Here is a 61,021-nt window from a genome sequence, read left to right on the forward strand (position 1 = left end):
AATTAATTGTATTAAAAATAAATTTGCCAAATAAATACAAATTAAAATAATTATTGTATGATAATAAATTAAATGCTTAATTCCATGATATGTAATTAATTATGCATTTATAACCATATAATATCTTAAATATTTGTACTAATAATTAATTTGTATAAATAAGGTAAATATACAAATTAGTACAATTAATTATATGAAATGAATTAAATGCAAAATTAAAGAATATACTTAATGGCAGATTATCAATTAATTTAATCAATAAATTACTTAATTGGTAAATGTTGCCCCTGATTTTTCCCAATATACGTGGACCAACCAAATAAGGACACGTGGATCAATCAATGTACAATCCAAAATATTTGCTAAGTCTTTATGCTGAAAGGTAGCTTCCAGGACGTAGCTCCCGGAGAAGGCATATGGAACCCCATATGCTCCCGGAAGCTCGAAGTAACGTTAAGGCATCTCCGTGACGTGTCAGGTTTCTCCTGAGCAATCAAGTCGCATTTAATGCCGCATGGGAGGAAGCGTGTTGGGACTGCTACACGCAATAAAGTCTGACGGCACAACCTCCAACCAGCAGCTACAAAGTAATGATCATTTAAGTCTAGCGACGGCTACACTGTGAAGAGTCACATCAGTCAAAAGACAATAAGGACATTCCACATAAAAACCCTACAACACCTAGGGATTTGACCATGCATTACCCATGATATATTCATTGGGAATGCCCAACTTTATGGATACTTACAGATACATTTGTAAGGATAATTCTGGGGATCACCCCACCAAAAACACTATAAATACCCCCTCAAAGCTCATTAAATGGGATCGAGAATCTTGGGCTGCATATGAGCAAGTAGAGTAAATACTCACCAAGAACATTCTCTGTATTTATAAGAGTGAAACACTCCCCAAATACAGTCTCTGTATTAAATACATCCATAAATAACAAAGACTCGTGGACTAAGGCTCATTAACGCCCCAACCACGTAAAAATCCTTCTCTAATTTTCTTACAGCTCTCTAACTTTATAATATTTTATTAATTGCCGAAAACCTCGGTCAACAGTAAATAAATATAATAATTTCGCACTTAATTGTAGAATGATCAAATATTCATATTCTTAAAATATCACAATTATTGCAATTACATGTAAAAATAAAGCATGTAATTAATTTACCAAATTAAAAACTTTCCATAATAATTTATTACTAAATAACATATAATATATGAAGATATATGTTAAATAAGAATGCAAAATTTAAACAAATGTAATTTAATTGACTAAATTAACAAAATAAGGAAATCAAATTTTTGGAATTTAAAATTCTCTTAATTTCTGAGTTTCTGTTTGATCTGGGCCTTAAACCATTTATTCATAATCATGTATGTTTTAGTCTATACAAATTAAATTTCTAACAGTTGGTATCAGAGCTTTAGTCCCACATAAGCATGATCTGCAAAAGAAACCGATTGATGTGGATAATCGGGCTTCCTCGCTCTCTCAACTCTCTTTAGATGGAATTTTGCTGTTATGAACAGAATGAGTAAGGAGCTTGGGGACCGAGACCCTATATTTATAGGTGAGATACTCCATCAGTATCCGTGCCACATTAATTGTCAGAATATTTTGACAATTAATTCAGAAAATCAAATCAGGTAATGAATATTTAAATCTGACCATATATAGAATATTACGTAATTGATTTTGTCCAAATTCAATGAATATAAAATATTCATTTATCACAAATCAATACTTTATTTTATTTCTTTAATTAGAAATATTCTAATAATTTTAAGAATATTTTAACATGTAATTGTTTAAATAATTTGAAAAAAAATGGAGATGATAACACAAACTATATAGAAATTAAAAAAAAAAACCAAAAAACCCAAATTTGAACCAAAAAGACTTGTATGCGATGAAAATTTTCGTCTAATAAAAATTGGAGTTAATTTAAAATCAATTAGAAATAAGTGAAATAATTTATTTTTTTTTATAATGTAACATTTGTTTTGTTAATTTTTTTATTTTTATTACATGTTTTGTGAGATGGTAGAGACATGTCAAATATGATTTATTTATTCTCCTTATTCCAACAAATTGAAGTGGAGGTAGGAAAATTCAAACATTTTGCTTGAAAATAGAATATTAATTTCCACTTTAAAATTGTTTAGTATATCATATTATATCGTATAATATTTAAATTGTCTATATTATATTTTTATATAATATTAGTACTATATATATATACACGTATACTATACATCATAATATTATACAAAAATACTATATACAATACAACTTAATATAATATTATGTAATACAATATAATTTAATAAGGCATACTAAACCAAATACTTCCTCATGTTCAAATCATTAAAACCAAACTTTTCCTCGAGAAGATACATAGAGCGATTTAAGTGAAATCTAATGTAGATCCAATTTTCTATACAATAGTAGGAATAGGGCAATCCAAAAGGGACCACCACGACTCTTATTTTCTTGAGAATCCATACATCCCTTACCAATATATTGGCAGTTCTAATAACTCTTATTGAATTGAAGCTTGATCTAAAGCCAAAATCAAAGTCAAAAGATCAACGGGGTTGATTTTGCAAATGTAGAAGAAGGTAATTGAGAAGTTTAGTTTAGTGTCAAGTCAAAGCTTTTAATGGAACCTTGATGGAGATGTTCTAATAAGCTTTGAAATCACACAAGTGTCAATATTATTAATCTTATACCAAAGTACCCCCTACGCTTAGAAATCTCTCTTTCTCTCAATCAAAATGACAACCCACGTCGGAGAGACCACGACAGTCACAAATGCCATAGGACCACACGACCATCTCGCGAGTGCCCAGCTTGCTGCTCCTCCTCCACCATGGACGACCCTAAAAACATGCAATAATGGGTAAGCATTTTTTAAGCAATTTATTACACATTTAGAAAATTATGTAGTTCATTTAAGTAAATTTATGTAGTTGTTGTTTGTATTAGTTTTTTTTTTGTTTTTTTTTGAAATGGCAAGATCCGATTTTCTGGTGTTATTGATGAATTCTCAATATATAGTGTACCAAGGCTAGAAATGATCATTTTTAACACTTTCTCCATTATTTTTAGATAGGTTTCGGATTGTCTGCTTGTTCTCTTTTTTTTTTTTTTGAATGTAATTTTTTGTTACGTTTTTGACATGTTTTCGATGCCTTTTCTATGGTTTTTAAATAGTTCACTGGAAATTGTGTTATGATAAATTTTTGATATATTTTCGATGATTTTTTGATAGGTTCTCAATGATTTTTGATAGGTTCCTGATGATTTTTTAATAGGTTCCCAATGGTTGGGTCTTCTCTGGATCGTCTTTTCAGTGGATGACGTAAGTAAGCAGGGGGCTTCCTATTCAGGCTCCAACAAATTTTTACTTGTCAAGTTGCTGCGATCGAGCGAAAATCAATTTTGTGGGTTTAGATGGTGAGGATGTTGGGGTTCAGGGTAGACTCAAGTATGGGTTTGGTTTGGGGTAGATGTCAGTCTGGGTCGTTGGGCGCAAACGTCAGTATAGATTCAGTTTGGGGTTAGAATGCCGGTGTGAATTTCTTTAAGAGTTATAGAGAGAATGAGGGAGTTAGAGAGAGAAAGTGAGTTAGAGATTTAGGAATAATATCACAAAAATAAATATTAAATGAGTAATTTGCGGCATAAATATCTAAGTTTAACTTCCAGTTGTAAATAAATACTTAAGTTTAATTTTTAGCGGTAATAATACTAAGTTATAATTTTGGAATTTCTGTTGGTAGTTAAGTAAATTGTCACGTGGCAAAAATTAACTTAGGTATTATTATCACTAAAAATTAAACTTAGTTATTTATTTGTAACTAGAAGTTAAACTTAAATATTTATATCGCAAATTACTCATATTAAATTGTACAATATATGAAGGTGAGATTTTTGGTTAGTGGGTAGACTTCAATTTAAAGTTCCCATCAATGAAGTAAAAAGACTCTTTTAACATTCCCATATTGAAGGAAATTAAACTTCTAATCTAATTTTATCATATTTAAGACTGACCATTCAAATTTGAACTAACAAAAAAGTATTTGGTCAAACCAATTTTTCTCTAAGTTTTTCCATCTTGCCAAAATGTCTCAAGACCACAAGACAACCTAATAAACTATGACTTAGCTCTGTTCACTCTATGATCGATTCAATTCCATAGCTCTTCTTCATTACCTTTTAATGACTAAACAAATTAAAGCTTTTGCATGTGAAATGATATATACACAAATAGTTGAATTTTGCTTGAAATAATAATATTTCATAAAATCTTGTTCAATTTATTTTATTTTATTTTTTTTAAAAAAAATACACATTTAATGGAAAGACAAACAAACAAATATAGTAATGGAATTACTCATATTAATATTTATTTATATATATATGTTATCATTCACAACGTTAGACGAGCTTTTTCCATAGTGATGAGTCCGTGAACACAAAATAATTCAAGTAAATAATAATCTATTTAATATATATTTTTATATATATTTTTTTTCTAATGAATTACTACATTATATTATATAAAGAAAGTAAACTCTTTTTTTATTTATTTTATTTTTGAAATTTTATGTGAATTTCATTAAATGCCAATACATTACTTATCATAGATAGATTAGCACTTCAAGGCCACCAAGTCTTAGAATGATCCATTGTATTTGTAATTGTAAGTTTGGACGAGGAATGAACTATCTGATTTTAAGTGTGTTGTGTAAAATTTTTATTTGCTTATTTATTTTAATTTTTTAAAATAATATATAAAATTCTTATATTCAAGTTTTTATATTTCTCTACAATCATATTCTCTTTCATAATATTCTCTATAATTAAATTATTTTGAACACTTATTTCAAACCTCCCCTAAAAGATTATTTTGTGTGTATAAAATATTAAAAATTTCATACAATCAGTATTTTTAATTTTTTTTATTGTTTTTATGTATTATTTTCTAGAAAAAAAAAACAAGAAAATACAAAAAAAAAAAAAATATTACAAAAATATTATGGGCCGGCCCATTAAACATTTATACAGCCCACATACAAATATTTATAAAAATACCAACTGCTCTAAACCTTCAGCCGCACGGAATGAACGATGAAGATGAACATACCTTGATCGTTTCAAATCAGCAAAACAACCAAAATGACACCAAAAAGAGGGAAATACAACCATTAATTTCGGCAAAATCAACTAAAAAAGAAGACTTGCAATGATTTAAACAAAAATTTATGAAAAAAAAAATCAGAAAAAATGGGAAGAAACTGAAATTACACAATTATTTTTTATTTTATTCGATCAAAACAACTCCCCCTAATATCGAAATCTAAATTCATGAAAAGTAGATCTGTAACAAACAGATCTGGAGCTCGCCCCGAATCCAAAACAAGGTATGATGTGAAAATTTAAAAAAAAACCTTATGAATAATAGATCTACGTTATATACAGGTGCATTTTGGTTGATTATTGGTTTCTAATGTGGAATATATTTTTAAAAAAACACAATAAGAAAAGCAAATTCGAATTAAGGGACAACAAGTTACGTATAAGTTTGTTTATTTTTTGTTTTGGTTGCCTTATAGTTGCATTATCATTTTATGATAGTTTATATATTATGCAAGTAGCAAAACCATAATAAAACTACAAAACAACTGTAAATAAACTAAAATACAGAAAAAACTCTTTGAACATCTAACATCCATGATAAATCAAATTATTACCCATTGATGATATAAAAATGGACAGGAAACAACTAGACAACAATATATTCCCAAAACAAAACACATACAAACGTGTTTACACTATTAAAAAACTATGAAAAAACTAATACAAACTGAGAATAGATCAAATGAAGAAACTGAAATGAAAAACAATAAAACATCTAAAAAAACAAAAAACATAAAAAAAAAAAAAAAAAAGAACAAAATGAAACAGAAATTAAGACTAAATAAACGAAAATGAAAAACCCAAAAAAAGAACAAATAAATTAAACTAAAAAAAATAGAAGCCCGAAAAAACCAAAAGAAATGCTAAAATGAAAAACCTAGAATAGTAAAGTCGAAAAACACAAGACACACAAATGACAAAAACAAACAAATTTCAAATAGGGGGAAACAAAAAAGAAACTAAAATCAAACTTTATACCGAAGACCAACTACATCTTGATCATTTTTTTAGCATCATCTTGAGGAATTTTTTCATGGGCAGCCACCTTTGATTTCTTCTTTAGAGGAGCTCGCCCAAGTTTCGATAATGGAGGAGCGAAATCAGAGTCATCCTCCTCAACAACAAGTCGTTTACCCTTGATTCTATTAGTTAAAGATTTCAACCCCATTTTAGAATTTTTTTTATTGAACAGTGGAAGGAGTTAATGAAGAACGAGTTACAACCATATTTATATATGGATAAGAGAAAAATAAAAAGAGGGAAAACGGTTATGGGATTCGATTAATGAGAGTTGAAAAGAAATTTAAAGAACAAAAAGAAGAGGAAAAATGGAGTTGGGATCATGAAGAAAGAAGTGTTCAGTTATGGAGGTTACTATTTTTCAAAAAAAATAAAATAAAAAGAAATAGAAAATAAAAGGAAAAAGAAGAGAAAAAGGAGGAAAATGATGTATAAAGTGATTAAATACATCAATCACTAACGTGTCAAAAAAATTGAATTGTGTGTATGTAGTAAAAATGTAATAAACTTAAAAAAATATGTACAAATGTTGAATTAACGGTGTGGTGGTATATATGTAATAAAATTAGCATTTTATATTTTTGGCGTAAAAATTTTTTTTTTTTTTTTGTTTTTAAATTATCCCATTATTTAATTAAAAGAAAAACATATATATTTTTTCAGTTCTTATTTTACTGGTGGCTACAAGGAGGTGTGGCGGTAACGAGCTCACTATTCGTACTTTTTAGCATTTATGGAATAAAAAATCTTGAAAGCCAGAAAGTAATAAAACAAGAAATTCAACCGTAAAAGAGAACCCTTCTGTTATTATTTAGTTTAAGAGTTAATAAAGCAATTAAAACAAGAATTACAATAAGCTTTTAAGTTAATCACAAGATTACCTATTACAATACAACTAGTAATCATATAATCACGGAACAAGATCCTTAAATGAGAGAAGAAGAAGATGACCTTGTTGTAACCACCATTTTCACTCATTCATTTTCCTATTACACATCATAATAATAATAATAATAAATAAATTAATAATGAAAAAGAAACATCTCATCTCATCTCATCTTATCTTATCTTTTGCTATGCCCATAGATATTAATTACAACAATAACTGATCTCAAGGATGAGCTTCTTTTCCTCACAACAACAATTTTTGGGGGAAAAGAAGTTTTGCATACATGGCTGATATATATAATACCTACTAAATAATACTTTTAACTAAATTATATATCAACAGAAGAAGCTAACCTATCTCCATTGATTTGATGGACTACTCTTTTTTTTTTCTTGACTGTATGGTATTTGATGATTTAGGAGATCAGAATCCAACAACAGTGTGCTATTCTTTTTTTCTCTCTCTCCATCTGGACATTTTTTTTTCCTTTCTTTTTCTGTTTCTTTCGGTCTTGTTTCCTACCATAGCCAAGACCGAACTCTTCGTAGAATACGTGGTGGTCTTTGCTTCTCTTCTATTGGTATGATTTTTTCCATTAGCTGCAGCAAAATAGAAAAACACAGCATATCAGTTGTTGATTATTCTTTATTCCTTATATTTTGACCTTGATCGGAATACTGCTAAATTTCCTTATGTATTCTAATTTTTTAGATACCGCATCACCCAAACAAAAGAAGTAATAAAAAGACTACCAAGTACCTAACAATGTACATGGCTGGAAACAATTGACCTTCCAAAAGAAATACTTGTCTAGTCCTGCTAATCCTCTATCAACCCGAAATGAATATATAAATACCAAGCACATGTCTTCCAGTCCCTCAATGTCAAATAAGCACCTAATTATCAACACAAGCTAGTTTGCTATAACTAATGACAAGTGAACTTTGTCTAGTCTACAGCACACAAGTATCAGAGGAAATCTAAAACTACCCACCTCACAAAAGCATTGAATATACTAGTTTAAATTGTAATTGTTTGCCCATTTCAACAATAGAAAAGTAATAAACTGGATGCTTCACCACTAATTTCATTTGAAAAATTGTTCAAAGCATAGACATAAATTTCAACCTTAATTGTTTTTGTTATTCCTTGAATCAGTATTATTCTTACTCTTATTTGTTTTATTGTTCCTTGAGGATCAGTATAATTAAATCGAACAAGAAATTTACGAACAAATTTTTCTTCTACAATGGATATAAAGTTACTACGAGGTTGGATCAGAAGTGTAATCAGTACCTGCTTAAACCTTTCCTTAGTTCTCTCAGCCTGCATAAAAGGAAAAGTTCTGTGAGAACAAACATGTAATTTCTTTGGTTTAGGCTGATAAAGAGAAGGTTGTGATCAAAGAAAAGAAAATATACACCCACTGAAAAATTTATACACAATAATACTTCTTTGAGTAATTCCATTCCCAGATACTAAATAAATAATCTAGATTTTACTACCCATATCGCTACTGTCACTAATCTCATACAGATACTAGAGAATTTAGTCAATACCCAAAACAAGTTGAAAATACAAGTGTTAATTCCACCATCAAGAATTATACAGTAAGTAATGGGAATGCACACAAAATAGATAATAGGTGTAAACTCTAAATATGAGATTTTGTAAGCTGTAAAGAGCAAACATACACAACTGAAAAATGGAACTGTAAGGAAATCCATATGTACTAAGCAAATCACAGATAATTCATACAAACATATAGATAAAATAAATAGATATAAGTGTGTCTAACTTATGTGGTGGCTCAGCAATTGCTTACATATTCAATACGTTAAACGCCAAGTAACATTGCATAACAAAAATTCATAATAGCCGGGGTTTTGCGTTAATAAATTTGAACTTCAAGCATCATAATCCCGAAAAAGGTTCAGTTAGTAAAAACTTAAATTAAGTACTAACGTTTCTACAAATCTTAATCTTATTTGATGCCCATTAGAAAGGCAAAATGCTGTCACAAACATCAAATTTCCCCAATTTGACTAATAATCTATCATATGATCAATACAATTTTGACCCAAAACTAAAGTCATAAGAGATTCCAGAACTGAAAGCCAAAAAAGTGCAGTACCTTCTCTTTGAGCAACCGATCGTTCTCCTCCTCAAGTTTGACTGCTAATGTTTCCAATTCAACCTGGTATGCCTGCAAAATTCAAAACCCATCATAAAAATTCAGCCACATAAACAGATTAAGAAGAAAAATTTCCATTTCTGCCAGATTCAATCAAATCAAATTCACCTGTTTCCTTTCTCTGGACCTTGCAGCCGACTCTCGATTCTTGATCATTCGTCTCTGTCTCTGCTGCGCAGCCTTATCCAACGGTTCCAAAACATTCCGCCCTCTCTTCCCTCTTCCTCCACCACCACCTCCACCGATCACCTCAACACCATTTCCGAAACCAATTATCGAACCCTCAACATTGTCCAACGCCTGCAACGGACTAGGCGGGATCGAATCGAAAGCAAATAGTCCACCACTCAACCTCTCTGTTATCGGAGCAGGAAGAGACTTCACATCCTCATCCTCAACAGAAGCGATCCCAGTTTTGGCAAGTAAAAAGTCCTCAAGCGTCATCACCATATCCTGCTCCTCCTCTTTACACTCCTTCCTATCTCCAGATACGATCTCCCGCCACACTTCATCAACAGTCTTAGGAGCACTAGATGAGCCAATGCTGCCGGAATTCAAATCTCCAGGAGCCACTGCCACCGCAGCAGCAGAAATGGAGGTTGTCGGAGTCGGGTCGATCAGAGTAATTTGTGCATCTAAAAGAGTAGACTCAGCACTGATAGCTGAGGCTTCAGTGCGAAGGTAGCCATCGACGGTCATCGAGTCCAAAGAGGATTTAACAGTGCGATCACCACCGTTGATTTTAGATTGTTGATCAGAGATCGATAATTTGGGTCTTCTAACAGCTGAAGAAGAAGCAGAAGATGATTTTCGAGAGAGATCCGAGTTTCTCGAATTTGACGACGCCAATACCTTGGACGACGCCATAGCCAAATTGTTAGGGCTTTTTCTTGAACTTTCTCTCTCTAGAACCCAACCAACACTCTCGATTTTCTCTCTCTAGGGTTTGGTGAAGTTAGGATTTGGGCTTTTTTTTTCTTCAATAATTACTAATTTAATTTAATTTAATTTAATTTAATAATAAAATTTAGAAAAGAAAATCAGTTAAGAGATTGGGATCGGAGAAAAAAAATAAATAAAAAGGAAATAAATGAATAAAGAACTGGTCTTAGTACTGACCCAGTGACCACCTGAGTTTCTGCAATAATTCGAAAATTTGTGGAAATGACCAAAAAAAAAACAGTTTCGAAAATGAGAAATGGAATAACCGGGTGAACCGGTTGCAGGTTGAAGCTTTTGACTTTGACTATGTTATGGACGGCTGTGATGAGAGAAATATTCCGTACTAATAATGATTATTTTGATAGTAAGTCCAACGAGAAGAGTACACAATGTTATTAGGCAGAACTCTCCAACACTAAATATGCATATCATTATTTAAAGAGCTTGTTTGGAATATTAAATTGAATTATTTATATCATATTTTTATATAATACTATGTTAAATTTTAATTTATACTAAAATATCTTTATATATTAAAAGTGTCTATCTAACGGCAATTCTTGGTTTAACGGTGTTTTAATTTTTTATTCTGTTAAATTTAACTGAGATTAACCCTCCGTTAACTTTAAATTTCCAATTTCAAAATTCAAACTGAAACGTATGAATAGAAAGTTTTTAAGTCGATAGACCGATTCAATGGTGCATTCCATTTTTGAATCAGAATCGATTTAAATTTATTGTCGATTGATCACCTTCGGAATGGTCGATTGAGGCAAACACCGATTGGGTCGATACGATTGAAATACTCACAGCACCGTCAATTCTTGCTATCTTCCGATCTCCATCTTTTAGTCTCCATTCACGTCTCCATTGGCCCCCTACAAGAGAAAACAGTCGGTGAGAGAGTGCCACAAAAAAAAAAAAAAAAAAGAATTCGTAGAGAAGATAGCAGTTTACAATTTTGATCAAGCCTTGTGTCCCAAAAACTCACCATCTCCGCTAGAAGGTCAGACGAATTCTCTGCCGTCAGATCATGATCATCATCTTCGTAATCATCATAGTTAGAGCTTTTTTGAATCAGAGAAAATATCAAAGCGTCCTGGTAGAGGTCGGCCTCTGGGTCATGATTCTATAGGGGATAAGATCCAGAGGTACAGAGGGATTTTGTTACTCGAATTTGTGCCTTTGCTTCTTGTTAAATTTATTGTTTACATGATGCCTACAGCACTCAAATCCAAGGCTTCTTATAACGTTATTTTTTCATGTTATTAGCAAAGGTAGGTCCATTCACGTATTTAATTTTGATGGAAACTTTGATCTGGTCTCCATTGGTGGCAATCTTGAGCTATTTTTAGAGGTCTTTCTTTGTTAGTATATTATTGTTTGAAAATTGGAATTTATGTTTTTAAAAAATTAATATAGTAAATTTCTCAAATGCAAATTAAACCAGGACTAAGTGCATATGCTGATAATCCTCGTTATGTTGCTTAATCTTTGATTGGTCTTCTTGATAAAGTACAAGAGGCAGTTCCGATAAAGCTGTGTTCTTCCACTCCAATTTGAGTTGGGGTAAGTTAATGACTACTAATCCATAATGGAATTGAGTTTTCAAAAGTATGAGAAAGATTAGAAATATCTTTTCCACATTTGAATTCTTATTAGATTTTTTACTGAAATACAGGCAACTACTGGCTTGAGATCTTTGCCCAAAGATACGTCTGAACGCGTTTTGCAAGAAGTAATTTCTGCTCCTTAGTCTTATGTATCTGTTTATCTTTATTATTTGTGTAGCTTACTATGTGTTTTATTTTAAAAATATTCATAGTAATTCCTTAATATTTTTTTATAAATAAAGTCTTAATTGTGGTACTTAGATGTAATTCTTATTTAATGAAATTCGGTTTAGTATTTGCTAATCGAAGCAAAATTGACGAATTCTGGAAATCTGATTCTCACAATAGCGATTTGTATTCGTAGGGGCTGTTTCGAATTAATCGAATTTTGAAATGATTATAGCTTTTCTTGCAATAACAATTGTGAGAATGGAAGATTCTCCAAATGCGATAGACACTCCACAGTAAGGTTCTTAGCTTTTTCTCCTTCCCTATTTTATTTTTATATATTCTAAATCAATTCTTTTCACTATATATAATATATAAAGATATGTGTTTATATGCGTGAGTTCGCATCTTTTTTTCTACTGTAATCGATGTGAGTAATTCTATGGTGAAATGGGACTTGTGAAAATGGAGATTTATAGTGGATTGGATGGTAGAATGGAGAAGGTGGCTGAGGAGTTCGATAAGTTTTTTGAAGGTGTTCTGACCATAGTCTCTGTGTCAATTTTAATTAGTTGTTTACATGTATATAGTTTTTATGAGTTTTTTATACATGTATATATTTTTTTAGTGTTGTTTTGGAGGTAATAAAGTTGCATAGATTGGGAACGCTCCCTAGACCTTTGATTCCTCAACTGGTAGGTATCTTCTATTTTTGAACTCTTTGATATTATGAGGTCATCAATCATCCAAAAAACCTGGAGCTTAATTTGAAAACCTTATATGAACTCTCTTTTTTTGAAATTGAGGGCTCTTGTCCAAATCTCAAAGAGGTGCCAAAAGGTATCAAAGAGGGTTCTATTCTATTTTATTTTATGCTGTTAAGATTGTTACTTGTTAGTCTTTATTTTTTAAAATTTACGTTTTCTCTTTCTATATATACATTGTGTAATTATTTTTTTTCGTAAATTGCACTATGCTCTTTTTGGTAGAAAAGAAGAGGGTTCTATTCTATTTTATATTATGTTGTTAAGATTGTTATTTGTTAGTCTTTATTTTTTAAAATTTATGTTTTCTCTTTCTATATATTATTCTTTTTCGTAATTTTCACTATGCTCTTTTTGGTAGAAAAGAAAGAACAACAAAACACTCTTGAATTTCAAATTTTAAATATTATGAGAGAAAGCTTAATGGCTTAGTAAGTATCTCTGTGGCTTGAACTCTATGAATTGGGAATTCTGTGTTGTTTTTGATAGAGAACAACAACATGTTTGAGTTACTTGATAGGGAAAAAAATGATAACATTCATGATAAATACAATGTATAGCTCTCATATCATGACTCTTTTCTTCACTACATTAAATAATCATCACCATTACTATTTGTCAATAGTCATTTTAGTCCTTGTATATTCTTTTCTTCACTATATTAAAATGCCCGCAACACCGTTTCTCTATATATTCATGTATACGATTGAGCATTCGATTTCGATTTGTTGTCGATTGATCCATTTGAGCTTTGGAATGGTCGCTTAAGTTGAACCATTGGGTTGATACGATTGAGCTGTCTATATTTAATTCAAAATCGATTTGTTGTTGATTGGATTGTGGATTGGGTAAATTTGATACCAGACTGACATAGTAATGCTTTTCTTGCAGGCAGAGATGATTCTGAAGCAACTAGAAAACCTTAGCCCTCATAGCGTTGCACCCATAGCTGTGGGAAATGAAATGTAAAAATGGACAAAGAATTTATAATGAATATTGGCCAATACAGGCGTTATAAGTTTGACGATATTTGAGACTTGCTGAGAGTAATGAGAAACAAGTTGAATCACTATAGGGAGCTTCCAAAAGAAATTCAGGTTTATACTTTTTGCAAACTTAGGTTGATAATTATTATGCATATACCTTGCCTTTCATTAACCCTCTCATTATTTTTAGACTCTAATTTATATACTATTATTAAATCTTTGCCTGTAAGTGGATATGCTGGTGATTATGAGAAACTATATTTACAATATGTTAGTTCATTGATCGTGTGTAAGTGAAGATGTTGTAGAAGATATATTGTCATGTACTACATTTCAATTAAAGTCCTATTTGAATGTGATAAATTTTAACGGTTAAATATATATAAATTTATATATATATTTTCGCAAATAAATGAATAATGAATCTTATCTTATTCTCATAAAAATAATATTAAAAATTATTTTTGCAGAAACATAGGTTGTTTGTCCAAAAAATTACGAAAAATTATCAGTCAAAAATAGAGAATCAAGTTGTATGTAGATACAAAACAAACGATCAATCCAAAATACAATCAATTCACCATTCAAAGAGCCGAGTCGATGGAAGATTAGAATAAAGTTTTATGCTTTGATTAATTTTTCATAAGGTATTCTATATTAAGACTTTATTTTTTTAATTGTTTTCCTCTATTTTAAGGTGCCACTTTTTATTTTATTTTTTCGCTACATAATGTTTCTTTTAAATTTTGTAAAATAAGTATATTGTTCCTTTGAATTTTTTAGAAACAAATAATAACTGTTAAAGTCATATATTGATATGATCATAAATTATTTCTTCACATGAAGAATAACTACAATATTAGTATGTAAATATTAAGATTAACTTATTTTTTATTATTAATAACAATGTACGTGTCATAAATTTGTAGACACAATTATGTTTTATTAATCAAATACACGGACACAAATTTAACTTTTATAAAAATAAATCGCTAAGATAATCATACCACTTTAAGTACCTAAATCTAAAAAAAAAAAAAAATCAAACCTTAAATAAAAACTAATATTTACGTGGTTCGGCACGTAACTTCCATCTAGTATATATCAAATATGGTATCATAAGAACTAAGTCTCGTGTATGTATAATGGTCAAAATTAATAACGTACTCATCATTATGAAACGAAATTATATATGCATATAAACGAAATTATTTATATAAATATATAATTTATAAAAATATAGAAGAAGCTGACCTTTGTGTCATCAGCTCGTCCATCACCTTTGGCTCCATAGCTCAAGACATTGAAAACGGCAGCGTTTCCAGTAATAGTACCACTAAGCTTTTCAATTGGTGCTATTTTGTGATAATTGTTTTTTGTCCACGTTGGGATATTTGGATTCCATTGCCTAGCATGGCAAGGTTTTAAGCATGAACACACACTAATGAAGCAATCATGAGACCAATTATGATCAATGATAGACTTCTTCGCTTTAAAATACTCATATTTTGTTTAATACATCTTTTTTTTTTTTTTGAAAGAGAACATCAGTTCATTCGAAATTACCCAAGCAAAATAGGATTGACAGGGGGCAATCCTTCCCCTACACAAACATAGTCCATGATGTTGCCAAGTCTAGTTTGGGAAGCTAGATCATTGACTCCCGAGATAAAATCACGGTTAGCAAAAGCAAAATTACAATATTCAAAAGACTTAACCAACTTCAGTATCTTAAAGAAAACACCTGCGGTCTTCCAATCCGGAACACTCTGTCTATTTAACGCGTTGACAACCACCAAGCAATCCGAGAAAAGGAAGATGGACGTCCAACGCTGCTCAATGGCCCACTGTAGAGCCATGTAGATGGCTTGAAGTTCAGAATAAAGAGCCGAGTAGCCTTCAGAGCTCTTACATATTGAGATCCAAGTAGATGAATTCCTGTCAAAACCGACAGCGGCCAAACCGCATTTCCCATCTTTGAAGGATCCATCCAAGACAAGAAAGTTTGAATTGAAGGGGGCTCTCTGCACCAAGTGGACAGTTTTATGGGGAGCATCAGACCCTGGAAGATCATTGATGCCTCCTAATTCCTCAAACCTTTTCCTCACTTCTGTCAACAAACTCAAGCAATCCCGGCTTCTCCCACCCAGCCGAATAGAATTTCTGTAGTTCCAAATGGTATCCCATATGACATATCCACACACAAGCAGTTTTGAAGCTTCTGTTGGGTTTTATGCCCTAAATAAAACTCTTTACAATCTGATTAGTTATCAATATAAGAAATTTGAAGTGATTGATGTTTGCATGAATTTTACATGCTAATGGTTTAATATGTTTGATATGTTTATTACATTCATACACACAAAATCAGTTAAATCCAGATCATATGTTTATTCACAATTACAATATCGTCAACACAGTGGAATGTGATTGTGATCGTATGAATCAAAAGTTTTGGTCCCTGTTTCATCAGTGTTATTGGATTTACACTAATGTGATAATCAGCGATGATGTGTACTTACACTTGGAGTAAGTGTTATGTTCTTTCCAGGACATTAGTAAAGTATACTAGTTTCGAATGTATGGAGTATACATTGGACTGGACCGATATTGCAACTAAGTTAAGATATTACAAACTTACCGTTACACATATCTTTCCAAGTCAATATCAGTAGTTGATCTTAAGATTAAAAAAATCTAAATCCTGATATGCTTGGGCTCAACTCAGGAGTGCTATTCATGTTCTTTGATTTATTAGTTAAGCCTACTTTTGGGTCAGGGTGATACGTATATTTTGGGAACATGATAGTACGATTGAGTGGGAGTGCTGAACATAAATATGGAATCTATAGCTTCTACTGGTGTATAGAAGTCAAGTGATGATTCCCTTCGAGCTTAACAAATAGAAGTAAATGGATGAGCTCTTGTTTAACTGACTAATTATTAGATCACTAAACACCATTTACAGGTAGCTAAGTGTTTTAAGGGGCAAAATACATTGAGGGGTGAGAACGGTAAAGAAATCCCATCTCGATGTAGATCATCTATATAGAGGATCTTTAAATCACAATAAGATTATAACAATGGTTAAATGAGATAGTATATTGATATCGTGGAACATACAATATGCTCTATATAAGTCTGAGAGTGCAATTCTAAGTTCTAAGAGTGGATTCAACGAAGAATTAATAAGTAAGAATTTACTTGGTAAATTTGGTTCACTTATTGGAAGCTCAGCATATAGATCCATGGTCCCCATTCTAGTTGAGAACATTCTGCTTGTAAGACTCATTAATTGATTCGTGATTGATCAATTATAATTCTAAAGTTAGACTATGTCTAATTTTATGAATTTTCACTAAGCAGGGGTGAAATTGTAAAGAAAAGAGTTTTTAGGTTTATTTTATTAATGGACTTTATATGTCTAATTAATAATTAAATTAAATGACAATATTATTTAATAATCTATTTTAGTTATTAAATAATTAGTTTTGGCATTTAAAAGGTTAGAATTGGAAAATTGGCGTTTTTGAGAAAATAGAGATAAAATTTGATAAAACTGCAAAATCAAGTGAGGCCCAATACTACACCATGGCCGGCCACTTAAATTGGTTTTTTAAATTAATATTTTCATTATTTTAATGCCAAATAAATCCTAACCTAAACCTAGTAGTTGCCTATAAATAGAAAGTGATGGCTCAGTCAAATCACAAGTTTTCAGATCATCTTTCTGACAGAAATTTCTCTCTTCAGAAAAACTGAGCCTTCCCCACTTTCTATACCTGGCCGAAATCATCCCTCTCTTTTCCCTTCATTAATTTCGACCCTAGTGAAAGAGTGAGTGCCCACACACAGCAAGCAGTAACTCAATCATAGATTGGAAGACTGTGAAGGATCAAACTTGAAGAAGAAGGACATTCGGGCTCAGATCTTGATTATACTCTGCTATAGAAAGGATACAAGGGTTAGAGATCTGAGTGGAAGGAGACATTAATTCCGCTGCATCAATGTAAGGTTTTCTTAACTTTATATGTGTTTATTTTATCGTTTTAGAAAGTTCATATTTAGGATGTTTAAACAACATACTTGTGAGTAGATCTAAGATCCTGGTAAAATAATGCAACAGCTTCTTCCTCTTCCAAATCACCACACAGGTCAAGTACTAAGGACAGAACATTCTCGCCCTGCAGTCTTTCAATTCTGAGAGGAATGGGGGCTCCAAACCAGATGGATCGAGTTAGGCTACACTCAAAGAATATATGTTTGGAGCTCTCAACCGCTTCATTACACAGGAGGCATCTATCATCATCAATGTTGCCCAGCTTGTCTCGAGTTGGTAAAACTCCGCTACATATTCTCCACAAGAATAGGCTTGCTCTCGGATGAATCTTACATGACCAAATCCGTTTCCATATTCTATTCTATATAAAATGTGCCTATATAACAAAATTCTTGGTTTATGATATTTTTTTTATTTCATTGAAAAAAAAATAAATAAAGAACAAAAAAGTCAAGGTTGTATTTGGAAGAAATAAGATAATGAAGGTTCTGAACATCTTATAATCCTTAAAGTATAGTTTTTTTTTTTGCTTTATTTTTCTTTATCTCTTTTTTAAAACTGAATAATGATTTCTGTATATAATATATTAGACATAAACACCTACTTGTCTTTTCACCTTGCAAAGCTCTTCAAAAAACGATGAGTATTTCTGTATTTAATAATACTGACTGCTCTAACTTCATCAGTTTATAATTCTAAATTATTCGAGCACTAAATTATTCCAAAACAAGTTGATTGTATCATGAATTTTAATTACTTTTGTCATTCTATAAAAAATTAAAAGTTTTAATTGTATTTTAATTTAGACATCCTTATAACAACACAAAATTGGTAAAGTATTACATTTTATTCTTTTTATTTGTGTTTAAAAGTGATAAGAAAGATAGCTACATCTTTCCTATAATATAATTTCAGTTAAATAATGTTCATCTTATGTTATCGTACACATGTTTTCAAATTGAGATTAGCTTACTATATGAGTATGAATATATTAAGATTAGCTTATTATTTAATATTAATAACAATGTGCATATCATAGATTTATATATATATATATACATGGTATACTTATCAAGTCGTTCAAATAATAATTCAAAATTAGTTACCAAATTCTAAAATGAAAAATTCACTGAAACTTAAATAAAACTAATATTAACGTGACTCGACACTACCATATTCAATTTATCAACGAAAAAATAGACAACTCAATTATATACGGACTCGACTAGAATGAAAAGTGTAAAATATAAAAATTACACTATTGTCGAAGCAAAGGAAGATTAAAATCTACCTATGGGTATCATTATTTTTCTTATCTATAATTTTTAGACAGATATTATCTTCAATTATCAATAATTTAGAGATTGATTTTTAATTTTCTTTTTTATCTTACACACAACAATTAAGTTGTGTTTCCTTAAGTATTTGAACATCAATTTTTAGTTTATTTTTGGATTAACTTAAGAACATATTTAAATTATCAAGCTTTCTTAAACACTAATATATTGCATCTGGTATTTTTTTTTAATTGTTAAAATTATAAATTATATTATTTAGATATACATAATAATAATCTCACCTAATAACAATAATTTTTTTCTTTAATTTTTAATTGTATCACTTTTAAATAAAGTAAAAAATACTTAGCATAAATTTTAGTATACGTGTCTCGCACGTAACTTTTTGCAAGTTTCTCTTTATATATTAAAAGTGTCTATCTAACGGTATTTCTTGATTTAACATTTATTGGTTTAACAGAATATACTTAAAAATAAAAGAATATTCTGTTAAATTTAACGATTAGGTTTGATCTCCCGTTAACAAATAAACCCAATAATTAAACCAAAAAATTAAACAATCTTTTAAATATTAATAATCTCTTTTTAAATTAAAAAAATCATCTTAACCACATATCTCTCTAACAAACCTATCTTGGGAGAATATTAATAATTTTTTTTATTTATTTTTTAAAAAAGAAAAATCTTTATATATTAAAGTTAACCTCACGTTATCTATCAACAAAAATAATAACTGGGCATTGCAAATCATTGGTGGCGACTTGCACTATTTGAGTTATTCCTAAGGTATTTCTTCCTTATTGTGATCTTCATTGAAGAGTTATTGGTTTTCTATGTAATAGTGATTGTTCCTTATATTCCATGTTTATGTAATGGCTTCTATGAAATTTTCTTATAAATAAAAAATAGTAAAGTTCTCCATTTTTCAAAATGGCTCTCTGTTTTTTTTTATTATTGGTTGGTGTTAATTCGCCCCCATGATTCAAGTGTCATGGTTTAGCAGAAATACCACTTCTATCTTTGTGTGATTGCAGATATACCACTTCTGTCATTGACCCATTTTTAGCTTTAAAAATGCAGATGTTCATATAATATTAACACTTTACAGAATATTTATAGATATAAACTTACATTACAATGCTATGTTAAAAAAAGAACTAAATAGAATAATCTACTACTCCAATAATAAATTTATTTACAATTTTATAATTACACTAATATTATTTTTAATACATTATTAAATAATATTTCAAATATAAATAATTTGTAATCTTTAAAAATAAAATATATTCAAAATCTTAAAAAAACTAAAATCTTAAATTAAACTAGCAATACGTGGCTCGGCACGTACATTCACCTAGTTATATATTAAAGCGTCCATAAAAATTAATACTACATATAGTTTTACATAAAAATATTGCATAAAATACAATTTAATATAATACTATACAATACAATACAGTATAATATAGTGTACCAAACAAACCCTAATATTATTTATTAATCAAAAATATATAAGACTTAATATTAAATTGTACTAATAGTGGTATGTCACTTTTTCGTGGTACTTAATATCTTAAAATTAGGAGTAACAATTTGTATTGACATGTTAAGGTTTTAAATTTACTAAAAAACTGTTGACGCGAACACCACTCGTGGCACGAATAAATTATAAAATACAAACAAGACCTGAATAAATTTCGTGTCGTGTCGTCTCCGTATCATGTTGGAGGGTTGTAAGCTAAATTGTTATTTTTAGTATTTTTGTATCGTGTGGAGTTATTAAATTTATTTTAGATCTGACACAAACATGACCCGTGACACAAAAAATTGATAAAACGCGACCCACATAATTTTCATGTCGTGTCGAACTCATAATCTGTTGACCCAAACTCTTAAGTCTTCTTGTTTTGATGATTAACAAATATTTGATTATTATTTGTTACTAATGAGTTGTTGATTTTGTAGCACAATTAAAGATAATTAAGCTTTTTAAAGCAAAACTAATTCAAAAGGCAAAATAATAATTTTATTAAAATTCTCGAAAGTACCCGAAGTGGACTCAAATGCTCAAGGAACTCAAAACAAGACTCCATGAAGGTTTATGTACATTTTCTAGTCTTGTACAGTGATTTACAAGTCCACACTTGAACATTTTAAGTATGAAATTTGGCTCACTAACTTGTGCGACAAGTTATTTCACAAAAATAATATCTAAAATTTCTAAATTGATTTTTAAGATTAAATATCATTCAACTAAGAGAACAAAACTAGAATTTTTGAAATCGAATAAACGAGTAGAAAGTTATGCACATTTTAGAGCCTAAAAAGGTAGCTTTTTGCCACTACCCTATTTTCAGTCTACCCTTTTTAAATGGCAGGCTGTTTTTCATAGAAACAGCAGATAGTTTTTCCCAGTATTTCTTTTTGAAAAGCATGTTAATGTTGGGTTTTATGCCCTAAATAAAACTCATTTCAATATAATCAGATTTACTTATTAATATAGATCAGAAATAACATTTAATGTTGCATGGTTCACATGATTTATTTCATGATTATATGTACATAATGTATAAATTCATCTGAAACCCTTTTCACATACTTGATCCTGTTTATTGTGCCGTCAACACATTGGAAAGTAAACATGACTATGTGAATAAAGTTTCCTAGATTTATCAGACATAGGGTTTTACTGATATGATAATCTACAACAGAGTTTACTTGCATTTGGAGAAGTGCTATGTTCTTTCCAGAGCATTGGTTAAAGTAAAGCTCAGGTTGGATGCATGGAGTATGCATCGGAAGGGACCGATATTGAACTTTGACTTAGATTTAATTAAACTTACCGTAAAATCTATTCAAGTCAATATCGCCTAGTTGATCCTAGATCAAATGTTCTTAATCCTGTTATGATTAGGCTCAATCTTGAAAGGCTATTCGTGTTCTTTGATTTTTTAGTTAAGCCTACTTTTAGGTCAGGGTGATACGTACATTTTGGGAACACGGTAGTGCAATTGAGTGGGAGCGCTAGCATAAACATGGAATCTATAGCTTCTATCTGGCGAATAGTAAGCAAAGGATGATCTCCTTCGAGCTTGACCAAACGAACATAAATGGTGGAGTACTCATTTCACATAAGCTGAAATATCATTTATACGGGGTCAAGTGTTTTAAAGAATAAATACATTGTAGGGTGTAACGGTAATTTAATCCCTTTACAGTGTAGATCATTCATATAGAGGATCATTGATCACATTAGGATTATAACAATGGATAACTAATGATGTGTCTATATGGTGAAACATATAGAGCATTCTATATACTGAGAGTGCAATTCTAAGTTCTATGCGTGGATTCAACGAAGAATTAATAAGTTAGTGAATTTTAGTGCTAAATTCTTGATCTACTTATTGGAAGCTCGGTTATATAGACCCATGGTCCCCCCACTAGTTGAGATAATATTGCTTGTAAGACTCATGTAATTGGTTTTGATTAATCAATTATAATTCTCAAATTAGACTATGTCTATTTGTGAATTTTTCACTAAGTAAGGGCGAAATTGTAAAGAAAGAGTTTATAGGGGCATATTTGTTAATTATGATACTTTGTATGGTTCAATTAATAAATATGATAAATGACAATATTATTTAATAATTATTTATAGTTATTAAATAGTTAGAATTGGCATTTAAATGATTGAATTAGGAAATTGGCATTTTTGAGAAAATCAGATACAAAAGGTGTTAAAATTGCAAAATTGCAAAAAGCAAGGCCCAATCCACTAAAAGTATGGCTGGCCACCTTTGAGTGTATTTTAAGTTGATTTTTTCATTATTTTAATGCCATATAATTCAAATCTAACCCTAGTGGAATGCTATAAATAGATAGTGAAGGCTTCAGGAAAAACACTTCTTCTGATTCAGAAAAACTGAGCCTCTCTCTCTCCCTATCTTTAGCTACCACTTCTTCTTTCTTCTTCCTTTGAATTTCGAAATCCTTAGTGATTAGAGTAGTGCCCACACACATCAAGTGATACCTCAATCATAGTGAGGAAGATCGTGAAGAAAGATCATCAGCAAAGGAGATTCAACATCAAAGATTCAGAGAAAGAGATCCAGGTTCAGATATTGATAATGCTCTGCTACAGAAAGGAATCAAGGGCTAGATAACTGAACGGAAGGAGTCATTATATTCCGCTGCACCCAATGTAAGGTTTCCTAAACTTTATATGTGTTTATTTCATCGTTTTAGAAAGTTCATATTTAGGATGTTAATAAACATACTTGTGAGTAGATCTAAGATCCTGGTAAAATAATTTCCAACAAGTGGTATCAGAGCCATGGTAATTGATTTACTTGCAAGAAATTTGGACTTTAAAACGATTGTTTGTATGTTCTTTGGATGGTATCATGTTGTATTGAGTGTTATTTGATGATTGATTGATGTTTGTGAAATTTTCGTGAAAAATAATTGCGATTTTATCTCTGGAATTATTTTTATTGGATAGTATGGAAAAAATTAAGCAAGTTAGCCTTTTACAGAACTTAATTTAGATTTTATTTGAATTAGTTATGATTTTTTGAAGATTTGAAAAAATCGGGGCTGTGCTGATATTTTCCTACGATCGCAAATCTGTCCGTACAGTTTCGAATTTTTTTTGTTTTTCTTCGATTTTTCATGCTTTTTCATGGAATTAACTTCCAATTTTTTGTATAATTTTGTATTTATACTATTACTATTCCTAATTCAATTCTAATTATCATTTTGAATTAATTTAATATTTTTTAAATTTAATTCAAGATATTAGTGTAATTTGAATTTGAATAGAATTAGTATCTATCTTCTTGCTTAAAAATCTATCTTATTTTTAAATTTGATTATATCTTATTTTTTTTAAATTTAAGGTCAGATTTTATAAGATATTTATAAAATCTTTTAAGATATTTTTTAAAATATCTTATCTTTTAAGATATTTTTAATTATATCTTATCTTTTAAGATTTTTTTTTAAATTAAATCTTTTTAGATATTTTGACCTTATTTAAATTTAAAATAAGATATTTATAATCATGTAATTTTAAATAGATGTAAGATATTTTGCTAACTTTTAAATTTTGTTATTTTATTTATTTAAATTAAATGTAAAATCTAAAAAGATATTTCATTTATCTTTTCTAATTTTTATTTAATTTTTATTTTTAAAATAACATTTAATTTTTAAAAGTAATTAGCAAATTTTGAAATGATATTTAGGTTGGTTGAAACCTAATTTTTCAAAATAGTAGGTTTAATTTTAAATATTTTTTTTTTTAAAATTTCGAAATTTAATTTTTTTTATTTCCGAAATTAATTTTTTTTTTAAACTTTATTTTCGAAATTAATTAATTTTTTTTTTAATTATTTATTTTTCGAAATTATTTATTTAAAATTAAATAAATCCTACTTCCAACTATCCAGCTAACCTTGTTGCAGGAGTATGTGGTTTTAGCTTATGTGTAAGTTTTCAAAACCTATTATTACTTGATTGCAAATAGCCATGGTTACTTTTTGCCAGATCTAATGATCTGATGGCTCCCTTGGTCAAGATAATAATTTGTAACAGGTATATTTACAATCTTCTTTCATCTGTGTATGACCTAGCAACATGATAGGACCCATCCAAAGTGTGCCTGTGTGAGCCTATGTGTTTAATTTTATTATAGATGCATATAGGTTGTTGTTGCTAAAATAAATTATCATAGTTCTTGATAGAATTTATTTAGGCCCATTTAGTTTTTGGGCCTATTCAATTAATAACAGTTGTTCTTATTAAGGTTAAATTCCTCTCTTTTGGGCCTTGTGTGAGAGTTGGGAGCCATAGAAGTGGGTACGACATACTGAACCCAGCACCCCCTCACACAAACCACCCCAATTGTAAAGGCCCTTTTGCCTGATTTGAATAACTGTACTAGGTTAATTAAACTAGTTTAACCTAATAAAATTGATTAGCAACATAATTAATTTCATTTATTTTGAAATTAATTTAAGAAAATTGTAGTTTAAAGAATTTTTTATTCTAAGCTAAACTATATGTATTTTCTTGTATTTAATTAAATATAGAATTATAACCATCTAGATTCTTTCTGGAACTTAATTTAAATTTTTCATTAAATATTCTATTTAAGTTGATATTTAGTTATCTACAACTAACCAACTTACCCCTGAATATCTTTTGAATTTCAAATTTCAAAATTAAGTTGAGGAATTTTAGGCATTGGTTATTAAGATTCTTTGGATATTTTTTAAGTTGATATCTTTTCGAATATTAACTTAAAATGGAATATTTTTGAATTAAGTGATTACAACTTAATTTTTAATATTTAATTAAATTTAAATTTGAAAATATTTAAGTTCTAGATTTTTTCTAATACAACTTAAATTAGATATTTTTTTCGAATTTTGTGGAAAAGATACTTAGTCAAATAAGATATTTTCTAGATAGTTATTTCTAGACTCCTTTTTATTTCTAATATTAAATAGGAAATATTATACATTGTGAAATTAATTATTTATTAATTAATTTTGGTACAATTTATTTTAAGTATATTTTCCTAGTATTAAACTAGAGATTAATTATTAAGCCTTCTCTGCACTCAATTATTTATTTCTTGAATTTAATACATTTAATTAATTTGAAAATTAAATATCTAAGTTGATTTTTATCATCATACTTAAATATTTCTTTTTCATGACATTTAATTAAATAGAAAATTATTTTTAGTTGAAATTTATTTTTTTTAACTAAATTTAAATGATTTTCAAAATATATTTTTTCCTTATTTTATTAATCAATTTTCGAAATTGCATTTCTTAAATGCTAGAATTTCGAATTTTATCTTGAAAAATAGATTAAGTTGTAAATTAATTATTTATTTTAATTAATTCTTGGATCAACTTAAATCAATGATTTTTTCATTTATTGATTAATTTAAAATAAATTGAATTAAAGTATATTATTAGAAATTGAATTAATTAGTCAAAGGAAAATCTAGATAGGTGATATTTTTGCTTAAAGTATTTTTCTAGTGTATTTAATTAAATAGAAAATTAATATTTAAGTTGATTTTCATCATCATACTTTTTTTTTTTTTTGAGAAATAGAACTGTTATTATAAAATAATTGAGTCTTTTACAACAACAGAGAGAATAGACGAGGGAAAGTCCTCAAGCCATGTACAAACATTATCCAACACTAGAGCTTGTTTAGCCAAACCGTGAGCGGCTTGGTTACCATCACGATAAACATGATTAACACAAACTGTAGGGAGATAGGATAATTCAGTTTGAACAGCAAATATTAAATCTTGAAAAGATGAACGATTTGATGTTGATTTGCGAAGAGCATTGGCAAGGATTAAAGAATCCGTTTCTACCATATCCACCTTAAAATTGAGTTGTCTTGCCCATTTGAGACTATAAAAAAGTCCCTTAGCTTCCATCTCTTGTGGTAGACAGCAGCCATTAATTGGGTGAGACATTCCAGCCGTGATATTGCCATTTGAATCCCTGATTATAGCACCAAAACCAATTTTATTACAAGCTTCATCAAAGGCGGCGTCAACATTCAATTTCAGGCAGGTGGGAGGAGGAGGCGACCAAGCTTTCGAAATGGATGGTGTAGCAGGCGGTGACAAACCAGCAGGAAGAGATAACTGCTGTGTAGACTTATAATTGTTTAGAAAATTCTGAGCCTTTGCAGAAATAACAGTCGGCTGTTGAGGGGATTTACCATGAATGACATTGTTTCGATCAGACCAAATAGACCACATTGTGCAAAAGATCGTTTCCAACTCAGATTTGGTATAACTCTCTGAAATTTGAAACAAAAAGTCTTCTATGTTCATGGAAACAGCAGCCTTGTTATTAAATGTAAAACCAGCAATTTTCCAAACATGTCTAGCATGTTTACACGAAAACAATGCATGTCCCACCGATTCCCAAGCATTAAGGCACAAACTACACGAAGCTGAAGTGAGAGATTTTTTCTTAAAAAGTTCAGCAGCAACCGGCAATGCATTATGTATAGCTTTCCAAGAAAAAATTTTCACTTTAGGGGGTAGTTTGAGCTGCCAAAAGGACTTCCACCATGCAGTGTTTGGGTTGGAGACCGACTCATAAGTATCAGCAGAAGAGGAACAAGCAAAGAAATAACATGATTTAACTTCATACTCACCCCCCGTACCATGCCAAATCCAATAGTCTGGGCTTGCATTATTGGATAAAGGCAGAGATAAGATCCTTCCAACATCAACCGATGAAAAGTCAGCTGATAATTTACTAAAATTCCACTCACGATCTGGTGTAATGTAGTCTGCAACAACACTATTTGGAATACCAGAATAAAATATGGGAGTGAAAATCAAATTGCCAGGGATCCAAGGATCATTTGCACAGCTGATACTAAAACCATTCCCAACTTTCTTCCTAATTCCTTTTTTCAGTAATTCTCTGCCCCAGCAGATCCCTTGCCAGGTGAGAGAAGAGGCACCACCAGTTGCAGCAGAGAGAAAATCATTCCTGGGAAAGTATCGACCTTTAAGAACACGGAATAGCAGAGAGTTATGATTTTGGAATAACCTCCAAGCTTGCTTTGCTAGAACAGCTTGATTGAAATGGATAAAATTACGAAATCCTAAGCCACCTTCCATTTTAGAATGGCACAGAAATTTCCATTGTTTCCAATGAATCTTCTTCTTATCTGTAGTCGTGCCCCACCAGTAATTTGACATCATACTCTCAATTTCTCGACAAAATTTAACAGGAAGTTTGAAGCAACTCATTGCATATGTGGGAATTGATTGAATGACAGCCTTAAGTAGAACCTCCTTACCACCAACAGAGAAGATCTTATCAGTCCAAGCATGTAATAATTTCCAAATACGCTCTTTTATGTGATTGAACATGTTCTTCTTATCACGCTCAGAATAAGCTGGTAAACCAAGGTATGACTCATGACAATCGCATATAGGCATGCCTAGAATGTTTCGGAAAGAGTGTTTTGCAGCCTCAGTGGTATTAGGTGAAAAGGACATGACAGACTTATCAGTATTCAATTGTTGACCAGAAGCTTTGTGATAAGTGTCCAAAACTCTTTTGATTGCACCACAAGATCTATCATCCGCCTCACAAAACAACAAACTATCGTCAGCAAAGAGCAAGTGAGAAATGGACGGCGAGTGTCTTGAGATAGCTAAACCTTTTAAGCAGCCAATAGACTCTTCATATTGTAGCAATCGAGACAATCCTTCAGAACAAATCAAGAATAGATAAGGAGATAGTGGATCTCCTTGCCTGAGACCCCGTTGAGGTTTCACATTGCCTGAAATGGCACCATTGACAATGAAAGATAGTTGAGTAGTTTGTAGGCAATTAATGATAAGAGCCACCCAACGAAGACTGAACCCCATTTTTCCCATAACAGCCGCTATGAATGACCACTCCACTCGATCAAAAGCCTTGCTCATGTCCAGTTTGAGCGCTGAAAAACCTTTCCTACCCCTAGTTTTGTGCTTGAGGCAATGAACCAATTCAAAGGCTACCAAAATGTTATCAGTAATGAGCCTATTAGGCAAAAAGGCGCTTTGAGTTTCTGAGATAACATGAGGAAGAATAGTTTTAAACCGAATCACCAAAGACTTAGAGATTAGTTTGTAGACAACATTGCACAAACTAATTGGGCGAAAATCTTTCATTGATTTTGGTTTCTTGATCTTGGGAATGAGAGTAATCAGAGTTTTGTTGAGAGCTTCAGGACTACCCCCTTTGTTGAGAACATGAAGAACTGCCTATGTGACCAAGTCACCAACAATATCCCAATTATGTTGATAGAATAAAGCAAACATTCCATCGATTCCGGGACTGCCATCACCATTCATAGTTTTGAGTGCCTCAAAGACTTCTGTAGCAGTAAAGTCTTTCGAAAGAAAAGCATTATGTTCAGCTGTTACAGTAGTAGGAATGACATTAAGAACATGCTGTAAAGCCCAATGGTCTTCATTTTGTGCTTGAAAAAGATTCTCAAAGTAAGCAGCCACCAAACCAGATATTTGATGTTGAGAAGTGTAGACAGATCCTTCCTCATCTGTTAACAGTTTGATCTTATTATTGGAGTATCTTGCAGAAGCTTTCGCGTGAAAGAACTTGGTGTTACGATCTCCTGATTGCAACAAATCTATTCTGGCACGTTGCTGCCAGTATTGTTCTTCAGTGGCCAATAAATCATCAAGAACAACTTCAGCTTTCTGAACTTGCTGGCAATGTGAAGTTGCTGGTGTAGAGGTGTTAGAGAGGGCTGTAACAGTAGCTTGTGCCAAAGAGATCTGAGATTTAAGGTTCCCAAACTTATCCTTATGCCAAGATCGAAGAGAAGCAGCACACTTTGATAAATTGCCATTCAGAACATCAATCGGGTTCCCTGAAGAAAAGTTCCAGCATTGAGAAATAATCTGGGAACATTCAGCTTCCTTAAGCCACAATTTTTCAAATCTAAATCGCGATCGATACTGGACAGCAGTGGTAGAAGATTGCAGATTAATTACACTGAGGACAGCTCTATGATCTGAACCGTAGTAATTCAGGTGAGACACATGTGGGGAAGCCAAATTATCTTTCCAAATGGTATTAATGAACACCCAGTCGAGACGCTCTTGTAAAGCTAGTGGATTCCGTCTATTCTTAGCCCAAGTGAAATCAGGACCCGTGTGAGAGAGTTCAATAAGAGAGCATAAATCAATTGTGGTTCGAAATGCCATCATATGATTATCAGAACGTAAAGGACCAGAATTTTTGTGTGAATGTGAAAAAATCTCATTCAAATCACCTACAAGCAACCATGGATCCATTGGAGAGACATCAGCAAGTCTTTCTAAAAGAGTCCAAGTGTGCTTTTTATTAGAGGCTTCAGGAAAACCATAGACCGCCGAGAAGTGCCAACGAGGACCATCATTAAAAGAGATATAACAATCAAAATAGTTAGAGTTCATTGATAATAGAGTTACATTTACATCATCATGCCATAGCAACATTAAACCACCCTTAAGACCAGAACGAGGGACTTCTAAACCATTATTAAACTTTAAACATTGTCTAAAACGAGAAATACAACCAGAAATTAACTTAGTTTCCATAAGAAACAACAAGTGGGGAGTTTGCTCACGAACAAGCAAACACAGACGACGGAATGCACTCGGATTCCCCAAACCCCGTGCATTCCAACTTACAACATTCATGATGAAAAGCGGGATTGCTGAGCAATCACCGCTGAAATGTCCTCTGAACCAGCAGAATCATCACAAGAGGTAGAAACTGGCAGGTTGGCAGTCGCTTCAATTGAGGAAGGAGAAGGACTAGAACCATTTGATGCACGACATCTCTTAAGAGTTTTCCTTAGTGAAAGTCTATCAAATTGTCTCTTAAAAGCTTTGTTTGGATTGGTATTTTCCTGGTCATCAAAACCATCCATATCATCAAGATCAGAGTGGGGCTGGTGCGAGACAGTAGTAGCAGCAATAGCTTTCCCAGTCTTTTTGGAAGAGATATCCATAGTAACATTCTGGCATATTTCTTCACGAGAAAAATTAGGAATAGGAGGATAAGTGGCAAAGGTGTGATCAACAGGGAAAGGACCAATGTTGGGAGTGAAAACATCTTTTAGATGAACCACTGAATTATCGCAAGGAACAGTTTTAAGAACAGGAGAATGGCTTGCAGGAACGGCAGCAGTAAGTGGATGCTGAACATTTAAACCAGCAGTAACAGAAGGCTGCATTTTTTGTGTAGTAGAGGGAGAAATAGTGCGAGTGGTGGTAGGAGGATGATGATTCTTATTAGTATTTGAGGATTCACCCTGTAGGAGAGGTCTTGGATGTGAAGGTGGCCGATTGTTGATCTGTGGAATTGTAGCAGAGAGTGTTGATCGTGCTAGTCGAGTTAAGAGTGGCCACGCACTTCCTTTAGAAAAATCCGATCTATATCGATCATAACTAGATGTAGGCAAAGGAGCACCCTTCAGACTCGGTCGATAAGCCAATTCTGATTCAATCCCATTATCCATATTTTCAAGATGGACCAGAGACTTATTAAAAACATGTCCAATTCTTCCACATTCCATACAATAATCAGGCAAACGTTCATACCGAAATTCCACCCAAAATTCATCTTTGATATTGGGAAGAGAAATCATTTTCCCCCTTAGCAATGGCTTAGTAATGTCCAATCGAACTCTACAACGGAGAAAAGGACCCCAGCCCTCAAAGCAAGAATCCTGGAAGACTTCAATAAATTCCCCAATCATCATACTTAAATATTTGAAATTTTTCTTATATATATTTAATTAAATAGGAAAATTATATTTTTTGTTGTAAATTAATTTTATTAATTAATTTTGGGCCAACATTAAATTAGAATGATTTTTCCAGGATTTATTTTTTATTTTAATATGCATTTTTCGAAAATTGTATTCTTAAATACTTTAATTTTTCGAAATGCAACATATATTTATAGAAAATTAAATTTGAGTTGTAAATTAATTTAAATTAATTTTGTAACAACTTAAATATTTTTTTCTAAATATTTATTGGAAATTATTACTAAGATGGAAATAATTCATGTTATTTTCATATCCATCTAAGTAAAATTTATAAATATTAAATTAAAATTTATATTTAGAATTTTTTCATTCTAAGTTGGAAATTTTAATTAAATAAATATATATTTAAAATAAATAGAATAAATAAAGAGAATCAAAGAAAATACAACTCTTTTTAAATAATGAGCTTTATTATTAAGATATTCGATCTCCATTGTGGGTTTTACACCGCGTTTGTTTTAGTGAGTAATCCTCTCTAATGGAGGAACGTTCATTAGCAATTTCGCATCGTTTAACCTCGCATGATAAGTAGTTTGTAAGTGTTTTGTATGGTATAGATCACCCTAATGGTGGCGATCATACTTGACTTGCAAATTATGAAACAATGGTGGAAGCTCATAAGATAGAATTGCCTTGACTCTCGCCTAAACGGGACAACGCTGAATTCCAATCTTGATCGAATAAAAGGTTGCTAGAATGTTTAACATTTTAGACGAGCTGACAACTCTATTCAATGAATGGTAGCTTTGACTCTCGCCTAAACGGGACACTGATATCAGTTTGTTGAAAACCTTGGAAATTATTTAGGATTTTAAGTTTTAGTATTTTCACTTGTCATTCCTACTTGCTATATGCTTATAATTTCTAAATTGTGTATGAATTTATATTGAACCATGTTATTTTCTGTTATTAAGTTGTAGTTTAATTTCGAATCTTCATTGTTGGTCTAACTTGGCTTGTTTATCTAATGAGATGAATCCCTAGTGGATTTTCACCATTAGACATACATAATAGTGTTAGATCTCGAAAGATAAATATTGTATATGCGACATCTAGCTGTTCATCAATTGATGACACCTTAGACTAGTATTTTTACGATATGAAACAAGAAGATTGTATAAATAAGATTACTTTGACTTTCGCTAATCGAAGCATCGTTGGATTCTTATTTTAAACGAAATTATCCTAATTCCTCTTAGCTTATTCATTTCGAATTAGCTCAATAACATATCTTTGGATGAATGGTCTATAAATCATTTCATGTCATTCTATATTTTCTCTTAAGAAATTAAATGACGCATATGATTATAATCCCGAAATTCTATTCCCAATTGATATAAATCCTCAATCTTAGAAATCTCCTACTTGTATGGGCAAATCTGACTTAGAGTTTAATTAGTACTAGTGGTCCAAGAAAGAATTACTCATTATATTTGGTTGAATTTAAGTCTTTGACTTTAATTTTAGAATCCAAACAGAAATTTTCTTATATTTCTAATTCCAGATACAATACAGTTACACTTTCTCAAGTGTTTAATATCCATCTTTTATTAATGGATTCAAACTATATGGAATATGAGTTAGGTATTCTGTGACCAGGATCCACTTGCAGTATTCTAAGAACTCTTTGATGTAACTAAACCTATGTCATCATAGACACTACCACATTTTTTTTAATCTATGGCATTTGTATCTTGTTCATAGTGGATTTGACAAGATCAATCTCTGCAAAGAGTTAATATGCCTATATCCACTGAAAGTAGTTCATCTCATTCGCAGATGGATGTACATTCAGGGGTGGATATGAGTTTTTCGTTGTATTCTTAAAATGATCACTCTAGATTATACCTTATGCAAAGAAATTTGAAATGTTTGAAAAATTTCATTAATTTCTAGCAATGGTTAAAACAATTAAGGTAAGTGGTTAAAGATCTTGCGAACTAATAGGGGTGGAGAAATAGTTAGTAGATATGAAGTTCAAAGATCATTAAATTGATTTTTGAATTATATCCAAACTTACCTCCCCAGAAATTTCGAGTTGCATATTGATGATTAGTTACTAGTCGTTGCCTAAATCCTTCTATGGTAATACAATTTCAGAATGATGTAATGGTTGGGTACTTAATGTAAATCATTACTAGATTCATGGATGACCTAATCAAAATCTTAAGAAAAGCTAGAACTGTTAACCATGGTTTGTTAGCTATTCTAAGTGATTAGGGGTGGACCATCCCATTGTCAATAGATAAGAAAGTGTTTGTTCAAACAAATACTACTTTTCTAAGATAATGACTAAGTCTGAAAACAAGTAGCAAATAAAGGAGATATTTTTTCTTGATTCCAAAAGTGTTCTATCATCTTATATAACATATGATGATCCCACTGCCTCTGTTGTCTTGTCACAACCGAAGAGATCAATACCATTTAGTTTTCTTCGACATAATTCACGGTACCTTGTCGTAGTGGGAGAGTTTCTAGGAACTCACCTTCTTATGACTTGGGAGACACTAGTGATTAAAATCCATTGTGAGTTTAAACAAGTAATGGATTGTCAAGATAAGAAACTAAGAAGAAAGCCAATAGAACTATGGTTTAATCCATTCACATGGAATAACCTAAAGTTTTCTATTACAAGGACATAAAAGGAAATTTTAGTTAATAAGTCTATTCTATGGACTTAACAAACTTCCTGTTCCTAGTATTATAGGTTTGAGTTTATCTAAACCTATGGCTTGTGGTATACCTGGTAATTACTTACTCTAATGCAAGCAACTTACTTTAGTAAGATGCTGAAGCATTTTCTTTCTAATGGCAATCTATAGAAGCTTCACAACTTCTTAGGTATAGATTTTATTTATCTAAGGAAAAGTCTTAACTATTCCAGAAAAGATAAAGCCATGAAAGAATTTCTTATATCAACAGTGAGAGGTCTTAGATATGCTTTTGTATGCCTTAGACCAGACACCTGCTGTTGAGTGGGAGTAATGAGTAGGTATCAGATTAATCCAGGAGAAGAACATTGGAAGACAATCAAGTAAATCTTAAGATAAAGAAGAGGAACTATATGTTAGTCTATAAGGGTGTGTTTAAAACTCTTAGACTACACCATATCAGATTTCGAAATTTGCCTTTGTGCTAGTAAATCTTTCTGATAAGATGGTGATTACTCTGGGGTGGAATAGTGATTTTGGAGAAGTGTAAAAACCTATCTGAAGTCTCTAGGTCTACCAGAGAGGGACTGAATGTTAAGGTTGCAGGAAAGGTACTTATTCAGTCTAAGGAAAGTTCTATACATCTTTGGCACCATTCCAAATTGCCTTAAACTACTAGTGTTAATTTCCTGATTAACCAAAAGTAGTTGCCAAAGGTATGTATAGAATCCAGTATCCCAAGAGAGTAGACATATAGAGAGGAATTTCACATTATCAATAATTTTGTGATTAAGGAAGAGTAATGGTGGAGAAAAGGTTGTGGTTAATTCAACCTTTCAGATCCTATTACGAGGAGTTTACTACTACTACACTTGATTTGTATATCAAGGTGTTGAGATTATTTGAAATGCACTTTTTTGTTTTATATTAGTGCAAGTGGGAGTTTGTTGGGTTTTATGCCCTAAATAAAACTCATTTCAATATAATCAGATTTACTTATTAATATAGATCAGAAATAACATTTAATGTTGCATGGTTCACATGATTTATTTCATGATTATATGTACATAATGTATAAATTCATCTGAAACCCTTTTCACATACTTGATCCTGTTTATTGTGCCGTCAACACATTGAAAAGTAAACATGACTATGTGAATAAAGTTTCCTAGATTTATCAGACATAGGGTTTTACTGATATGATAATCTACAACAGAGTTTACTTGCATTTGGAGAAGTGCTATGTTCTTTCCAGAGCATTGGTTAAAGTAAAGCTCAGGTTGGATGCATGGAGTATGCATCGGAAGGGACCGATATTGAACTTTGACTTAGATTTAATTAAACTTACCGTAAAATCTATTCAAGTAAATATTGCCTAGTTGATCCTAGATCAAATGTTCTTAATCCTGTTATGATTAGGCTCAATCTTGAAAGGCTATTCGTGTTCTTTGATTTGTTAGTTAAGCCTACTTTTAGGTCAGGGTGATACGTACATTTTGGGAACACAGTAGTGCAATTGAGTGGGAGCGCTAGCATAAACATGGAATCTATAGCTTCTATCTGGCGAATAGTAAGCAAAGGATGATCTCCTTCGAGCTTGACCAAACGAACATAAATGGTGGAGTACTCATTTCACATAAGCTGAAATATCATTTATACGGGGTCAAGTGTTTTAAGGAATAAATACATTGTAGGGTGTAACGGTAATTTAATCCCTTTACAGTGTAGATCATTCATATAGAGGATCATTGATCACATTAGGATTATAACAATGGATAACTAATGATGTGTCTATATGGTGGAACATATAGAGCATTCTATATACTGAGAGTGCAATTCTAAGTTCTATGCGTGGATTCAACGAAGAATTAATAAGTTAGTGAATTTTAGTGCTAAATTCTTGATCTACTTATTGGAAGCTCGGTTATATAGACCCATGGTCCCCCCACTAGTTGAGATAATATTGCTTGTAAGACTCATGTAATTGGTTTTGATTAATCAATTATAATTCTCAAATTAGACTATGTCTATTTGTGAATTTTTCACTAAGTAAGGGCGAAATTGTAAAGAAAGAGTTTATAGGGGCATATTTGTTAATTATGATACTTTGTATGGTTCAATTAATAAATATGATAAATGACAATATTATTTAATAATTATTTATAGTTATTAAATAGTTAGAATTGACATTTAAATGATTGAATTAGGAAATTGGCATTTTTGAGAAAATCAGATACAAAAGGTGTTAAAATTGCAAAATTGCAAAAAGCAAGGCCCAATCCACTAAAGGTATGGCCGGCCACCTTTGAGTGTATTTTAAGTTGATTTTTTCATTATTTTAATGCCATATAATTCAAATCTAACCCTAGTGGAATGCTATAAATAGATAGTGAAGGCTTCAGGAAAAACACTTCTTCTGATTCAGAAAAACTGAGCCTCTCTCTCTCCCTATCTTTAGCTACCACTTCTTCTTTCTTCTTCCTTTGAATTTCGAAATCCTTAGTGATTAGAGTAGTGCCCACACACATCAAGTGATACCTCAATCATAGTGAGGAAGATCGTGAAGAAAGATCATCAGCAAAGGAGATTCAGCATCAAAGATTCAGAGAAAGAGATCCAGGTTCAGATATTGATAATGCTCGCTACGTAAAGGAATCAAGGGCTAGATATCTGAACGGAAGGAGTCATTATATTCCGCTGCACCCAATGTAAGGTTTCCTAAACTTTATATGTGTTTATTTCATCGTTTTAGAAAGTTCATATTTAGGATGTTAATAAACATACTTGTGAGTAGATCTAAGATCCTGGTAAAATAATTTCCAACAGTTAACGGCTATAAACGACTAGTTTTTGTTCCTACACTATATAAACTCGTTTTTCACTCAAAAATTAAGGTTGGTTGAGCATTTATTCCACATACTAAACATTTCAAGTGATTTTAAGAGCTCACAAGTTTAAAATCCAACAAAGCTATTTTCACACACTTTGAGCCAAAATTTATATTTATTTCTTATAAGTGTGCTTGCTAATCACTCTAAGTTCTTCATTGTATCATTATACTTCTAGAGTGAGTTTGCTTGTAATTCTAAGCACATTTCCAAACTGTAATTGAGGTGAGGTAGGCACCGGTATGTACAACTCGGTTAGAGTGAGATTGACACTACAACAATCCGAGAAAGAGGTTGATAGTCATAAGCGGTGGAAAACTATTCTAAGAGGTTTGGAAACACCTTGGTGTAAAATTCCCAATTGTAAAGATTAGTCAATCCCGTTAACTTGGCTCGATAATGGAACTCAAAGCTAGGTCCATAGTGTAACACCCCGATATTTTGCCTTACTTTACAAAAATACCATTTAAATGCATAATTTGAAAAGATTAAAAAATCCTTAAAATACAACAATGAGTTTTAGAAATCAAAATGCAATAGAGAAGGATCCTTCATTTGTAAAACAAAATACGATAAGTAAATGATTTTAAATAATACATTTCCATTGTGTTTAGATTTATCAACTGCTTAAAATAAAACAGGCGCCACTAGCGTTCTAGATCGTTTGCCCGTCCGTAGCCGCGCATAGTGTACGTACCAGAACTCACCTTGCTCACTATACATACTTATGTGTCTAATACCTGTAGGGGAAAGTAAGGGGGTGAGCTAAAAGCTTAGTAAGGAAATACTTATCATACAATACCATATAATATCACACATACCATTAATGCATTTATTAAGTTTTAGCAATATCATACACCTTATTTTATAACAATAACCAAATAACTGTATACATGGAAACTTTTATCATATAGGTCCATACTAATTGTTCACACCATACATATATACAAAGATCATAACTCCAATATCATACTCATAACATAATCATATTAATACTATAAATAATAATGTCATTACCATAACATTAGCATATCATAGCCATTATTTGCATAATCCGGGCCTAGCCTGGCCCTACAATATCATGGGTCTAATCTGCCCATATAATAACTTGGGCCTATGCAGCCCTACCATTGTTATAGGATAGGATATCTCTATATTCAACAGTAACATCACTGTATCCTACCCCACCACAGTAAAATATAGGGTAGAGTATCTCTACATTCAACGACCTTATCCTGTATCATACCCCACCACGGTCCCTCACTTTACCTGAGACGTTAGCATACAACATACGACATGCAACATACAAATACAACATATAACATATACAAGTCATACAACCATAGTCTATGTATCAATTCATAAACTCATATTGTGTACATACCACACATTCTCAGTACCATATACATATTCATAATAACAAATCATAAATCATATTTCAATACATAAAGAATTTAAATTTATGTAGATAAACACATACAAAACTATCTAATTTCCTTACCTCAAATCTCGCTGATTAAGACTTGTTATCTCGTCACTACTACCTATAATAAGGCATGGGTCAAGGCCCTAACATTAAAATTCGTACTCTTACAGTACAACAGAAAGAACACTATTTTTGACTAAAAACTATACAAATTCAGTAAAAGTTGCCTTCCTAAAAATTATAGGGATTTCAACTATCTTTTCAATGGTATGAAGATTATTAAAAATAGATTAAAACTAATAGAGTTATTCTAGTTTTACCGAAACTATTTTTGAGAAGGAATATGGAGTAACGAATTATATGACTCAGCGAAAATATAAACTTTTGGCATTAAAAGGTTCAGAACTAGAAGATAATATCTTCATAAAAAATTTAGGAAATTAAATTCCCTTTCCAATGATACCAAAATCTTTAGAATTGGAATTATATTCAGAGAGATATTACAATTTTACTAAAATAGTTTTGCAAGAATAATATCCAAGAAATGAATCACATGAAACAGAAGAAAACTAATTTTTTGACATAGTATAACTCCGAATTAACGAAATGTTTCTTCATGAAACTTATAGGAAATCAAATAAGATTTGAAATCATATATAGGTCATTAAAAGTGGATGAGAATTGAGAGAGTTATGGTATTTTAAGTGAAAGTACTTTTTCTGAGAATATGAAGAAAAACAATAACAAAAACAGCAGAAAGATGATCATTTTTGACATAGAATAATACCGAAATTGTGAATAGTTTCTTCATAAAAATTGTAGATCATTGAATAAGCTTTCTAACGATATAAAAATCGTTGAAAACGGATCAATATCGAGAGAGATATGACTATTTTACTAAGACAATAATTTTCAGAAAAAAAAAAACGAGATTTCATAGTTTAACCTAAAAGTTCACAACAATAAATGGAAGAACTCCCTTACCTCTTGATGAATCTTCTTAATAAAATCCTAGATCTTGAAATCTCAATTATTAGAATGGTGATGATAATCTCAATCCTTCGTTGATGAAAATCATGAGTGGTATTTGGCGAAGAGAACGAAACAAGAAGAAAAATAATAAATCGTTGATAGATAGCGAGATGAATATAGATTGTAGGATTAGGATTTTATGAGTGTCTTCTCTAAGAATTATGTTCAGGGTGAAAGAAAGAGATTGAGATTGAGTTTTTCTTTTTCTTAGGGTTAGAGGCTCTGCATATTACGTAACAAGAATGTGAGAGATTTAGGTTTTATAATCTAAGTAAACCTAATAATGGTGTAAAAAAAAAAATAACCCATATAATCTGATGCTAATTTAACTCTAAATAGAATAATTAAATAAAATTTGTATTTGTTATATATAAGTTTTAAATTTGAATTTTAAAACTTAGGGTTTCTATGCTAAGCTTAACAGGTTGTTACTTTGTAGCTTAATTTTGACCCCAATAAAGTTAAAATTACGATAAATCTATTTCTACATAATTAATAGATCTTTGAATTATCTTTCCAACGCTACTAGAATCATCTCAATCCGAGCCCTAGAACTCCAGATATGATCGTTTTAGTAAAACAGTTTTTAATCTTGCAAATTTATCCAAACTTACAAACTTTTAACATTAATTCTATAATAATGTTACTTATTTGATATCACTTATACAATTAATTAAAACCCACTAAATAATTTATAGGACCCTAATAAACTTTCATATTGGGCTTGAGTTACGTAATTACCTAATTCGTAAAAATACCATAATTTTATCTTGACACTTAATGCAATTTCAGTTATGTTTAGAAATTTGCCAATACTACTCTAAGCAATTATCTCTATTCATTATCAATAGAAATAAATAAACTAATTATTCTCACACAAATTGTATTTAAAATATATATATAATTTTACCGGGTATTACTTATAGCTTTGAAGACCAAGGATGTATGTGACTTTTTTCTACCAAACCTTGTAAAAATTGAGAGTTTGTAATTTCTTACCTTTAAACTCTTTACTTTACAAGCTTGATTATTTGCTCTCTATATCATTGCCATACTATTTGCATTTACTTGATTAGTTGCATAGCTTTGTGTTGAAAGTTTTAATTTACCAAAATTAGTTTAAATTTCCAATTCACCCCTCTCTTGGAAACATATCTTGGGTTAACAATTGGTATGAGAATAATGGCTCAATTATTTGATTAGATTTCACAATCTAGAACATGACATTTCTAAGTAATTCACAAAATAGCATGTTAGAAGGTTTGAGCACAAATAGAGCACCATACTTCAATGGAGTAGATTTTTCTTATTGGAAAATTAAAATGGAAGCTTACCTTCAATCTAGGAATTATAATTTGTGGCATATAGTGTCTAATGGTTCTTACATTCCCAAACATGTTATATGAAATTCCGTTTTTATAATTACTAAGTAAAATTATAAAATAATTTAAATAATGCAGAACTGTAGTAAAATTGTTTGAACATAATTTATCTCTATCAGACACAAAATCCGACAGAACAGAAATATACTGCAGAAAGTAAAATTGTAGAAAATAAAATGACACACAATATTTTATACATGGTATCAGCAACTCTTTCGAATTGCTCCTAGTCTATAAGGCCACGCCCAGAGAATGAAATTTATTAGATGAATCTCAAGTGCTTACAAAACTAAATTGACTTATATAAATAAAGACTCCCTCCTTGAATTTGCTGCAACTGTTGAAATTTATTCTTCTAATCAAATTTATAAAGTGCCGAGACCTTGAACTACCTTCAAATCATAGCACTTGCACACTTCTTCTGAAGAGTGACTCACATGCAATCTTCTTCCGAAAGAGTGTCTAACTTGCAATCTTCCTCCCAAAGAGTGACTCATTTGCAATCTTCCTCTCGAAGAGTGACTAACTTGCAATCTTTCTCCTAAAGAGTGGATAACTTGCACTTTTCCTCCTGAAAAGTGACTCGTAAACAAGACTTCTCCTGAAGTTTGATGAACGATATTCAAGATGTTCAACTTGCAACTTTTTAACAAGAAATAATACAGAATAATAACACAATAATAAATGTTATTCCCGAAATTTGATTTCACTTTAGAAGTTGACACGTGTCCTGTAGTGGAATATGAACCACCTGATATAATAAAGTTACATCATTAAATGCAAGATAAAATAACTCGTTATAAAATTTTAATAGAAAATATTCACAACTCACTGACTACATAAGTCTTAAGCGAGATAAGGATACAAAGCTATTAAAACTGATATTGACGAGACACGCGCCTGCCTCGGAGTACATAGTCAAAGAGGATATTCATTTATTGTATGTAGAATAAATACAATCACACATGGCAACCTCGTATTACGTATAGCGAGACAGTCACCTCGCGATCTTAACTCAAATAAAGAGACATAACGAGGCGAACCATCTTTTCCACATCAAGATAGATGAGGATAACTCATGTTAAGCGAGATACAATCGTCCAAATCAGCATTAACCATCGAAAGGATAGAAACAAAAGGCAGTTGAGCAGTTATCTAATATTATCCCACATGCAATTAAATGAAACGTGGGAATTATTCACGTTTTATGAACAATTACATTTTAAACTGATCACAAGAAAATAACTGTCAACTTATATTTCTATAAATAGGGGTAGATTCCATAGAAAAAGAGGACGAGAAATTTTTGGGAGAAAAATATTATTATTATGATATTGTATTCTGTACTAAAAATATCATTAATAAGAAAGACTCGTGGAGTATGCAGATTTTAACTGCAAAACCACGTAAAAATCTCTGAAGTTATTAATTTCTTAGTTATTCATTATTATCTCTGTAAAATATTTATTACGTAAAAGCTCATTAATTTTGGTTAACAAAAAATTTGCGTTAACAATAAAATACTAAAAATTTGTTGGACTCAAGTTCTTCACACAACAAAGAAACTCTCTCTAACTTTGAAAGGAGTTTTAGAATTGACACACCAAGAGAGCTAACCAATACCAGCGACCTAAGGGTGTCTTTATACACTTTAGAAACCCTCTAGGTCGTGGTCAAACAACCAAGAAACAATCATGTCAATAAATGAAATTTTTTTCCAAACAGGAAAGTCAAAAACTATTTAAACAGAAAGTCGATTCGTTCAAACAGGTACATTGAACCTGGACAGTTTTTTTAGCAAAATTTCCATAAAAAATAAGGCAACTTTGACAACCTTTACACACACAACTATACACGGTTTCTTGGTTAAGAAATCAGATAAAAAAGAAATAAATATGATTAAGAATTTTCTTAAAAATACAAAGATAATATCAAATAATCTAAATAAGAAAAACTCATATTTATTCATAAATAAAGTCAAAAGAGAATAAAATTTGATTTTGAAAGTCTTTTCACACTAAGAAAAGAAATTAAAATTTTGAAAATAATAAATACACAAATAAAACCAATTTTGAAAATACTACAAATATTATTTTTTGTCTATTTTATCAAATATGCCAATAAAGGATTTTACAATCTTCTATTTTAGCAATTTGATAGACAAAAATAAAATAAAAACCTGCAACACACATGTTAGAAATAAGTAAAATGAAGAACTCCCCCTGCAAACATATATAACTCATATCAAACATAAAAAAGAAACTAAAACGTAACTCCCCCTAAAAAAAGAAGATCCAGAGTTACACACAATAAAATAAAACAGGTTTTTGAGTATCTACTCTCCCTCTTTGCGTCTTTCAAAGCAACCAAAGTACCAAAAGCATAAAAGAAACAAATATGTCAAACCTAAGACTAAAGAAAGTATCAATGATCCTAGGAATGGAGACAATAAAATAAAAAACAAGAAAAAAAAAACTAATCTTATGGGACCTTGGACAAGGCTTTTAGAACATCAAGAACTGAGCATTAGAGTCCCTCAAGAGTCATCACTCGAGCAGTCAAGGAATCAAGTGAAGCTCGAACACCAGAGAGTTCTGCAGAGACAAGTGCTGAAGCAGTTGGAACAGGAGCTTCTGCAGGAAAGTCATCCAAAGAAAACACAAGAGATTGAGGCTTAGATTTCCTAGATGATGAGGCTTCAACAGTATCAAAAATTGAAGCAGATGCCTTGTAGATGCAGTAGCGGAAGGAGCCACCAAATCTTCTTGCTCTGTCTTGATATCACTTCTCTGCATACTCAAAATTTTGTACATAACTTGATGAAAAGGAAGATTCAAATTTTTCTTATTGACTTTCTAAAAACTAATGATTTGATCAAAGATGATTGTGGCCAAATCAATATCATACCCAGTTCCAACCTTGTACAAGAAAGATGACATATCAAAGGAGATAGTTGCAGTGTGAGAAATCAATTTCCAATTTGTTGTAGCAAACTTGTGAAGCACCAAATAAATGAAAGTGAGATTAGTGACCAAGATAACAAAATTTTGAGGCCACACCATCTTTTGACCCATAATCTCAACAAGAACCTCATCCTTATCAAGAGGTTCTCTCTCCTCTTCATCTGGAACAACAAGAGAAGGAAGATGCAAGGCTTTGGCTACATCTTGTGGAGAAAAAGAGAACAAGTGACCTCTCACAAAAACTTTACAAAACATTTGAGAGTTAGAATCAACAATTTCATTATTGAGATTTGCATAAAACTCTTTAACAATCCGATCCACATAACCAGTAAAATTAACTAAAGAACCTACCCATTTTCTCTCTTGAAGAATGTTAAGAACACCATATGGACGATGATCACTTAAAATATAACTTCTTTCAACAAGAAATTTGTTGGAAATTATTTTACCAGGATCTTAGATCTACTCACAAGTATGTTGATTAACACCCTAAATATGAACTTTCTAAAACGATGAAATAAACACATTAAAGTTTAGTAAACCTTACATTGGGTGCAGCGGAATAATATAACTCCTTCCGTTCAGATATCTAGCCCTTGATTCCTTTCTGTAGCAGAGCATTACAAATATCTGAACCTGGATCTCTTTCTCTGATTCTTTGGTGCTGAAACTCCTTCTTGCTGAAAGTCTTTCTTCACGATCTTCCTCACTATGATTGAGGTATCACTTGCTGTGTGTGGGCACTACTCTAACACTAAGTATTTCGAAATTGAAAAGAGAAGAAAGAGAAGAAGGTGGTCGGCCAAAGATAGGGAGAGAGAGAGGCTCAGTTTTTTCTGAATCAGAAGTGTAATTTTCCTGAAGCCTTCACTATCTATTTATATCATTCCACTAGGGTTAGGTTTGAATTATTTGGCATTTAAAATAATGAAAATATCAATTTAAATTCCCTACAAAAGTGGCCGGCCATGCACAGTGGATTTGGGCCTCACTTTTTGCAATTTTGCAGTTTTATCTTTTCTGCATCTGATTTTCTCAAAAACGCCAATTTTTAAATTCAACCATTTAAATGCCAATTCTAACTATTTAATAACTATAAATAATTATTAAATAATATTGTCATTTATCATATTTATTAATTGAACCATACAAAGTATCATAATTAACAAATATGCCCCTAAAACTCTTTCTTTACAATTTCGCCCTTACTTAGTGAAAAATTCACAAATAGACATAGTCTAATTTTTTGAGAATTATAATTGATTAATCAAAACCAACTATATGAGTCTTACAAGCAATATTATCTCAACTAGTGCGGGGACCATGAGTCTATATAACCGAGCTTCCAATAAGCAGATCAAGAATTTATTACTAAAATTCACTAACTTATTAATTCTTCGTTGAATCCAGGCATAGAACTTAGAATTTCACTCTCAGTATATGGAATGCTCTATATGTTCCACCATATAGACACATCATTAGTTATCCATTGTTATAATCCTAATTTGATCAATGATCCTCTATATGAATGATCTACACTGTAAAGGGATTAGATTACCGTTACACCCTACAATGTATTTAATCCTTAAAACACTTAACCCCGTATAAATGATATTTCAGCTTATGTGAAATGAGATCTCCACCATTTATTTTCGTTTGGTCAAGCTCGAAGGAGATCATCCTTTACTTACTATTCGCCAGATAGAAGCTACATGTTTATATTAGCGCTCCCACTCAATTGCACTACCGTGTTCCCAAAATGTACGTATCACCCTGACCTAAAAGTAGGCTTAACTAACAAATCAAAGAACACGAATAACCTCTCGAGATTGAACCTAATCATAACAGGATTAAGATCATTTGATCTAGGATCAACTAGGCGATATTGACTTGAATAGATATTACGGTAAGTTTAATAAATCTAAGTCAAAGTTCAATATCGGTCCCTTCCGATGCATACTCCATGCATCCAACTTGAGCTTTACTTTAACCAATGCTCTGGAAAGAACATAGCACTTCTCCAAATGCAAGTAAACTCTATTGTAGATTATCATATCAGTAAAACCCTATGTCTGATAAATCTAGGAAACTTTATTCACATAGTCATGTTTACTTTCCAATGTGTTGATAGCACAATAAACAGGATCAAGTATGTGAAAAGGGTTTCAGACGAATTCATACATTATGTACATATAATCATGAAATAAATCATGTGAACCATGCAACATTAAATGTTATTTCTGATCTATATTAATAAGTAAATCTGATTATATTGAAATGAGTTTTATTTAGGGCATAAAACCCAACAAACTCCCACTTGCACTAATATAAAACAAAAAGTGTGTTTCAAATAATCTCAACACCTGGATATACAAATTAAGTGTAGTAGTAGTAAACTCCTTGTAATAGGATCTGAAAGGTTGAATTAACCACAACCTTTTCTCCACCATTACTCTTCCTTAATCACAAAATTATTGATAATGTGAAATGCCTCTCTATATGTCTACTCTCTTGGGATACTGGATTCTATACTTTTGGCAACTACTTTTGGTTAATCAGAAAATAACACTAGTAGTTAAGGCAATTTGGAATGGTGCCAAAGATGTATAGAACTTTCCTTAGACTGAATAAGTACCTTTCCTGCAACTTTAACATTCAGTCCCTTTCTGGTAGACCTAGAGACTTCAAATAGGTTTTTACACTTCTCCAAAATCACTATTCCACCCCCAGAGTAATCACCATCTTATCAGAAAGATTTTCTAGCACAAAGGCAAATTTCGAAATCTGATGTGGTGTAGTCTAAGAGTTTTAAACACACTCTAACATATAGTTCCTCTTCTTAATATTAAGATTTACTTGATTGTCTTCCAATGTTCTTCTCCTGGATTAATATGATACCTACTCATTACTCCCACTCAACAGCAGGTGTCTGGTCTAAGGCATACTAAAGCATATCTGAGACCTCTCACTGTTGATATAAGAAATTCTTTCATGGCTTTATCTTTTCTAGAATAGTTGAGACTTTTCCTTAGATAAATAAAATCTATGCCTAAGAAGTTGTGAAGCTTCTATAGATTGCCATTAGAAAGAAAATGCTTTAGCATCTTACTAAAGTAAGTTGCTTGCATTAGAGTAAGTAATTACCAGGTATACCACAAGCCATAGGTTTAGATAAATTCAAACCTATAATACTAAGAACAGGAAGTTTGTTAAGTCCATAGAATAGACTTATTAGCTAAAATTTCCTTTTATGTCGTAATAGAAAACTTTAGGTTATTCCATGTGAATGGATTAAACCATAGTTCTATTGGCTTTTCTTCTTAGTTTCTTATCTTGACAATCCATTACTTGTTTAAACTCACAATGGATTTTAAATCACTAGTGTCTCCCAAGTCATAAGAAGGTGAGTTCCTAGAAACTCTCCCACTACGACAAGGTACCGTGAATTATGTCTAAGAAAACTAAATGGTATTGACCTCTTCGGTTGTGACAAGACAACAGAGCCAGTGGGATCATCATATGTCATATAAGATGATAGAACACTTTTGGAATCAAGAAAAATATCTCCTTTATTTGCTACTTTATTTTCAGACTTAGTCATTTTCTTAGAAAAGTAGTATTTGTTTAAACACTTTCTTATCTATTGACAATGGGATGGTCCACCCCTAATCACTTAGAATAGCTAACAAACCATGGTTAACAGTTCTAGCTTTTCTTAAGATTTTTATTAGGTCATCCATGAATCTAGTAATGATTTACATTAAGTACCTAACCATTACATCATTCTGAAATTGTATTACCATAGAAGGATTTAGGCAACGACTAGTAACTAATCATCAATATGCAACTCGAAATTTCTGGGGAGGTAAGTTTGGATATAATTCAAAAATCAATTTAATGATCTTTGAACTGCATATCAACTAACTATTTCTCCACCCCTATCAGTTTGCAAGATCTTTAACCACTTACCTTAATGGTTTTCCATTGTTAGAAATTTAAGAAAATTTTTAAACATTTCAAATTTCTTTGCATAAGGTATAATCTAGAGTGATCGTTTTAAGAATACAACGAAAAACTCATATCCACCCCTGAATGTACATCCATCTGCGAATGAGATGAACTACTTTCAGTGGATATAGGCTTATTAACTCTTTGCAGAGATTGATCTTGTCAAAACCACTATGAACAAGATACAAATGCCATAGATTAAAAAAAATGTGGTAGTGTCTTTTGATGACTTAGGTTTAGTTACATCAAGAATTCTTAGAATAGTGCAAGTGGATCCTGGTCACAGAATACCTAACTCATATTCCATACAGTTTGAATCCATTAATAGAAGATGGATATTAAACCCTTGTGAAGGTGTAACTGTATTGCATCCTGGAATTAGAAATATAATAAAATTTCTGTTTGGAATCTAAAATTAAAGTCAAAGACTTAAATTTATACCAAATATAATGAGTAATTCTATCTTGGACCACCACTACTAATTTAATTCTAAGTCTGATTTGCCTATACAAGTAGGAGATTCTAAGATTGAGGATTTATATCAATTGGGAATAGAATTTCGGGATTATAATCATATGCGTCATTTAATTTCTTAAGAGAAAATATAATGACATGAAATGATTTATAGACCATTCATCCAATGATATGTTATTGAGCTAATTCGAAATGAATAAGCTAAGAGGAATTAGGATAATTTCGTTGTTTAAATAAGAATCCAACGATACTTCGATTAGCGAAAGACAAAGTAATCTTATTTATATAATCTTCTTGTTTCATATTGTAAAAATACTAGTCTAAGGTGTCATCAATTGATGAACAGCTAGATGTTGCATATACAATATTTATCTTTCGAGATCTAACACTATTATGTATGTCTAATGGTGAAAATCCATTAGGGATTTATCTCATTAGATAAACAAAACAAGTTAAACCAACAATGAAGATTCGAAATTAAACTACAACTTAATAACAGAAAATAACATGGTTCAATATAAATTCATACACAATTCAGAAATTATTAAACATATAGCAAGTAGGAATGACAAGTGAAAATACTAAAACATACAATCCTTAATAATTTCCAAGGTCTTCAACAAACTGATACAGTGTCCCGGTAGGCGAGAGTCAAAGTATCATTCATTGAATAGAGTTGTCAGCTCATCTAAAATGCAAACCATTCTAGCAACCTTTTATTCGATCAAAATAAGAATCCAACGTTGTCCCGGTAGGCGAGAGTCAAGGTTATTCTCATTTTATGAGCTTCCACCATTGTTTCATGTTTCATAAGTTTATCTCTAAGTAGTCACCGTATGGGAGAGTCTAATAGAAATGAAAACTTTCAAAACACTTATCAAATGAGATCTTACGGTGTTAAATGCGTTCAACGAATAACCATCCATAGGGGGACGAAGTCTAGCGTCTCGAGGTTATATTGAAAATATTTAACTATTGTAAGACCAACAATGGAGATCGAATATCTTAATAATAATAAAGCTCATTATTTAAAGAGAGTTGTATTTTCTTTGATTCTCATTATTTAATCTATTTATTTTAAATATATATTTATTTAATCAAAATTTCCAATTTAGAATGAAAAATTCTAAATATAAATTTTAATTTAATATTTATAAATTTTACTTAGATGGATATGAAAATAATATGAATTATTTCCATCTTAGTAATAATTTCCAATAAATATTTAGAAAAATATTCAATTTAAGTTGTTACAAAATTAATTTAAATTAATTTACAACTCAAATTTAATTTTCTATAAATATATATTGCATTTCGAAAAATTAAAGTATTCAAGGATACAATTTTCGAAAATGCATGTTAAAATAAAAATAAATCCTGGAAAAATTATTCTACTTTAATGTTGGCCCAAAATTAATTAATAAATGTTGTCGAGTCAATTTCGCAACACCGAAAAGTACTATTTAATTGATATAAAAGAGAATTTTTAGGGAAATGACAAGTGCGAGTATTCAACCTAGAATGGCGAGTACTCGACTGGGAATGCAAGAACAAACAACAAGGCTGGAAAAAGTAAACAAGACAAAGAATTATAGTGGTTCAGTCAGATTTCGATCTGCTTAGTCCACTGTAGCAAAGGATTCGTAGGTGCATTTTCATGGTGGATCACCCCTTTATATACAAAGTAGGTGTCCAATCGGTTACATAAGGATCACATTCATTGTTAATCCCTTATTTACACATTGAATTGCAATAACTAAACTCAAACAACGTTAACATTAATAAATGTGTGACAGTTACTAAGTTCATCAACGTATGCGTCTTCCGCATCTGCGAGTTGACTGTTCATGTTCCGTTTGTTGAGCTCGCAGGATCGGGATCGCGATGCGTTTGGAACGTCTGCGTCCTTAGGTAATCGCCCCTTGTAGATATCGCATGTTGGAGCTAGTAAAATCTGGACATGCGAATTTATATTGGTCTGTCAGGGCTATTGGGTCGTTGGGACCAAACTGCATCATAGGGAGTTGGTCTCTATACTTGTCGCGGAAATATAGAGGGGACACTCGCACATGTTCTGACACATGCGAGTTGGATCTACCCTGCATGATGAGAATTACGGTTACGTGGTGCGACTTAAGTCGCACTCCCAGTATCTCGCTGGTTTTATCCTGAGCGAGGTCTAAACTTCGAGAAGTCTCTCACGGACATTCAGCCTTCATTGGAAATCTGAATACACGTGTCCTTTAAGGAGGAGTCTGGTCTCGAGTTTCTAGGTGAGAGAAATCTCACTATAACAATAAAATTAATTTACAACAAAAAATATAATTTTCCTATTTAATTAAATATATATAAGAAAAATTTCAAATATTTAAGTATGATGATGAAAATCAACTTAAATATTAATTTTCTATTTAATTAAATACACTAGAAAAATACTTCAAGCAAAAATATCACCTATCTAGATTTTCCTTTGACTAATTAATTAAATTTCTAATAAAATATATTTTACTTCATTTATTTTAATTAATCATTAAATGAAAAAATTATTGATTTAAGTTGGTCCAAAATTAAAATAAATAATTTACAACTTTAATCTATTTTTCAAATAAAATTCGAAATTAATGCATTTAAAAAATGCAATTTCGAAATTGTGGGGAAAAGATTAATAGAATAAAATGAAATATATTTTGAAAATTATTCAAATTTAAGTTATATGAAATAAGATTTCAAACTTAAAATAATTTTCAATTTTAATTAAATAATATGAAAATAATAATATTTAAGTATTATGATGAAAATCAACTTAAATATTAAATTTTCAATTTAATTAAATGTATTAAATTCAAGAAATAAATAATTAAGTATAGAGAAGACTTAATTATTAATTCTAATTTAATACTAGGAAAAAGATACTTAACTTAGATTGTTCCAAAATTAATTATTAAACAATTAATTTCACAATCTATGATATTTTCCTAATTAAATATTAGAAAAAAATAACTAGTTCTAGAAATAACTATCTAGAATAATTTCATTTACTAAGTGTTTTTCTAAAATTAACTTTAAAATATTAAATGAAAAATTAAATTTCATATATTTTAAAAGTTAATTATGTTGCTAATTCAATTTTAATTAGGTTAGACTAATATAATTAACCTAATACAATTATTTAAATAAGGCAAATGAGCCTTCACAATTGGGGTAGTTCATGTGAGGGGGAGCTGGGTTCAGTATGTCGTACCCACTTCTATTGGCCCCCAACTCTCACACAAGGCCCAAGAGAGAGGAATTTAACCTTTAAATAAATAATTGTTATTCATTGAATAAGCCCAAATCTAATTGGGCCTAAATAAATTAACTTATGTCAAAACTTATTTTAACAACTAAGCCCAATAGCAAACATATAGGCTCACACAGGTCAAAAGATTTGGATGGGACCTATCATGTTACTAGGTTTACACAGATGAAAGAAATTGCAAAATTTACCTGTTACAAATTATTTATAAGATCTATTGTTAATTGAACTATGATTAAAATCAGATCATTGGATCTGTCAACAAGTTAATCATAGCAATTTAGATCAAATAAATAATAGGTTTGTAAAAAAAATTTGAATACATAATAATATAATCAAACAATACAAACAAATAACTGATCTGGAATATCTGGAAAGTAAGCTAAAATATCTCAATTTTAAAATTTAAAATAAAATTAAATTTTAAAATAAATATCTTAACTAGAATTCAAATTTAGGTTGTTAGAGAATATTTGAAAAAATTCAAAATTCAACAAACTCCTAAATTTCTTAAATTCTAACAAAAAATTAAAAAATCAAAAATATCTAACCAATTTTTCAAATATCAAGTTTATTCAAAATTTAAATTTATTTAAAATTTCTAATAAGATAATACAATAAAATATCTTGAATTTTAAATTTAGATATTTTATTATATTGAGAGTCTTATAATTTAATAAATTTAAATATTACATAAATAAACTAATTGAAAAATAAGATATTTTATATGGTTAGAATATTTTTAAAAAATAAAATAATAAGTTTGAAAAATTTATGGTTTGAAACCCTAAAATATCTATTCAAACTAAACTAACCAGTTTTTCAAATCTTCATGTTATTTTTGCCAAAATATAATTTTAATAAAAAAATATATAATAAGATAAAATGTTAAACCTAACATATTCCTAATCTTATAATTTTAATTAATAAAATATATTTTTAAAATAACAAATTTGAAAAAGATATGATATGGTTAGCAAATTTTTGAAATTAGTACAAGATTATTTTTAAAAGATAATATTTTAATATCAAAGTAAGATCATTTAAAATTTAATTAAAAATAATATCTGATCTTATAATTAAAATAAATAAAATAATCTAAAATTTCAAAAATAACCATAAGGCTCCTTTGTGAGAAATCAAATTTTTAAAATTCAAAGCCTACTAATATCAGAAACTAATTTTAATTATTAAAAAATTAATAAAAATTAATTTTATTCTGAAAATTAGATTTTTAATTGAAAATTTATATTCTACACAAAATTCTACCAAAATTTGGCTTTTGTTTCAATGAAAAACGATTTTTGAATCAAAAGTTATGAAGAAAACAAGTTTGAGGCACAGGGGTATGCATTGCATACCCCTGCGCGCGCGGATGCAAGGGATTGGCCTAGGAAAGAGGCTGCAAGCAGCCTCATTTGACCGTGGGACTTGGGCGCGAGCTGCCCTTCAACTCCTGAGCGTTCGTGCGCGCGAGTGCATTCAAATCCTTATATTTTCGTTCAACTTCAAAAAATCATAACTAATTCATAAAAAATCCAAATTAGGTTCTGTAAAAGCCTAAATTTATTAATTTTTCGTCTAATTTTCAGAAAAAATAATCCCAGATCGAAATAAAAAATTATTTCTGTAACATATATCGCGATTTCTAAACTATCATCAAATAAACACATAAACCACATGAAACCATCCAAATCAACACAAAACATCGTTATAATTCATATTTCATGAAAGTAAATCATTACCATGGCTCTGATACCAGTTGTTGGAAATTATTTTACCAGGATCTTAGATCTACTTACAAGTATGTTGATTAACACCCTAAATATGAACTTTCTAAAACGATGAAATAAACACATATAAAGTTTAGTAAACCTTACATTGGGTGCAGCAGAATAATATAACTCCTTCCGTTCAGATATCTAGCCCTTGATTCCTTTTTGTAGCAGAGCATTATCTATATCTGAACCTGGATCTCTTTCTCTGATTCTTTGGTGCTGAAACTCCTTCTTGCTGAAAGTCTTTCTTCACAATCTTCCTCACTATGATTGAGGTATCACTTGCTGTGTGTGGGCACTACTCTAACACTAAGTATTTCGAAATTCAAAAGAGAAGAAAGAGAAGAAGGTGGTCGGCCAAAGATAGGGAGAGAGAGAGGCTCAGTTTTTTCTGAATCAGAAGTGTAATTTTCCTGAAGCCTTCACTATCTATTTATAGCATTCCACTAGGGTTAGGTTTGAATTATTTGGCATTTAAAATAATGAAAATATCAGTCTAAATTCCCTACAAAAGTGGCCGGCCATGCACAGTGGATTTGGGCCTCACTTTTTGTAATTTTGCAGTTTTTTCTTTTCTGCATCTGATTTTCTCAAAAACGCCAATTTTCTAATTCAACCATTTAAATGCCAATTCTAACTATTTAATAACTATAAATAATTATTAAATAATATTGTCATTTATCATATTTATTAATTGAACCATACAAAGTATCATAATTAACAAATATGCCCCTAAAACTCTTTCTTTACAATTTCGCCCTTACTTAGTGAAAAATTCACAAATAGACATAGTCTAATTTGAGAATTATAATTGATTAATCAAAACCAATTATATGAGTCTTACAAGCAATATTATCTCAACTAGTGCGGGGACCATGGGTCTATATAACTGAGCTTCCAATAAGCAGATCAAGAATTTATTACTAAAATTCACTAACTTATTAATTCTTCGTTGAATCCACGCATAGAACTTAGAATTGCACTCTCAGTATATAGAATGCTCTATATGTTCCACCATATAGACACATCATTAGTTATCCATTGTTATAATCCTAATTTGATCAATGATCCTCTATATGAATGATCTACACTGTAAAGGGATTAGATTACCGTTACACCCTACAATGTATTTAATCCTTAAAACACTTAACCCCGTATAAATGATATTTCAGCTTATGTGAAATGAGATCTCCACCATTTATTTTCGTTTGGTCAAGCTCGAAGGAGATCATCCTTTACTTACTATTCGCCAGATAGAAGCTACATGTTTATGTTAGCGCTCCCACTCAATTGCACTACCGTGTTCCCAAAATGTACGTATCACCCTGACCTAAAAGTAGGCTTAACTAACAAATCAAAGAACACGAATAGCCTCTCGAGATTGAACCTAATTATAACAGGATTAAGATCATTTGATCTAGGATCAACTAGGCGATATTGACTTGAATAAATATTACGGTAAGTTTAATAAATCTAAGTCAAAGTTCAATACCGGTCCCTTCCGATGCATACTCCATGCATCCAACCTGAGCTTTACTTTAACCAATGCTCTGGAAAGAACATAGCACTTCTCCAAATGCAAGTAAACTCTGTTGTAGATTATCATATCAGTAAAACCCTATGTCTGATAAATCTAGGAAACTTTATTCACATAGTCATGTTTACTTTCCAATGTGTTGACAGCACAATAAACAGGATCAAGTATGTGAAAAGGGTTTCAGACGAATTCATACATTATGTACATATAATCATGAAATAAATCATGTGAACCATACAACATTAAATGTTATTTCTGATCTATATTAATAAGTAAATCTGATTATATTGAAATGAGTTTTATTTAGGGCATAAAACCCAACAAAATTTTCTTTGTGCATAAATAACCATGTCTCAAACATTATCATTGTGGCAAAATAGAGAAGAATGAGGTTTGAAGTGTACACCTTTCATCCTTGGAGAAGAAATAGGTTCAGTGAATGGGTTCTTGCCTTTACCCTTTGAGGACAATGGTGAAGGAACTGGTGTAGGTGTAGATATCGCTTTTGGAATAGGAACAATAACTTGTTTAGACTCAGACTCATTAGATTCTAGAGCAGAGTCAACAGAAGCAAGATAGAACTCATCAGAATCATTAGTCTTGGACTTAGATTCTTCTTCCTCGGGTTCAAACTCAAAAGAAGATGGAGATGGAGGATGGCCTTTTGTCGGGTTTTGTGCCCTAAATAAAACCCATTTCAATATAATCCGATTTACTAATTAATAAAGATCATAAATCATTTTATGTTGCATGGTTCACATGATTTATTTCATGATTATAAATTCTATTATGTCTAGAACATATGTATTTGTACATGATTATAGTGTTATCAGCACAGTGGAATATAATCATGATTATATGTTCAAAAGTTTAATTCCCTAATTTGTCAGTTCACTGGATTTAGACTGACATGATAATCAGCAATAGGTATACTTACACATTGGATAAGTGTTATGTCTTTTCCAGGGCATTGGCAAAGTTTACCAGTATCGGATGTATGGAGTATACATTGGAAGGGACCAATATTGAGCTTTGATTAGATATGATAAATTTACCGTAATATCTATTCAATTCAATATCACCTAGTTGATCCTAGATCAAATGATCTTAATCCTGACATGATTAGGTTCGATCTCAAGAGTGTTATTCATGTTCTTTGATTTGTTAGTTAAGCCTACTTTTTGGTCATGGTGATATGTACATTTTGGGAACATGATAGTACAATTGAGTGAGAGCGCTAAACATAGATATGGAATCTATAGCTTCTATAGGTATTTAGAAGTGAAACAATGATTTCCTTTGAGCTTGGCTAAATAGAGATAAATGATTGAGATCTCATTTTAGTGATTATATTATTTCACTAAAATATCATTTATAGGTGGCCAAGTGTTTTAAGGATAAAATACATTGAAAGGGTGTAGCGGTAATTTTATCCCTATGCAATGTAGATCATCTACAGAGGATCATTGATTATTGGAATTATAACAGTGGATAATTAATAGCGTATCTATATCGTGGAACATATAGAGCGTTCTATGTAACTGAGAGTGCAATTCCAAGTTCTATGGTGGATGCAATGAGGAATTAATAAGTTAGTGAATTTACTTGGTAAATTCTAGGTCTGCTTATTGGAAGCTCAGTTATATAGGCACATGGTCCCCATACTAGTTGAGACAAACTGCTTGTAAGACTCAGTTAATTGATTTTAATTAATCAATTATAATTCTAAAATTAGACTATGTCTAGTTTATCAATTTTTCAGTATGTTATGGCTTGATTGTGAAGAAATAGTGTTTTGGGGTTTATTTGTTAATTAAGAGACTTTATGGAGTCTAATTAATAAATATTATAAATGACAATTTTATTTGATAATTATTTTAATTATTAAATAAATAGTTTTGGCATTTATAGGGTTGAAATTATAAAAAGTGATATTTATGAAAAATAGGTAAAATAGTTGGAAAAAATGACAAAAACCCAAACTTGAGTGGGGCTCACTAAGTGGCCGGCCATCAAGTTAATTTTACCATATTTTATCAATTTTTTATTCCTAATAATTCAACCCTAACCCTATTGAAGAATAGTATAAAAGGAAGGCTATGGTCTCTTCATCCAAACTAATGCCTCCAAAGCTAAAAACCTAGATGAGACCTCTTCCTTCTTCTTTCTTCTTCAATTCGAAACCTATAGCCTTTCTTCACTAAATAATTTCAGCCATTAGTGATTGAGTAAGTGCCCACACACATCAAGTTGGTCATCAATCATATTATGTAAGACTGTGAAGAATCCGATCAACAAGAAGGAGAGAAAGAGATCCAGGTTCAGATCTTGATAATGGTCTGCTACAGAAAGGAATCAAGGGCTAGAGATCTGAACGGAAGGAGTCATTATATTCCGCTGCAATCAATGTAAGGTTTCTTAAACTTATATGTGTTTATTTCATTGTTTTAGAAATTCATATTAGGATGTTAATGAAACATACTTGTTAGTAAATCTAGATCCTGGTAAAATAATTCCAACATCTTTAACTTCTTCTTTACAGCAGATGAAGAAGAAGATGGAGATGAAGATGTGCCTAAAATTAATTTTCTTTTTGGGGCCAACTCCTTTTTCTTTGATCAACTTGGCTTCGTAGGTAATTTAGGAAACCCAGCAGCAACACTAGTAGCCTTTGACAAAGATGAACCAGACTTAGCCTTTACCCTAGCCACCACCGAAGGTTCAATTAAAAAAGAGCCAACATTTTCAACTCGAGATGGCACCACCACTTTAGATGGTGGTGCATCGACTCCAAGATCAGAAGTAATGTCATGAAACACCATCGGATGCTCATTGGAGATAGAGAAAACCTTCTTTTGAGCCTTGGTCTTGGTGGTGCGACCAACAGTGGCCATCAGAGCTGATGCAGGTGGCAGTGATGTCGAAACTGAAGTCAGAGGAGATGAAGATGATCACACTGGAGATGGGGCAGGGGCCTTGAACGATGATCCTCTTCCGGCCTTCACCATTTTTCTCTGAAACTCAAAACACACTCACACACGTTTTAGTGAGAGAAACACAATGAAGAAGAAGAAATTGTGTGGAGTAGGTGAAAAATATTTATAAGACAAGATATTCTCCTTTTTGAAATAAAATTACCATTAAGCAGTTTTCTTTTTCTATTTGAACCAAAAAAGAAAACTAAAACACAACACCTCATACGACCAGCAAAGAAGTTACCCCCTTTTTAAAAAATTTATTTGCAACTAAAAAGGGAAACAAGAAAAAATCTTTTTTTTTTTAAAATTCAAAAAAGAGAAATAAATCCACAAAAATAGGGTATATTAAACCCTACACGATCAACCCAAAGAAACTTCCCCTTTTAAAAAAAATCCAAGATATAAAAGACAACGAAGACAACTAATTGATGACAAATATCAAACATTTCATAAAAGATAAGTTAACAAAAATAAATACCTTGATGACGAAAAATATTTTAAAATAAATAAATAAATTACCAATTTTTATCAAGTGCTACTATTAATTTAGCCTTTCTTGAAAATTCCTTGAATTTTCTTTTTTCTTGAAAATTCCCAAAATACCTATGATCAATGTGCATTACCCTGTAAAAGAAATAAGACAAGAAAAATGAAAATAGATGTTAGTCTATGATAAAAATAAGACACTTGTAATTTTTGAAAAATTAGAAAGAATATTCTAGAGAAATAAAGCACAATCTAGTCACAAAAACATTTTTTTTTTTAAAGAAAATCAACCAACATGTAAGAGTCTAACAAACAATTTTTTTAATAAATTGTGTAGTATTTTTCTTACAAGATTTTAAGCATATGTATGTGATTACAATCTTTTTCTAAATGTAAAAATTATCACCCAGCAAGATGTTGTCACATTAGCCCTTTTCTTAAAAAAAAATAGAGGGAGGGAGCCATAGCGCTCCCATGAGGCACAATCACACACACCTACTCATTCTTGTTAAGAAGACTACCTATTTTGTAGTTGAATTGCTCCTAAGTGACTAGCTTTGGTATAATGGGGATATATTACAAGGGGAAAAGGTTGAGAAATTTGGTTCTGAAAGAGGCTTTAGAAGCATTATTATATTTTCTATAAATAATATTTTACATAATTTATAGAATAGTTTAAATATATACATGTATATATTAATATTCTTTGAAGTTGTGAAAAAACTCTCTCTTAGTAAATGTGGGAGTATTACAAATTATTTATTTATTCACAAATTATAATTATTTAAGATACCTAAGTAAATATTTATCTCACAAATAATAATTATTTTAGATAACTAAGACATCTTTATTAGCTCCCTATTCCGTTGATGATGTGAAGAGGGTTGTGTTTTCAATTCCAGGGATAAAGCGTCGAGGCCAGATGGTTACGGTAGTTTTTTCTATCAAGATTGTCAAGACACTGTCGGGTCAAGTTTAAGTGAATCAGTGCTAACTTTTCTACATTCGGGTAACATCTTAAAGGAAATTAACTCAACACTGATAACTCTAGTGTCAAAGAACAAATATCCTAAAGTCGTCAGTGATTACATGCCTATTGCGTGTTATAAAGTAGTATATAAAGTGATAACCAAGTTGGTATGCTCTCGGCTCAAATTGATTCTTCCTCATCTAATTGCTCAAAATCAGGATGAATTTGTACATGGAAGATTCATAGCATACAACTTTATGATTTGTCAGGACTTGGTTAAGCATTATGGAAGGAAAATTGTAGACCAAATTGTATGATTAAACTCGACCTTAGGAAAGCTTATGATACGGTAGAATGAGATTTCCTGGAAAAAAAAATGCTTAAGGCACTTTCCTTTTCTGAGTGCTTTATTAAGCTCATCATGAATTGTGTTAGAACACCTCGATTCTCTTTAATGTCTAATGGAGAAATGCATGGTTTTTTCAAAGCACAAAGAGGATTGAGACAGAAAGATCCAATTTCACCGCTTCTTTTTGTTCTAGGCATGGAATATTTATCTCGTGTTATGAAGAGGGTTGCGCAAATGAAGAATTTCAAATATCACGATAGATGTGTGGAGATGAGTCTAAATCACTTGGGTTTGGTAAATGATATACTTCTTTTTTTGTAATGGTGATTTCAAGTCTATCTACTACATGCTGCAAGGTTTTGAGCTCATCTCTCAATCGCCGGCTCTCTTTCTAAATGAGGAGAAAACTACAATTTACTGTGGAGGTATGTGGTTGAGCATGATGTGCAGAGGGCCTTGATGGTTTCTAGATTTCAACGAAGTACATTGCTTTTTAGGTACCTTGGAGTACCGATTTGCTCATCTAGAATTTCGGCTAAAGAGTGTGAGATTCTAATAGACAAAATGGTGGGAAGAATAAGACAGTGGGGTACAAGGAATCTCTTCTTTGCAGGGAGAATCACATTGATGAATTCAGTCCTTATCTTGATACACACTTATTGGAGTCAAATCTTTTTTATTTCGAAAAAAATTGTGAAGGCTATAATTTGTTGATCTTTTCTGTGGCAAGGACAAGCATTTAGGGCCCGTTTGGTTGATAGTAATGGGCCAGAAAAGAATGGAATGGAATACTAATGGGCTTGATTCTTTTGTTTGGTTGAAAAATACCAATTTTGGAAAATAATTCCATAGTAATGCAATTCCCCAAACTAACGGAATTGCTTTTCCATTTTTCATTTGGTGGAATTATAATTCCATTCCACACTTTGGCATATCAACAAATTATATCCCTCTTCTACTAGCCATGGTCCAAGCCCAACAAACCCTAACCCTAGCAAATTAAAGATTAATCTGCTGCCATTGTTGTGACTGTCTTCTTCGTTCATGCTCACTCTGCAAGTGTCGGGCTTCCTTGATTGGTGGTAGCGTTGCCGGAGGTAATTCTCTCTCTCTCTCTCTCTCTCTCTCTCTCTCTCTCTCTCTCTCTCTCTCTCTCTCTCTCTCTCTCTCTCTCTCTCTCTCTCTCTCTCTCTCTCTCTCTCTCTCTCTCTCTCTCTCTCTCTCTGGTTTGGTGATTTTGAATCTAT

The 61,021-nt window shown here is 31.1% G+C and overlaps 2 protein-coding genes across 3 annotated transcripts; both read right to left on the reverse strand.

The window, feature by feature from the left end:
• Window positions 1–7,267: 7,267 nt before the first annotated feature.
• On the reverse strand, window positions 7,268–10,516 carry LOC115709192 (G-box-binding factor 4). Of its 2 annotated transcripts, XM_030637249.2 has the most exons (4): window positions 9,430–10,516; window positions 9,262–9,333; window positions 8,424–8,453; window positions 7,268–7,726 (listed from the first exon to the last, which is right to left on the reverse strand). In XM_030637249.2, the coding sequence occupies exons 1-4, from the start codon at window positions 10,186–10,188 to the stop codon at window positions 7,646–7,648; spliced, it is 942 nt and encodes a 313-aa protein (XP_030493109.2). In that variant the 5' UTR covers window positions 10,189–10,516; the 3' UTR covers window positions 7,268–7,645. The 2 variants fall into 2 exon arrangements, with proteins under 2 accessions (XP_030493109.2, XP_060963079.1); XM_061107096.1 differs by having other exon boundaries at window positions 7,604–8,453; window positions 9,430–10,482.
• A 595-nt stretch (window positions 10,517–11,111) lies between these two features.
• LOC133032190 (uncharacterized) lies at window positions 11,112–28,882 on the reverse strand. Its single transcript, XM_061106057.1, has 5 exons — window positions 26,343–28,882; window positions 15,361–15,957; window positions 15,049–15,235; window positions 11,255–11,392; window positions 11,112–11,141 (listed from the first exon to the last, which is right to left on the reverse strand). Exons 1-5 carry the CDS (start codon window positions 28,880–28,882, stop codon window positions 11,112–11,114), a joined length of 3,492 nt encoding a protein of 1,163 aa, XP_060962040.1.
• Between the last annotated feature and the right edge of the window lie 32,139 nt (window positions 28,883–61,021).

The sequence above is a fragment of the Cannabis sativa genome, chromosome X (genome assembly GCF_029168945.1).
Source record: "Cannabis sativa cultivar Pink pepper isolate KNU-18-1 chromosome X, ASM2916894v1, whole genome shotgun sequence".
In the NCBI taxonomy this organism is placed as follows: domain Eukaryota; kingdom Viridiplantae; phylum Streptophyta; class Magnoliopsida; order Rosales; family Cannabaceae; genus Cannabis; species Cannabis sativa.

Excerpts from the sequence above, each read along its gene's own strand:
- LOC115709192 (XM_061107096.1), bottom strand. The coding sequence starts at position 10,188 with ATGGCGTCGTCCAAGGTATTGGCGTCGTCAAATTCGAGAAACTCGGAT. Across the intron at positions 9,334-9,429 it reads GGTCCAGAGAAAGGAAACAG|GCATACCAGGTTGAATTGGA; the intron begins GTGAATTTGATT and ends TGAATTTTGCAG. Across the intron at positions 8,454-9,261 it reads ATCGGTTGCTCAAAGAGAAG|GCTGAGAGAACTAAGGAAAG; the intron begins GTACTGCACTTT and ends CCTTTTATGCAG.
- LOC133032190 (XM_061106057.1), bottom strand. The coding sequence starts at position 28,882 with ATGAAAGATTTTCGCCCAATTAGTTTGTGCAATGTTGTCTACAAACTA. Across the intron at positions 15,958-26,342 it reads TGGCTTGAGGACTTTCCCTC|AAATTCTATTCGGCTGGGTG; the intron begins GTCTATTCTCTC and ends TTGGAACTACAG. Across the intron at positions 11,142-11,254 it reads CTGACCTTCTAGCGGAGATG|GGGGCCAATGGAGACGTGAA; the intron begins GTGAGTTTTTGG and ends TTTCTCTTGTAG.